This window comes from Lissotriton helveticus, chromosome 4_1, assembly GCF_964261635.1.
Source record: "Lissotriton helveticus chromosome 4_1, aLisHel1.1, whole genome shotgun sequence".
NCBI lineage: Eukaryota > Metazoa > Chordata > Amphibia > Caudata > Salamandridae > Lissotriton > Lissotriton helveticus.
Genome location: NC_136063.1, coordinates 625,856,282 through 625,928,370, shown reverse-complemented (window position 1 = coordinate 625,928,370; position 72,089 = coordinate 625,856,282).

Sequence of the window (72,089 nt, the reverse complement as noted above, 5' to 3'; positions counted from 1 at the left end):
AGAAGCTGGTCCCTTGGTGGCATAAAACTTGACCCAGTGCAGGAACACGGGAATCTTGGAGTCACATTTGACAAGGACGGGTCATTCTGGCAGCAGAAAGATGAAGCCAGAAGGAAAGGCGTGTTGATTGCCCTAACAATGAAAAACCTTGCAAATAAATCGATGGGGCCTACCCTGCCTCAGCTGCTGAAGCTAATCTGGGGCAAACTACTCCCCTCAATTACCTACAGCAGCGAGGCAATGCGGGGAACAGATGCAAAGGAGCTGGATAAAACACAGGTCAAGGCCTATAGAATTATGTTCAGCCTTCTGTCCTATAAATCACCTGCTCAAATAAGGCTGGAGTTTGGCCTCCTACGACAAGATCTATCCAGGCACAGTGCTTACATCATCTGTTTGCACAGGATTAGAAGTGCCACCACAAACACCCTAAACTATCTATTGTGGCAGGACATTCAGCATAGGGAGCACTCCCAAGCCAGAAGCTACATCCAGCTAGCCCTAAAATCTACCCAACTCATAGATCTCTGGGATGCACAAATAGGTTATTCTAACTTTTAAAAAATTGGTCTGGAAAACCTAAAAACAAATCTCTTTGGTATAGGACAAAGCTAGCTTCTCAAACAGATTGCACGCCTGGATGATCCTTAACTCTTATAAATCACTGGCTCCACAACGATATTTCAATCAGGGCTACCCAAAGTCCATAAAAATAAACTTTTTGAGGTATAGGATGGGAATACTTCCATGCGCTCAGCTTCTTCCACCATGGCAAAGGCCACTAGCACAAGAGCTGTGCATGTTGTGCAATACCAAACGAGGCAAAATATTACACCTAATCTGCTTATGCAAGGACCTACACCAAGCACGGAGACAGCTTCTTAGAGAATACTTCAAACAGAAAGGTATCCGCACCAGGAGGCAAGCGGTGCTAGCATTCTTAAACCCAGAAAACATACAACTATACTGCAGAATAGTAAAATTCCTCATGCTGGCTGAACAAAAAGTGCCCAAGATAACAAGAATCGACCCAGGCCTGGGCAGTACACCATCAATAGGACCTTGCCCCTAATCAGACCATAACTGAGAACATACTGGCAGCTGCTAAGGTTAATCCGCCCAATACGTGGAGAAAATCTGACCAATATAAACAAGATGATCTGCAAAAGAAACATATGGCTGGTCTAAAGGTACACAAGTCTGTACACTATAGCTCTCAGTCAAACTAAGACATACTGCATGTCTATAAGTAACTCTGATATTATATTTGCAAAGTTTATTTAACATTGGGTTTTGATTTGGATATGCAGGGAAATGGAGGAATTCACACACACATTGATGAGATTTTAGAAATATGTATTGCATGCAGTAATATTGCAATGGTGTTAAGTAACTATGCAAGAAATAAAGAAACTTGAAACGTTCAAGTGAGGTAGCATTTTTATCAGGAGAGCATTATGGTTTTTTTTAGGTAGATGACAAAAACGTATTTATTTTTAATCATTGAAAGGAGAGGGTCAGTTAATTCAATAAATGTGTCTAGTGTCTGAAAGTGCTGCGGTTGATTAAAGCTCTGCACACTATTCTGTCTAATAAATCTGTTCTGTTTTGTGCTATTTACACACAGGCCTTGCATTGGCAGTTGAGTCTTTAAAATCAGAATGCTTTATGAAGTAGTGAAATGGAAGACGAGTCATATGTGATCTTAACATCCAGTTTGCCAGGCCATGTGCTTACAGGACATTTCTCTGGAAAGGAGTGGCTTATCATTAGGTCATAGAGCCTGCACCCCCACTCTTATAGGGATGGCCATAGGTTTTGGGAATGGTGACCTCAGTGCAGTGTCCAACCAAAGGCAAGGGTTGCTTCTCAAATCTGTTGAGCATGGTTGAAGCCCAGTGCAATTGAATGTGGTAGTGGGGATGCACGGTTCATGGCCTAGGTACAGCACCTAGCCAAATTCCAGACCAAGCATGCTCGGGACAAAACAGGCTTTTGTACCTCTGCATTTTCAGTGAAGAGCCAACCTGAAAATCAGACCCTATGCCTGGAGGGCACTAGTAGACTCTGCTCTCAACATACACTCTCTACCAAGGGCAAAGTCACCATGGCCACAGCCTGTTGGGTAAGGCCTAGGTATTGCAGAAAGGGCTATTTGCTGCAGTGTACTTGTGTGGCACCAGTAATTTCAGTCATTGATGGTGCCAATAGTGATGTGATAAGTGATGTCACCAGTGATGTAGTTGATTGTGTAAGTCTATATGTAAGTTTTTGATCCTTCCCTTGTCATTGGGTGCAGGGAAATTAATCAAGGTTCCTTCCACTGCCATACTAGTAAAGGCCAGGAAGAATGTATTTGATTTTGATAAGCAGTCCCTCCCCAGCTTGTGTGGTATGCTAAGAATATTAAATACCCACTAGACCCTTAAGCAAGAGAGTGTAATTTATATTTATCTTACAGAAGGCCTAAACGCTCCCCAGGTCTCCTGGAGTACAAGTGAAAAAGAAGGTTTTGCTTTCCTGCCATTAGAAAGACCAGGTAGGATTCCCATAGAGCATTCTCACCCGTGGGGACGGCTGCACTAATTCTTTTAATTCCCTCCCAATCCTGGTCAGATAAGAAGTGCTGGAGCTAAATCCCTTAGTCGCAGCCTCTCCCCAGGGAGAGGAAGCTCAAGTGAGTAGGCAGCAAGGAGGTCATAACAGAATAACATAATTTACAGCTCCCATGGCATCAACCCTATCAGAGGCATTCAAAACCCCCATCTGAGGGATAGCTACATTCTACCTGAGGGTATGTGTTAAGGAGAGAGAATGGGAGGTCAAGAACTAAGAGCATGAAATCAAAATCTTGGAAGCTCAGCTCACCGTTGGGTTGTCAGAGAATAACTTCAGGCAGCTGGAGCTAGATAGATCAACCCAAAAGTAGACCTTAATGGATTTGGCCCAACATGTGTGGGTATTGTGTGTGTATTCTCCCAACACAGAGTCTATGAATGGTGGAATAAAGCAGGGTAGCTGCTATGCTGGGTGGCCAAAAGCAGGTGGAGGCTAGAAAAGTGCTGATGATACTGGACAGTTCCAAGCTACCAATACCAGACAATGTATGGATCAACAAGACATTTACTGAGTACTATAAACACCAGAACAAAAAACATGCCCCCCCTACAAATGGAGCTGGACCACCCATTTGCTTAATGATCTCCCACCCTTCCTGCTCTTTCTGACTCAGATTGAGGTGAGCTGGATCTCCCTATCACAGCAGGGTCAATAATGCGGGCAATATCAGATTTCGGCCATGAATTTGGGCTAGACATTGGGTCCAAATAATTTTCTACAGGAGTTCCTAAAGAAATATGCATAGATCTTGACACCGCACTTGCTTGCAGTGCTTGCATATCTGGCCATTTTCCCAATGACGTACTGGGACCAAGTATCTGCGTTATCTTAAAAGGTGGCAAACACCCCCAGTGAGTGTAGTTATGACCAATGTCATTTATACACAATGAAGTGAAGGTGCTGGCCAAGGTTTTAGTAATAACATTGGCTAAGGTGGTACACACTCTCATTCATGGTGAGCAAAATAGCTTTATACCAGGCCTTAGTACCTGAGAATATCTAACACCTGCGCATCACACTGGCCCAGGCTCATGTGTTGCAGTGAGATTTAGCCTTGATATTGGTCAACTTTGAAAAAGCTCTTGATACAGTGCATTGACCCTGAATGTACCTAGTAATGCAGAAGTTGACTTTTGGTCCACTTTTAAGGCAATATCCAAAGATCCTCTATACTGACTCTTGGGCCCAAATTAAAGTGAATGGATCACTGTCCTCGCTATAGAATGTGGAGATTTGCATTGGTCATTGAGCCTCTGGCTATGTGCATACACTGTGACGCACAGCTTGTAGCTTTCCGCTGGAGGAATGACTACAAATATATGGTTTCTTTCTATGTGGATGACCTTCTGCTCTACATATAGCATCCCAACTTTTCCCTCCACAGAGTGGGCCAGAGGCTACAGGTTAAAGGCAAATCATCAGTGCTGGAGGTAAATTGGAACAAACCCATAGTTGTACCAATGCACTGGGGTCTAGCACAGTTTCAGAGCTATCTCCACATAAAAGTGGCTGATAGACACGTTAAATACTTTGGAAAGTAGGTCACGAGGGGTGTAGAATTGGGAAGGTACTTGAACAACATTCCACTGCTTAAACATGTTAGCAGGGAGCAGGAGGGGTGGCATTCTCTACCCTTTATTATCATGAGGGGTTTAAGATGATTTAATTACCCCAGTCTTTGTGCTTGCAGCAAAACCTCGTGCATCCTCTGCTCCCCCCAATTTTTTTCAGGCTGTGCAATACTTATTAGGCAAATTTCTATGGAATGGGGGCTCATCACAAGTTTCTGTTGAAATTACACAATTAAAATCCAACTGGTAGCCACTGGCATTGAGTTATACTGCTGGGCGTTTCATTTAGTCATTCTCAATGATTGTCTTGTTGGCAGTGGCAACAACCCTGGCATTAGATTAGAAAGAGAGCTACTAGAGCCACATTACATGCATTAATTGTTGTGTGGATTAGCAATTACCCACTCCATTTCGTATTTTACAAGGCTGTCATTGTAGTACTGGTATGAATCTCTGGTGCATTAGATGGCATGAAACAATAACAAATTAAAACTCTCTGAGGTGTGACTCCTGGATTTCTCAAGTCATGCCCCTCAATGGCTTCCAGGTCGTATAGGAATCTAGAAGTTGGGTGATGTCTGAGAGTTCAGTCACATTAAGCCATTGAGAACTAGATAATAAATGTATACTCTGCAGATCCTAGTTCAGTTGATACCTGCAAATTCACTATGCTTTAAATGCATGTAAAAACAAGATGACAAAGGTGTCTGAGTATATCCCTTCCGAGGCTAAAATAACAACATAGAAGCTGGGGAGAAAAGAGATCTCCAGACTATAAAATCACGGATAATTCATTTGCCTAAAGTTCTTAATGAGAAGCTGGCCAGAAGAGCGTGCGATGTGAGTGAGCTGGAGGAAGTAGAATGGACAGAAGCCAGGAAGGCCTCCCAGGCTTTGTTATATCCTCATGACTCTTATTAATACAGGTTAAATACTTCAAATGACCTACTTACACTCCACTAGAAATTCGCAGTTAGGGAAAGTTCCTGATCCTGGTGGTTTCCACTGCAACCAAGCAAATGTTACCTTGATGCATGTCATTAGGAAGTGCCAGTTATTGCTCAATATTGAAAACAAATCCACAGATCAGTGGGTGCCCTCTGGGTTGCCTTTTTCGGATAATTTTTCTGTCCTCTGTCATTCATTTCCTGCTTGGTTTTCTTCCCTCTGTCTTGCCTTTTTTGCTTGCTTTTCTGCCCTCCAGTTTGCCTCTTCTGCTCTGTGTGCTGCCCTCCATTTCACATTTTCTGTTCATTTTTCTGCCCTCTGTATAACCATCTTCTGCTCTGATATGCCAATTCTGCTCGTTTTTCTGCCTTCTGTTTTGCTTTTCTGCTTGTTTTTCTGCCCTCTGTTTTGCCTTTCTGCTCACTTTTCTGCCCTCTGTTTTGCCTTTATCTGCTTGTTTTTCTGCCCTCTGCTTTGTACTCTTCTGCTGTTTTTCTATTTCTACTTGTTTTTCTGCCTTCCATTTCCTCTTTCTGCTCATTTTTCTGTCCTCTGTCTTGCCATCTTCTGCTCTGTTTTGACATTTCTGCATGTTTATCTGCCCTGTTTCACTTTTTCTGCTTGTTTTTCTGCCCTCTGTTTTGCCTTTACTGCTTGTTTTTGTGCCCTCTGTTTTGCACTCTTATGCCTGTTTTGCCATTCCTGCTTGTTTTTCTGCCCTCCATTTTCCCTTTTCTGCTAATTTTTCTGCCCTCTGTTTTGCATATCCTGCTCATTTATCTTCCCCCTGTCTTGCCATCTTCTGCTCTGCCCTCTGTTTATTCTATTCTGCTTGTTTTTCTGCCCTCCTTTTTGCACTCTTTCTTCCTTCTTCCTGCCGTTTCCTCTAGACAGGGCTTTCAACAGAGACCTCGCACCGCAGCCACAAGATACCTCCAGGGGTGACAGTGCTGCACTCTAAAAATGCTGATTGATTGATTGAAATACCAAGGAAACCATATACAAAGCTTTTGGCTGTGCCAAAAAAACACCAACACATCTGGGCACCTTCACAGAGTTATAATGGGACAGATTTAAGACTGCAGCTGCCTGCTGCTTCATCGTATCTGGTGTCTAATGTAATTGATTCCCTCTTGACTGAGTTGATCACTGTAATGGATTCTATGCTGTTATTTGTATATATTTTAATGATCTACAGTATGACTTTGTCAACTAATGAATTGTGTTCTATTAATGTTTTGTATTGGAAAAAATCACAATAAAAAGATTAAGGAAAGCAGAGTGAGCATGTCTAAAGACCTGATAACCTTTGTGTTATGTAGCAGTGGATCTCCTGTTGTGCTGCACCTTAATAGGTCGCAGCTACAGATAGCTTTAATTGTCTGTTGGTAAGACTTATAGTTTCCAATACATATTGTATACTTAAAGTGTGCTTTGGGTCAGCCCCTTGGCCATGATTGGCTACTATTGTTGTCTGTCTCATTTGCCTGCTTCTGATTAGATTACTTTTAGCCTGATTCTTGTGTTTATCACACCTAGGAGTGTTTTGGTCTCACGGGGCCCGATTCCCAAACAGCATTTTGCAGTACATTTAGTATTACAACAATAGTACTATTAAAGTACCCAAAATGCAACTTACAAACCTGTGAGTGTAAATATCCATCTCCACCTCTTCTGTCCTTACTTTGGAAAGATATTCCTGCATTTACGTTTACTTCTTAGTTCTAAATGTGGGAAAGGCGAGGGGGATATGCTGGAAAAGGGGCACACTTGCTACTAAATTTTAGGGGTTTTATGGAGAAGCAAGAAGGGGTTTAGGGAGCATTAGGAGTGGTCTAGGGAGTGACACGCACCCACCTAAAAAAGAGTAGGCCCATCACTATTCACAAACTGAACTTTTAAAGTTACTACAGCTACAAAAGGACCCACAACAATAGTAAATTACTCCAGCTCAGAACTGGAGTAAGTCCAGCACCAAAAATGGCCAACTGCAACACCCTCCAATACGGAATAAAGGTAGTGGGGACTTAAAATAAAGCCCAATAGGGAATAATGTAAAACTAAATTACATTTTTTTTAAATTGTTAAAAACATACATGAATATAATTTAATGATAACAAAAATCGAAATATAAAATGCATTTATTATTTAATTGTAAAATATTTTTGCAACCTTTTTGAATTTATAAATTAACTTGAACTTTTATTAAAACATAATTTAATTGCTTATAATTAACTTTAACATCACATGTAGCAATGAATAATGCCTATCAAAAATACGTTTAACTTTAAGTGGAAATGTATTTGTTAATTTAAATTTCAGTAGAGTAATTTTGATTTAATTTAATATTTAAATTAATTAACAATGTAATTGCAAAGTAAGTTTGTAGCGCTGTTGCATATTTTGTTCTACTTTTAAAATAAATGTATAAAATTAATTTACATTAACTCTTAACAAAAATAAGACAGCAGTGGCTGTTCCTCACAGTTTTTCTTAGTGGTTCATAAAGCTGTTTATAATGCATGCACACCCCATCCTTGGCCTCTGCAGGGTGCTTATAGCAATGGCCACATGTTACAATTGTTATTGTCATTTTATGAGAAAGTGTATGAAGGAGATGAAAAGCTTTCAGAAAACTGGTAAGGCAAAGGTTAAAGGAATTTTCGGTTCTTACAGGAGAGTAGGTGTGTTGTTTGTGTAGGTGTGAGATGTATGGTGAAGTGAAGGAGATGCAAGGAAGTACATGCACAAGAAGAGAGTGAAAAGAGGGTGCTGAAGAGGAAAGAGATGAGGTTTGAAATGTGCAGGTGAGGATAACAGAAAGATGTTGAGTCTGTAACAGAGAGACTGATGAGAGAAATGTTGTAAATGAGAGAACAGGAGTGATTGAGATGCTGTTATGACCTCTACAGACTTTACAAATGTTTCATTCACAGTCTAATAACTTCAGAATTGAAACAATTTCACTTCTAATTATTCGCAACAAAATCATTTGTATTCATTTATATGATACAGCCAGCGAGGATTGGTAAAACTAAGAGACATGGGGCCTCATTTATGAAAAGTGACGCACCGCTGCGTGAAAACAGCGATGCGTCACTTTTCACTGAGCCCTCCTTGCGAGACCAATGATGCATCATATTTACACTATGACGCATCATGGCGCAAGGAGTTACAGATACGTCAGTATTTCTGACGTATCTGTAAGCGCAAAAGTCACGCATTGCTGGAATGTGTCACAAGAGTGACGCAACTCCAGCAATGCGTCCTTTCACATGGGGAAAGCCCCATGTGAAAGGGCTTGCATCAGTCTTACGCCTGCTGTGAGGCAGGCGCAAGATTTTTACGCAACAGTGTCCTAAAAGTGACGCAGTGAAATCTCATAGATTTCACTGCGTCACTATAACGAGGCTTTTTGTGGGGGAACTCCCCCTCTGCATATATTATACCTGACGCAGGTATAATGTAGCGCAGGGGTTTACAAAGTGATGCATCTGCTTAGATGCGTCACTTTGTAAATAGTGTGCAACAGGAGGCATGTTTTACGCCGCCGCTACGTCACAAAAAGTGATGCATCGGAAGCGCAAAACTGACGCAAGGCCTCATAAATGAGGCCCATGGCTTGCTTTAGATATATAGGTTACTTGTTATGTGGCATGTTGGGGTGCCATAACTGAAAACTCAAAGAGAAGGCACCCACATACTAGTCAGGTGGCACGCTCTGTGAAGCACAGGATTTTAGTTCACTTTTTAAGCAATGCTGTTAATTACATAGTCCGCGCCTCTTGCACAGGATTCTTAATTATGCTTCTTTGGCCATGGCCCATTTTGGACACCATTCCCCGACGCACCTTTTTCATACCACTTTAAGCACTGTCTAAAACAAATAGGCTATTTATATGTGGGAAGAACACTTTGTCTGTTTCAAAGCTTTGAAAAACATATAGGTATTAGAATCAATCATTAAAAATGTTTAACTCAAAAACAGTGAAGTATGTCTTGTTAATAAGTCAGAAGAATGGATATATTATTATGCCAGGACTTGCTTAAAAATGCTTAGATTGCAGTAGAATCAGGTCTTCTATTCTGATTCGATACATCCTTTAAAACTACACATCACAGGAGAGTATAAATATTAAATTCCCAACTAGACCAATAAAAGCACAGCAATCTAAATGATAAATTCAACTGAGAGCAGTTAAACAATGGAAAATGGACAAAGTATGGCGTTTACAGAAATATTTTGTCAACAAGCACTGACTGTCAAAAATGGGAACATTCCCAATGGGAATAACTTGTACGAACACTTCATTTCAAGAGGCAAGACCATTCACGGGTGTAATGGAATAATCTTGTGGTTAAATATGCTGACAAAGGTTTATCAGACAATACAGCCACCTCTTCACTTCTTCAAAACTTTTCGATTTCTTTCTAGCACAAGTAAGAATTGTGGTATTGACAATACTTGGCTAAAGAAAATATCTCCAACCAAAAATAATCTAGTTGAATAGCCAATCCCCTGTTAACATTTAATAAAAATGTTATGCTTTGTTCTTCCCATATAAGGGCCCGCAGAGAATCCGGAGCAGCATGAGAGATTGTATACTGCCTTTCAAGTAAGGTCAATATGGCCATTCGCCATGCAGATATTACTAACAATTCTACATACACAGCCTCCTAGGAAAATGGGTTTCTCAGCCCAAGAACACACCTCCAATCTGAGCTCGTATTTTGTCAACATCAAAGTTTGGCCATAGAAACAAAACATTGGCTTCATTAACCAAGACAGAAAGCACCTTGCTCATCTATGTCTCTCTGTATGCCAGAATAGAATATCCAGCATAACTGGTATTTTACCTTGCCAACCACTCACCGAGGCAATTAAAGCACGTGCTTTGGCTGCCAGTATCATCGATCTTGAAGCCCAGATAGTTATAATCATAAATTACTGCAAACAGGTTGTTTTCTGGAGTGAATCTCTACAAACAAGCAATTCAAATTAGTGCATTGTTAACACTTCATCACAGAAGGACAGAAAATGCACATACACGTGGCTCAATTTTGGCTAAAACCTGCCAGTCACCGTCATCTCCCTAACCAGATAGTTAATATGTATGTTAATGAATAATAGGTGGGCGCATAAACTTCTCTCACATCATAATAACTATTGAAAGGGTTTAAGGGCACTTAACCCTCTAGATATATTATAAGGGTCTCAGGGGTCCCAGTGTCATCTTACATTACTGCCCCCAATTTCAACATAATTCTCACAGTTTTCCTATGTCCATCTCAGTAAATGTGTTCAAAGAACATATAATGTAATACCACTCACTATTAGTGCCTACTGGGCCAACCGAACCAGAGGGTGGTGTTGGACTTGGTCCTCTCTGCAGAGTTAACCCCAAATGTTTTGCTTCACTCCCCCAGTTTTATAATTTTGTTTTGTTGGCACTGGGAAACTGGGACTCTGTACACTTTACCGCTGCTAACCAGTGCTAAAGTACTTGTGCTCACTCCTTAAACCATGGTCAAATTGGCCTGCACCTGATTGACATATTTAATTTATGTATATAAGTCCCTAGTAAAGTATTACAACATTTACCCAAGGCCTGCAAATTAAATGCTATTAATAGGGCTGAAGCACTCATTGTGCCACCCACTTGAGTAGCCTATTACAAAATATCTCAGGCCATCTATTGCAGCCTTTGTGCAGTTTTGAACAGCCAATTCAATCTGGCAAAATAAAATTTCTGCCAGACCTAAAACTCATATTTTAATACTAATAAGTCACCCCCTAAGGTAGGCACAAAACAGCCCATAGGGTAGAGTACAGTGTATTTAAAACGTTGGGCCTGTGCCTTTAAGTTTTACATGTCCTGGTAGTTAAAAACGTCCATATTTATTTTTCACTACTGTGAAGCCCACTTCTCCATTCGGTTAACATTGGATTACCTTATTAAATTTAATAAATGTAAATGTATTTCGATTTATATAGCGCACTAATCACCCAGGGGTCTCAAGGCGCTTGCTTAGGGAACCCGTCCTGGTATTCCCCTGTGAGAAACCCCAGCAGGGAATTCACAAGGTGAAAGCCAGGCATCCCGCCGCGAGGGGCCGTAGTGGAGATTAAGCAAGCTATTGCCCAGAGTCGCAGAGTGTGACCCTATGAGTCGAGTAGGCACCGGAGCGAGAATTATCGAGTCCGTGGCATTTTGGAGCCCGAGACCCGCCGAGGCGGGGAATCGAACCCTGGTCCACAGCTGATCTCAGCTTCCGGGTCTGCCGCCTCTAACCACTGAGCCACGCTTCTCCACGCTGATAAATGAGAACTTTTGTTTAGAAACAGGTAGAAATATCGTGTTTAGACTCAAGTGAATTTTTATTTAAAATCCTCTTTAAAGCAAAGTTGGATTTTAAGTCACAATTCTGAAAACAGCACTTTTAGAGAGTTAGCATTGACTTGTACTAACTATTTGGTGCCTGCAGCCAGTGTCCTGGGTCACATGATTGTCATAAGAGTGGCAGTTGGCTTGTCTATATTTCTCCCAGATAGTTAGAAGACTTGGTACTAGGTGTTAACAGGATAGGCCATCCTGCTAGGATGGCAGGGACGGAGCTATACCCTGCCCCAATTATGTTTCAAAGGAGCTGCCTCAGCACACTTGTCACCCATGACTTCTTGGAGCCTGGAAGGGAATAAAAAAAAATCCAAAACCAACTTTGGGGAAAAAAGTCTAGAAGTTTGTTTCACTTCAAAGCTAGCACCAGGTAAGATAAGACCCTCAGACCCACCCTTCATCCCACTCCACGACATGCGCAGGATACTCAGAAGGCACAGGGTAAAGACTGATTTGCATATAGCTGTGTCGGCACTGGGGTGGCGGAGTGAGCTAAAGAACGATGATGGATTCAACCCACATCTGTGACTGGGGGTGAGTGTCGGAAAGTTTCAGCGCTCCGTCCATCATATCCTTGTGTTTGCTTTGTTCACCCTAAGTTGGCAGGGTATACCCAGACGTGGGTCTCTTGCTCACTTTGCCACTGGATTCAAGCTTGCCTGGCTGATGAGGGCTTTAGCCCGCAACCGGTCCAAGGATACTTGGTTCTGGCCCAGGGGGAAGACATGGCTTGGCAGCTTGGGCTGGACTGTTTCCATGAGGCACAGGGTCCAGACTGATTTGCATATAGCTGTGTCTGAACTGGGTTGGTGAAGTGAGCTAAAGAACGACGATGGATTCAACCCAGATCTGTGACTGGGGTGTGTGTATGAACAGTTTTAGTGCTCTGTCCATCATCTCCTTGTGTTTGCTTTGTTTGCCCTAAGTTGGCAAGGTATGCCCAGACGTGGGTACCAGGTTGCTTGGTTCCGGTCCAGGGAAGAGATGGCTTGGCAGTTCGGGCTGGATTTTTCCCATGAGGCACAGGGTCAAGACTGATTTGCATATAGCTGCTGAACTAGGGTGGCGAAGTGAGCAAAAGAACGACGATGGATTTAACCCAGATCTGTGACTGGGGGTGAGGGTGAGGGTCTGAAACATTTTAGCGATGTGTCCATCATCTCCTTGTGTTTGCTTTGTTTGCCCTAAGATGGCAGGGTATGCCCAGACCTGGGTCCCGGGCTCACTCTGCCACTGGATTCAAGCTAGCCTGGCTGATGAGGGCTGTTAGCCCGAAACCGGTCCAAGGATACTTGGTTCTGGTCCAGGGGGAATACATGGCTTGGCAGTTCGGGCTGGACTGCTCCCATGAGGCACAGGGTCCAGACTGATTTACATACAGCTGTGTCTGAACTGGGTTGGTGAAGTGAGCTAAAGAACGATTATGGATTCAACCCAGATCTGTGACTGGGGTGAGTGTCTGAAATGTTTAAGCGCTCCGTCCATCATCTTCTTGTGTTTGCTTTGTTCGCCGTAAGTTGGCAGGGTATGCTCAGACGTAGGTCCCTTGCTCACTTTGCCACTGGATTCAAGCTAGCCTGGCTGATGAGGGCTGTTAGCCCGAAACCGGTCCCAGGATGCTTGATTCTGGTCCAGGAAAGACATGGCTTGGCAGTTCGGGCTGGGCTGTTTCCATGAGAAACAGGGTAAAGACTGATTTGCATATAGCTGTGTCTGAACTGGGTGGTGAAGTGAGCTAAAGAACTATGATTAATTCAACCCAGAACTGCGACTGGGGCTGAGTATCTGAAAAGTTTCAACGCTCCGTCCATCATCTTCTTGTGTTTGGTTTGTTCACCCTAAGTTGGCAGGGTATGCTCAGACATGGGTCCCTTGCTCACTTTGCCACTGGACTCTAGCTAGCCTAACTGATGAGGGCTGTTAGCTTGAAACCGGTCCCAGGATGCTTGGTTCCGGTCCAGGAAAGACATGATTTGGCAGTTCAGGCTGGACTGTTCCCATGAGGCACAGGGTCAAGACTGATTTGCATATAGCTGTATCTGAACTGGGGTGGCGAAGTGAGCTAAAGAATGATGATGGATTCAACCCAGATCTGTGACTGGGGCGAGAGTCTGAAAAGTTTCAGCTCTCCATCCATTATCTCTTTGTGTTTACTCAGAAGGCCTGCCTTGGACTTCAGCGGAATGCCCTGCTGTTTGAGACATGCTTTGTACTTCAGAGGACTACCCTGCTGCTACCAGATGGCTGTCCTGCTGCATTAAGCCTGCCTTGAACCCTCAGAGGACTGCTCTGCTGGTTGAGGACTGCCTTGCTGCTTGATGCCAGGACTACCAGGGTGACTCCAAGGCCTTTTTGGCTGGCCTTCTGTTCTGAGTTTCTGAGCTACATGAACACAAAAGCTCTAACAACTTTAAACCTGCAGCTAAATCCTGTCTGAAGTAAGCCCTACCCTCCAAGTGTTGCCCACCCAGTCCTGGACCATTTGAAGGGGTGCTTAAGTTGTCCAAACAGCCAAAACCCCAAACTTGGGCCTTACAATATTGTTGGCCAAAAAGTGCCCTGAGAATCAACAGGAGACAGGGACCAAGGTGCATTGCCTGTCGGCCTGACTTCGAATTACCTCCAGCTATGTTCTTCTCTGCAACAGAAATTCTTGCTCATCGGCTCAATATAGAAGGGGTATGGGCCTAGTGGAGCCCTCATCAGCTACAACTTGCAGCTTTGTCCCTCTGATGATTTAAAAGTCTGAACCCAGAAATTTGCAACAAAATTTCATCCAGCGGCTCCCTGATGACTGCACTCCTTCCTCAGACTCTGTCAGCTGCCTTGCCCTACTGACCTTTACCTTCTCAGACATTTCTCTTCAAAATGTCTTCTAAATCTGAAGGTAAGCAATTTGTGTTTGACCAATTTAGCAGGGTCTCTCTGGGCTTGCTTCTATTTTTCTCTATTCTTCTCTTGCTTCTTTTTGTGGTAAAGCAATATATGGGCTTGTATCTTCCGCAGGGCCTGGTGTTTAGCCCAACCACGCTGTCCAATCCACTTTGAATCTTGGTGGGCATCCCCTTATTGAGAATAATATTGTGGCCTGTGTCAGTCAACGGCTGTCCTGTCTCTTGTCCCCATCTTTCCATTATCCTATTCAGAGAATCGGTTTTTGTCCCCCTGGCTTCATAGTCTCTTCCATTAGCCCTCCTACATCAAGGCAGGCTGTTAACATCTCCCTCAGGCCATCCAAATTTGGTGCCTGTATGAATTGAATGCAGCCCGACATGCTCAGTGTTTGTCAGTGTGATTGCTGGTTGCGAGTTCGGACGAAAACCATGTTAGTCTGCTCTTCAATAAAACTCCCTGATATTTACTTTGGACAACTCTTCTGGTTTCTCCCTAACATGGTGTTCCCATCTTTTTAGGCATTTCTGCAAGTAGTGAAAGTTCCACTCTGGATCTCCTACTCCATGCCGGATGCATTTTTCCTCCATAGCAATTCCCTGTTTCGAAGGATCCCTCCTTCGGCCAAGGTCTATCGTACTGGTCTTTTACCTAGGCCCAGTGGGCTAGTGTAGGTAGCAGAATGACAGAGCAAAGGTCTCGCCTTCCTCTCTGGCCACTATTTCCCCTGGGGTCAGTCTGTCTATACCATGCGTTTGGGAGGAACAGCATACGTCTTCGATGCTGTGCCTCTTTGTGCGTGCAAAGGTGTCATCCTGTGTTCCCTATGCCTGTGTTGGGTCAGCACCAAGCTACCTTGGCCTCTTATTTCCCAGTCAGCCCCTCTCCTTTGTCGAAATTTTGGTGAGGCATGGTTCCCGCCAGAAGTCTCTCATCTATTTCTAGCTCTGACTCTTCCCCCGACCGGTACCCTGAGCCTACCTCCGATCTCCTCATTTGTGGGGCTCGCTGCTCTATTTTCTCATTCTGCTTCCTGGGTGCAAGCTCTTTCTCTTTCCCTCCTTGGCTTGCTCCTTTCTTCCACATCCCATGTAGGTTGCCTCCTTCATTCTGAGCTATGTGCTGCTCTTTTTGGTCAGGTTTTGCCCTGAATTTTGCTCTTTGTTGTTTTCTCAGCTACCTGAGCAAGTCCTGTATCTCCACCCTTGTCATCAGATCCACATGACTGGGGCCCCGTTCTCACTCCTGCTAACTGTATTACTGTCTAGAACCACAACAAATGTCCCTCTCACTTGTTGATGTTACACCTATATCAGTGAGGGTGCCTGTCATCTGCGCTGCTGGTGTTCTGTGTGTCAGGCGCGGCGGATGGGGGGTTAAACTTCTAGGAGCCCTTGCACCGGACTGGGGTTGCTTTGTGACTGCCTGGGCCAATTACTCTTTTCAGCAGTTCGGGCTGGACTGTTCCCATGAGGCACAGGGTCAGACTGATTTGCATATAGCCATGTCTGAACTGGGGTGGCTGAGTGAACTAAAGAATGGTGATGGATTAAACCCAGATCAGTTGACTGGGGGTGAGTGTTTGATTTGTTCAAGCGCTCCGTCCATCATCCCCTTTTGTATCAATTACTCTTTTATGCCTAGGCCTAACCTCTTATTGTACAGTGGGGAGTCCACAAACTTCTTCAAATGGAGGACTGGAGTATCCTCATCCTCTTATCTTTCTTTTGACCTGTGTATTTTGTTTGTATATATGTTCTCTTGTGTTCAAGTTTGTTAGTGTCGAAAGTTCTCTCCTTTGGCCAGGGAAATGTATGTGTCTTTGTGTATGCATGCCATTCTTCGCAAACCTTATTACGTTTTTAGCCTGTATGGGTAACTTGGTTTGCATGTGTTTTAAAGGTGTCTCCATGATAAGTTTGATCTGAATCGTGGGGAAAATATACACTGAGGTTACTGCTTCTAATTGTATAACTACGAACATAAGGCTAGCAACAGCTGCATCAACAATTCAACATGAACATTTCATAAACACAAATAACAATGCATATGGAGGGTTGCAATATAGAAAAAGTGCAATGTGTCAATAAAACAGTATCTGGACGATATTGACTCTTTCCATCAAATACAGTTTGTAAGAAATAGCAGCATCTTCATATGAAACATTGGGTCATCGACAAAAACACAATACATAAGACAATACACAGTTTGCAGAAAGTAATAGCACCACAACATTACACAGATAACTTACATCAATAATCGCACCCTGTTTCACACCCAGGGGCCAAGCGTACCATCTGTATCATGCCCAGCGCTTCTAGCAGCCAACACCTAAAAAACTGCCAGAGAAAAAATGATGTCAAATTTTTTTTCAGCCCACTCCTAGTGCATGCTATCCTGTGACCCGGGGAAGCTCTGCATGGTACACAGGGCTAAGTGACCCTGATAGTGTGTCAATATCAGCTCTGGGACAAAGATAATAATAATAGTTTGCGGAAAAAAGGGAATTACTCAAGAACCAAAGGCTCTTCTTGGCCAAACACAAGTTACACCTAATCTACCAGATCCAAATATTTTTCCCTAAATGTTCGAATCACACTCTGGATCACACACAGGGGGTAAACATACCATGTATGTCATGCCCAGCGGTCCAAGCATACCGGCTGTGTCACACCCAGCGGAAAAAGCGTACCTTCTGTGTTACGCCCAGCGGCCCAAGCGACCAACACCTCTCATTTCTTTCAGATACCAACGGTGTTGAGAAAGAAACCAGTGGCACTGAGAAACCCTGATAAACTAAAAAATAAGATTGAGGTGTCAACTCTGATACTACATACAATAAATATTCACCTTTCCTAGCATGCTCACTATCAAAAAAGGTGACTTTTGCGGGCTCTTCTCTAAGGGTACCTTGCGACTACTCAGCTAGGACATATAAAATAGGAAATGATTTCTGTCAGTAGCAGGGCACTCAGGTTATCCCTTTATGCTGCTCTCAAATTTGCCATATACCACATACTTTTTCTGATGTAGTCTCTTACCCTCTGTGATGGCTGATTCAGGACTGACCTTCACCCTGCAGCTTCAACAGAATTTCCAATCTATTACAGTCTCAGTTCAACTTCTTTGTTGCAAAAATATGGATTCGTCCGGGCAGGGACCCCATCATTTGGCTGCAGTCTGGTTCAACACACCAATCAGCTCCGATAGTGGATCTCCAAAATGTTGCTTGAGCATGAAATACCTTGAAAAACAAGAGAGGAGAGGCATTTGGCAAAACAGGAACAGTTCCTTTAATTACACAATGCAGCTGGGAGAACAGTCAAAGGCATTGGGTAAGAGGACTATCTCAATTTACAATCGGTCTAACATAGACTTTTATACAGTTCATTGACTGCAATAAGATAGTTAAGTGATCCTTTTTTGGTAAGGAATGTGAACCTCTATCTTTGGAGCCATACATGTATGTATTGAATGAGAAATCCAGCTGTGCCTTGACCTTGCATGGACATAATGAGGCCAGTGGGTAACGTATCCAGGGGTCCGGAAAAGGAAGTGCATGATCACTGCATGCACTGAAATCTCTTCACTGGCTCCCCATTCAGGAAAGAGTTAACTTTAAGGCCATGTGTATCGTCCACAAGACGTTACCAGGGAAGGGACCGTCTATCAACCATTCCATTGCCCGCCCTTACCTGGTGAATAGATGTCTGCATTCAGACCACCTGCATCCTGCCATTGTTCCCAGGATTATTAAGGCCAGAAGTGGTGGCCGCCTATTTTCCTATAATACCGCCAGGCTGTGGAATACTCTTCCTCTTTACTTACAGAAAGAGTCGAGTTATTTGGCCTTGCGGAAATTGCTAAAAACTTGGCTCTTCCCCTAGTATTGCTGTGGTGTCTACTGATGACCGATATCAGTGCTGCGATGTCCCTGGGTAGAAAGGCACTCAATAAATGCTTTTTTCATCACATTTAATTTAATTTCTTGTACTGTGTGGGCTGTGTACTGATTGGCTAAGTGCTCCTTACTTCATGTGGCATCTGACTTTACGCTGTTTTGGGACACGCACACCCCTCCGGTGATGTGTGCTCTACTGGGGCCAAACTACCTGGACTATTGTGGTTTCGTCATGCCTATCTGTGGGATTGATCTGGGATTTCCTGTTTGCACATCTTTGTGCCGGCTCTGTGCCACTCAAGCTGTGCTCAGTCATTCAGTGACCTCGGGCTTGGTGTCTCAAGGCCTGACTAACCAAGTATTTCTGAGTCGGAGTTGACGTGGAGTTCACAAAGGGTGAATTAATCAATGCAGATGCAATTTTGTTTGTATACATGAATGCATTGTTATTCTTATTGACATTGACTTTTTCAATATTAACAAGGTATAAATGGGCATGAGCCAGATGGTTACATTGGTGAATGCAAAGGAGTGTTGATCCCATGGGGTCAGATATTGTAGACACCTTGAATTTTCTTACGGCCATGGCTGATGAAGGAATAGCTTATAGTTTGGTACATACCTTTAGTTCGGCTACTTCAGCAGGACATGAGCCAATTGATGGTAATCCAGTGGCGGAACATCCTTTGGTAAGGAAATTACTGAGAGGTGTTCATCTTTCTCTCCCTCCAGATCCTAGCAGAGATTATATATTATTCACTTTGGGATGTTGTTAGACCTGGTATCCTGTGGGTGTTTTCCCCGAAACTTTTTGCCTTCAGACCTTGTGTTTTTGCTGACTTTGTTTGTTCTGGCGTTAGGATTCTGAATACTTTACTACTGTTAACTAGTTCTAAAGTTCTTGTGCTCCTTCCCTAAAACATGGTAACATTGGCTTATAACCAATCGGTTTATTTAATTTACTTGTACGTCCCCAGTAAACTGCCAGTACATGTGCCCAGTCCCTATTAATTAAATGCTACTTGTCAGCCTGCAGCACTGGTTGTGCCACCCACTTAAGTAACCCTTTAAACATGTCTGAGGCCTGCCATTGCAGAGCCTGTGTGTGAAGTTTGAAACTGCCATTATGACCTGGCAAAGTAACCCTTTTGCCAGGCCCAAAATATCCTTTTTAATACAAACACGTCAAACCTACGGAAGGGCCTGGATATATCATGAGGAGGGTGAAGTGTATTTAAAAAGGTGGACATGTACTTTTAAGTTTTACATGTTCTTGTAGTGAAAACGATTACATTAATTTTTCACTAGTGCAAGACCTATCTCTCTCAAAGGATAGCATTAGAAATGCCTTATTACAGTTTAAAAGTGTAAATTGCAAACGGGAAGAGATGACCAGCTCATGTTTAGCGTCACTGGATTCACAATTTAAAATCATACCTTATGGTGAAGTGGGATCACACATTGGGAGCTTGAGTGTGACTGGGTAGACCATCTCTGGGAGGAGGGAGGAGCTAGACACAGCCTCATTTACACCTGAATGGGCTGTGTGCATACCCCCGCTGTAGTGAGTCTGGAGACAGGGCCAGGAATACAGGGCATCTGTGCAGTTCAAAAGCATGCCTCTGAAGCTTTTCCCCATTTCAAAGGCACACTTGTGTATAGAAATAGGACCTCAGACACCAGCTCTTCAGTGCACATCTAGACCTGTGGATACTCTTCCAGGAAGAAGGACTGCTGTGCTGCTACAAGGACTGCCACTCTGATGAACAGCTGCTCTGAAGGAGCTGCTTTCCTGCTGTGCTGACCTGCTGTCTGCTGCCCTCTGCCTGGGTGTGAAGTACGGGACCTGCATCTCTTGAACTCAGAACCCAGAGGGACTCCAAAGGTTAGTTGACCTGCCTCCTGATCTGTAACCTTAGGGACATTACAGGCTTCCACAAACCTTGCACCTGGACTCTGCCATTTGTGAGTCTATCCTGCCAAGTGGTACCACCCCATTCCTGGACCATTGAAAGTGGGCTTAAGGTGATTTACCCGCATCTGTGGATGCAGTAGAGCTGACACATCTCCTCTCCTGCATGAAGCAGACCCAAGCAGAACCAACACTTCCCTTATGATAAAAGGTCAATAGGTCGCACGCTACTCCACCATTCCAGCGGGTATACCCCAAGAGCATTATGGTAAATGCAGTATTCTCAAAGCGGGTGTGCTTTTCAAAAGTTCTGAAGTGTAAATGCAAAGTTGCAGGCCAACTCTGGACACCGGTGTTTCAGGATTATTGTCCATCATCAGCAGAGTGTAGGAAGAAATTCAGGGGTTGCTGTGCAGGCTGCCAAAGTGTTCTCAGGTCTGGTACCTCTCCGGGCGCGTAGGGCGTTACCTGAGCTCGTCAGCTCAAAGGCTCGAGGGAGCCATAATAAAGTAAAAGGTCAATAGGTCGCACGCTACTCCACCATTCCAGCGGGTATACCCCAAGAGCATTATGGTAAATGCAGTATTCTCAAAGCGGGTGTGCTTTTCAAAAGTTCCGAAGTGTAAATGCAAAGTTGCAGGCCAACTCTGGACACCGGTGTTTCAGGATTATTGTCCATCATCAGCAGAGTGTAGGAAGAAATTCAGGGGTTGCTGTGCAGGCTGCCAAAGTGTTCTCATGTCTGGTACCTCTCCGGGCGCGTAGGGCGTTACCTGAGCTCGTCAGCTCAAAGGCTCGAGGGAGCCGTAATAAAGTAAAAGGTCAATAGGTTGCACGCTACTCCACCATTCCAACGGGTATACCCCAAGAGCATTATGGTAAATGCAGTATTCTCAAAGCGGGTGTGCTTTTCAAAAGTTCCGAAGTGTAAATGCAAAGTTGCAGGCCAACTCTGGACACCGGTGTTTCAGGATTATTGTCCATCATCAGCAGAGTGTAGGTAGAAATTCAGGGGTTGCTGTGCAGGCTGCCAAAGTGTTCTCAGGTCTGGTACCTCTCCGGGCGCGTAGGGCGTTACCTGAGCTCGTCAGCTCAAAGGCTCGAGGGAGCCGTAATAAAGTAAAAGGTCAATAGGTCGCACGCTACTCCACCATTCCAGCGGGTATACCCCAAGAGCATTATGGTAAATGCAGTATTCTCAAAGCGGGTGTGCTTTTCAAAAGTTCCGAAGTGTAAATGCAAAGTTGCAGGCCAACTCTGGACACCGGTGTTTCAGGAATATTGTCCATCATCAGCAGAGTGTAGGAAGAAATTCAGGGGTTGCTGTGCAGGCTGCCAAAGTGTTCTCAGGTCTGGTACCTCTCCGGGCGCGTAGGACGTTACCTGAGCTCGTCAGCTCAAAGGCTCGAGGGAGCCGTAATAAAGTAAAAGGTCAATAGGTCGCACGCTACTCCACCATTCCAGCGGGTATACCCCAAGAGCATTATGGTAAATGCAGTATTCTCAAAGCGGGTGTGCTTTTCAAAAGTTCCGAAGTGTAAATGCAAAGTTGCAGGCCAACTCTGGACACCGGTGTTTCAGGATTATTGTCCATCATCAGCAGAGTGTAGGAAGAAATTCAGGGGTTGCTGTGCAGGCTGCCAAAGTGTTCTCAGGTCTGGTACCTCTCCGGGCGCGTAGGGCGTTACCTGAGCTCGTCAGCTCAAAGGCTCGAGGGAGCCCTAATAAAGTAAAAGGTCAATAGGTCGCACGCTACTCCACCATTCTAGCGGGTATACCCCAAGAGCATTATGGTAAATGCAGTATTCTCAAAGCGGGTGTGCTTTTCAAAAGTTCCGAAGTGTAAATGCAAAGTTGCAGGCCAACTCTGGACACCGGTGTTTCAGGATTATTGTCCATCCAGCCTGTGACGGTTACTTGGCGGCCTTCTCATCCACCCCAAACACTGCTCTGCTGACGAGGGAAACTGTCCCGAAACCCGGGTCCAGAGATCTTGGGGATAACGAGTAACCACTCGCACCAACTGTGGTGAACTACTCTTTACTCGTCCATCTACATGCACTACATGTACCAGAGTGCTAAGGGGCGACCCGGAGGAGAGGCTAGCGGTGTGCGATCCATCTTGGTTGTACTTAAACGGCTCCCGTGAGCCTTGAGCTGACGAGCTCTTGGAGACGCACCTGCGTGCCGGAGAGGCATCAGGGCCTGTGACGGTTACTTGGCGGCCTTCTCATCCACCCCAAACACTGCTCTGCTGACGAGGGAAACTGTCCCGAAACCCGGGCCATGTCTCGGGTCCAGAGATCTTGGGGATAACGAGTAACCACTCGCACCAACTGTGGTGAACTACTTTTTACTCGTCCATCTACATGCACTACATGTACCAGAGTGCTAAGGGGCGACCCGGAGGAGAGGCTAGCGGTGTGCGATCCATCTTGGTTGTACTTAAACGGCTACCGTGAGCCTTGAGCTGATGAGCTCTTGGAGACGCACCTGCGCGCCGGAGAGGCATCAGGGCCTGTGACGGTTACTTGGCGGCCTTCTCATCCACCCCAAACACTGCTCTGCTGACGAGGGAAACTGTCCCGAAACCCGGGCCATGTCTCGGGTCCAGAGATCTTGGGGATAACGAGTAACCACTCGCACCAACCGTGGTGAACTACTTTTTACTCGTCCATCTACATGCACTACATGTACCAGAGTGCTAAGGGGCGACCCGGAGGAGAGGCTAGCGGTGTGCGATCCATCTTGGTTGTACTTAAACGGCTCCCGTGAGCCTTGAGCTGACGAGCTCTTGGAGACGCACCTGCGCGCCGGAGAGGCATCAGAGCCAGTGACGGTTACTTGGCGGCCTTCTCATCCACCCCAAACACTGCTCTGCTGACGAGGGAAACTGTCCCGAAACCCGGGCCATGTCTCGGGTCCAGAGATCTTGGGGATAACGAGTAACCACTCGCACCAACTGTGGTGAACTACTTTTTACTCGTCCATCTACATGCACTACATGTACCAGAGTGCTAAGGGGCGACCCGGAGGAGAGGCTAGCGGTGTGCGATCCATCTTGGTTGTACTTAAACGGCTCCCGTGAGCCTTGAGCTGACGAGCTCTTGGAGACGCACCTGCGCGCCGGAGAGGCATCAGGGCCTGTGACGGTTACTTGCGGGCCTTCTCATCCACCCCAAACACTGCTCTGCTGACGAGGGAAACTGTCCCGAAACCCGGGCCATGTCTCGGGTCCAGAGATCTTGGGGATAACGAGTAACCACTCGCACCAACTGTGGTGAACTACTTTTTACTCGTCCATCTACATGCACTACATGTACCAGAGTGCTAAGGGGCGACCCGAAGGAGAGGCTAGCGGTGTGCGATCCATCTTGGTTGTACTTAAACGGCTCCCGTGAGCCTTGAGCTGACGAGCTCTTGGAGACGCACCTGCGCGCCGGAGAGGCATCAGGGCCTGTGACGGTTACTTGTCGGCCTTCTCATCCACCCCAAACACTGCTCTGCTGACGAGGGAAACTGTCCCGAAACCCGGGCCATGTCTCGGGTCCAGAGATCTTGGGGATAACGAGTAACCACTCGCACCAACTGTGGTGAACTACTTTTTACTCGTCCATCTACATGCACTACATGTACCAGAGTGCTAAGGGGCGACCCGGAGGAGAGGCTAGCGGTGTGCGATCCATCTTGGTTGTACTTCCCTTATGATACTTGGATTGGATCTGTTGCAAACACCCACATCTCATTACAGCTTTCCAGAACTGCTGCATCACCCCAACTATGTGGCATATCCTCTGTTAAGGTCCTCGCATCCCTCATCAATGGCAGTGTCGACAACGACATCGGACTCCGCATCGTAGCCTCGCAGCTCTTTGAAACCGACTCAACGCCCACTGAGCGCGGAATCCTCGACGTTGGCGTTCACATTGCCAGCCCTTGGTGATGGGATCTTTGACAACAATGCAACAGGATCCCACATTGCAGCTTTGTTGCATCACAGAACCAACGCATTGCTTAGGCTGAGTGACGGATCTTCAACGAGGATCCACACAATGCTCCGCAATTCCAGGATTTAAGGTATTTTTGTTCAGATGGTCTGTAGCCAGCCTACACTCCATCGAGATAAGCCTGAGCTCAAAGTTTTACCTGGTCTGGAGCAGCAGCACGGCCAGATATTCACAGTTGGCGCTTTATGCCTTTTGCCGCTATTTTCACCTAAAACTTTAGAATTCAATATCTCTAGTTCTACTGATAAGATTTTTGTAGTTTTAGTTTCATTTTAAAATATATTAAATTAAGCTCCATTTTTGTAACCTGATGTGGGATCATTTTGTATGGTCTTTTCACTATTTTCCTTTTTGGAACCAGACTGTTCTTGTACATGCTATCACAGTTTTGCAAAGTCATCTTGTACCCTGGGCACCTCCATTTTTTTCTGACTGGTACTGGTGGTAACTCACTCTGACTGTCCCTGGGCTGAGGGTTGCACTACTGAGAGCCTGGGGTCATTTGAAAAGCAGCCCTGTGCTGCAGAACTGCTTTTAAATATAATTTGTAAACTTGACTTTGGTGGTAGGGGCACTAGGAAACAGATAAACTACAATACTTTGGCATATTATGTATCCCTAGGGTATCCCCTAGGTGCCCCAGGGGTGGGAGGGGGTAATATAATTATAAGGAGGATCCTGATAAAAAAGAGGTTGTAAGTACCCTGGGGATAGGGAAATTGCACATTTCACTCCCCCATTGTAGTAAAGTACTTCCCAAAATTGTGGTTGTGCTAGGAGCACTATGGATTGAGTATCTACATTATGTTTTCATATTTAGGACCCCTTAGGTGTCCCAGGGTGAGGGGGGGTCAAGTAGCTATAAGCAGGATCCTTATAAAAGATGATTTATAGGCCATGGTGTTGGAGAAATTGCACATGTCATTTTCCCTAGTGTAGATCCCAGGCCACATGGCAGTAGTTTAATAATGCATAACTATAGGTAGGAATCAAAGAAAAAATATCCACCAAGTACGTAGGAGATTGGTGTGCCTAAATCCAACACTATGCTTTTGTGGAAGTTATTGTAAAGTATACAGAAATTAAGCTATACGACATTCTTGTCTATAAGACACAATTCAGCCTTCCTGTGGTCTCCACAGATTTGTCAAAGTTGAGAGGATTAGCCAGGCTGCTTTGATGAAATGATAAGTGGCTCACCCAGTGAGAGGCTATCTCTTAGGGAGAACTCTGCTGCACAAGAATGCCAGAGTAGGGGGGAGGGGTCATAAACCATGGTGTTTGAAAGGGGGTTAGGACAGGCAGGGAATGCCAGCTCCCCTGACCCAGCCATATGGCAGGCTTAAGGTAGGAATTTGTAGATGATAGGGGGAGGAGAGCTATGGAAATGGGCCTTACTGGAGGTTGGTTTAACTAGCTCTTGCTCCTCTGCTGCAAATTCAGACATATTTACTTGTGGAAAAATAGTGCTTTCTGGGCAAAGATCATGCCACACTTTGGAGGAAGTAGTCTGGGGTGTTGCTCTAAACCTCATTGGATAGGAGTGTTCTCCTGTGTGATCGCAGAGACCACTGAAAAAAATATGTGGGCATCTCAGCTCTGCTGCTTGAAACTAAGAGAAGAAGAAGGATTGCCAAGCTGGAAACTTGATTTGCACCACCAGGCCCTGCATTCTGACTGACTGTGCCTGCTGCATTATCTTGAACAATAGCCCTTTGGATGCACCTTGCGTCAAGATAAATAAAGAGAAGATGCCAAGATGGAAATTAGTTGAGTTGCACCATCATGCCCTGCATTGTGGCTGACTGTGCATGCCACATTATCTAGAACTACAGCCCTGTCAATGTACCCTATTTCAAGAGGAATAAAGAGTAGGCTCTCTGCAATCTACAGCTTAACAGTGCTCACCTGCATCAACTCCACCTCCACCAAGAGTACCCTGCATGGAGTACATCCAGTGGACTTTTAAGGGTTTGGGCAATGTGTACTGTGGGAATTGTGGTCCCAAATTTTCAACGACCATCTTTGAGCTTCCAGAACCTTGGATTGTGTTTTGGACCCTCAAATGGAACTTCAGGAAGAAGTTCCAGAAGTTTGGAGAAGTTTGGAGCAACTTTGGAAAAAAATATCCATAAGGTGACTCAATGCTAGAAAGTGATTATTCTTGAAAAATTCATATTTCCGGTTACCTATATTGGATTTTTGTTTCTTTGGTCTCCTTTTAAAGATACAAGTATTTCCTATTTTTATAAATTGGTGTGGGATTTTTTGTGTGTGTTGTGTCTTAACTATCTGCTGAATTGGTGTTTTTAAATGATTGTCATACCTGGTTCCTAAGTTAGCCCTGCCTGCTCACAGCCAAGCTACCCAGGGTTGAGCATGGTAATAATTTATTGAGATCTGTACTGAGCCCAAGACTGTGTTAGTGGCCCTATTGCCAGTGGTGTTGCATATTTACCACTACTAATTACCCACTTTCCAACACAGGTTCAGCACAAGTGAATTTGGAGTTTACTTTTGCCTTACCCTGACTAGGAGTGTGGTTGCTGCTTGACCAGGTCTCAAGGCCCATGCAACCAGTATTTCTAACAGATGTCAATATGGTTTTCTAGGTAAAGCAATAAATATTTGTAACGAAAAAAACAATCTGCTAAATTGTCAATGATTCGTTGTTTAGTCTCCTATAGGAGTTAATTGGATATCAGAGCCCTAGATGTAACAGTTGGTGTATACAATCAGTATAGGGTTGCCTTCAACATTTTTAGGAGAACCAAATGCAATTATAGAGTGGTATCATACCCAGCATTTTAGAGATGAACCAAAAGTGTGTGTGGTTCAATGTATTAAAGCCTTTGAGATGATGACAGTAGAACTTTGCCTGGCTGGTAAACATAAGCTGCTAATTTCTATTTGTAAAACACACAGCAGTCTCTTCCATTACTACAGCCAGATGGGGGCACTGGGTAAAGTAAGAAGCAGGAATTGACACTAAAGCTTTTCGGGCACACTCTAGATGGAGAAGGCTATGGCATCTAAGGCTTTTTTTTTAGGTGTTAGATTGGAAGATATCTTAAATGCATCAGACTGGTCTTCTGACTCTACTTTTAAGAGATTCTATTTCAAATCAGTTTTTGATAAAGCTACCATTAATAAGGTGTAATCTATCATAACCTTTGCCTCTGGTCCTGACATTGAATGAAAAATGTCCTAGCTATTTTAATGGAAAGTGTCAATTCTATTAAGGACTCAGAGGATTATCCCTACACATTATCAAAGGTTTGATCTCCCCACCTTAGAGTATTCTGAGTATTCTGAGTAATGGCATGCATTTCATTAGTAGGATGTAAAGATTATGCATTTAATTGGTTGGATGTATTTTTCTAAGTAAAAGTTATTGTTATAGATTTTCTAATTGGTTGTTTGGAAAACATATTGTTTTGTATTTTCTTCTATTTAATGTTTTGGTGATATTCACTTATTGATTTTGGAGCATATTGTGCTTAAAATATTGTATTACTTTTCTTTATCTCAATATAGGTAAAGATTCAAATAAACAAGAATAATATGGACGTTTGCAACAGCATTTATCTGAGGAAGAAAGAGGGGGCATGAAGACTGAAGACGGATTATATGGACTGTGTTTAATTATGATTGGTTGAATGTTTCTTCTTTTCCCATTGTGTCTTGGAAAACATAGCTTGTTTATTGTTGAGTTCTTATTGGCTGCTGGAGAAATAAATGAAGAAAGGATAGCCTAATCCTCCCCTCTGAGTCATTAATAGAATTGAAACTTTCCATTATGATAGAAATGACATTATTGATCAGGTCCTTTATTTTCTATGGAAAAGGGAGAAACACCCTACCAGTATTCCTGTCCATGTGTTATTCCCAGTTCGCATAGACGATAACTCAGAATGCCTGCATTTTGGTGCGTTGATGAATCTATGATTTTGTACCTTGGTATTCCTGCTCCAGAATACAGAGAACTCATAATATGGGCCTAGGAATCCAGTTTACAACTTTTAAAAGATGTTTTGGTATTCATTCACTCCATAATCATCATCATCATCATCATGTATATTTTTATTCGCATTAAATACAACCATAAAAGAGCATACAATCATAAAAACACATATTTATAACAAGCAAGATCTGCACTAAAAACAGTAGGCATTCATTCATAAACCAGCTTAAAAAGTTAAAAGGAATGCACTAATGTCAACAGTGCAATGCATTAAATAGTCTCATGTGCCACATCAAGATTAATCAGGTCTTGATAGTCTTGATCTCAGTGCACCATGTAAAAAGCATGAAAGAGCAAAAAGAACGTGCTTCTTCAGCAGAAGTTGCAGAGAAGCACTGGACGAGCTTGCGAGAAATTCAAGACTTTCTTTCGGTAACAGGAGGAGTAATTGCTTACTAGGCAGACTACAATATTTACACAACAACACAAAATGTAGGATATTATGTGGAGACATATTGTCTCAGCCACAGGGCCATAAAGTGCCTGAGTGAGACCAGCCACTAGGAGTGGCTAAAAGATGAAGTAACAAGTTGAACCTGAATCGTACCACCACAAATCTGTACCCCTCATTGGATAAGAGAGAAAAGTATAGTTCCATACCCTGAATGGTTTTTAATAACAGATGTCCTTGTACCATTGGTTTTGCAAGTCTCATGTGTTCACGTTGCAATAATGCACCTTCAAAATACAAATTCCTCACCCTTTTAAGCTTCAGAGGGCACAGACAGTGATAGTTGTGGAGTATGTTCGCCCTACCCGTGCTGGTAAAAGCAGTCTTCACAAAGGCAAACCAAGGTATTTAGTGCATATGATCAAGACTAGACAATCAGACAAAATCAGTCTGTTTAGCTTGGATCCCTCCCAGATCCATATCTTTATACAGCAAGGGCCTGAGAGCAACAAGGCTGCTAATGTATCTAATGCCAAGCTCCTTATGAACAGACAAGGCTGGGGTACATTGTGGGACCTTCAGAATATGTCTTAAAAATTTATTTTCTGCAAGTTGAATCTTATCGGTAGCTTTGTAACCCCATACTCCACTGACATATAACACCTTAGAGATGCATTTGTACTGGAAAAGCTTGACTAGGGTGTCCAGTGACGACGAGCCCAACCTCTGTGGAAAGCTAACTACCGCCCCAGTGGTTTGGCCAAGTCGCAAGTCTTACCCTCCATTAGAGGATTTCAATTACTGTTAGCATAAAATAGCACACCGAGGTAAGAGAAAGCTGTGACCTTAGCCAGGGTATGGCTCCACATCCTGAAGGTTTTGGAACTGGTGGATTGAAGGCCAACCACCAAAATGGATGATTTTGTGAAGTTGATCACCAGGTCCAAACTGTGCACATTTGCGACAAACTTATCTAACATGAACTGCAGACTCACAGCCCTGTGAGGGATAAGCACCACATCATCGGCGTACAAAAAGACTGATAACAATCTCATTCGCACCCTAGGACAGTTAGCCTGCACTGAGAGGAGGGCTTTGTCCAGTCCATTAATAGAAATTAATATAAAGGATAAACAAAAATGGTGCAAGTATACAACCCTGGCGCATTCCCCTTGAGGTGCCAAAGTGTTCAGTAAGTTCTGCCCCCTGTGAACACCTCACCGCAATCTCTGGATCCACATCCATCGAAAGGAGAAAATCCCATAAGTTCTATGGTGGACCCTATCAAATGTGGATATAAGGTTCATAAACACCAGTTAGCAAGATCCAGGCTGAGCAACAGTGTACTTATTTATAATTGAGTAAAGATTTAGGCATTATTTGGTGGTCAATTTGCGCGGCCTGAAACAATATTATAACTCTGAAAATATATTGGGGCAGATTTACAAGCCCCTTCCGACACAGTTACGCTGCCGTTGCGCCACTTCTGTGACGCAGAGGCAGCGTAAACCATGCACCATGTTGCGCCTTATTTACAACGTGGTACAAAAGGGGGTGGTGATGGACGGAGCATCTGAACCAATCAAACACTCACACCCAGTCAACAGATCTGGGTTTAATCCATCACCGTTCTTTAGCCCACTCAGCCACCCCAGTTCAGACATGGCCATATGCAAATCAGTCTGACCCTGTGCCTCATGGGAACAGTCCAGCCCGAACTGCCAAGCCATGCCTTCCCTGGACCGGAAACAAGCTTCCGAGGACTGGTTTCTGCCATTTCAGCCGCCTTCAGCCCGACTTGCTTGAATCCACTGGCCAAGTGAGCAAGGGACTCACGTCTGAGCATACCCTGCCAACTTATGGCGAACAAAGTGGTACAAAAGATGGCAGAGTGGGCTAAAGAACGGTGATGGATTAAACCCAGATCTATTGACTGGGTGTGAGTGTTTGATTGGTTCAGATGCTCTGTCCATCACCACCCCCTTTTGTACCACTTTATTTACAACGTGACACATCTAGGGAGATGCGTCACGTTGTAAAGCCCTGCGCCACATGAAACCTGTGTTAGGTTTCATATGGGTGTTCCATCACAGGGTGTGCGTTCTGTCTCAGGAACGCCTCTAAAAATGGCGCAGTGAAATCTACAAGATTTCACCGAGTCACTGTTCCGAGGCCGCTGTGACAAAACCTTATGCCTGCTTGAAGCAGGTGTACGAAGTGGTGCACCACTTTAGGTATGGGTGGCCCCTGTGCATTGCTGGAGTTGGGTTGCGCTTGCGACGGGACTCCAGCAATGCGCCGTCCTTACGCCACACGATGCGACACGCATCTGCCTATCCTTACGCCACTGTGCGCTGTATTGTAAATGCGACCCATCCGTGGTGGCGCAAGGGGAGACTTGTGTGTCGCACCTGTTCTGGCGCATCCCTGCTGATTTGCAGAGATGCGCCAGACATTGTAAATATGCCCCATTATTTTTATCTGCCCACAATGACAGCCTATTAAGAAGTATCCTCCCAAGAACTTTCACCACTGCATCAATTAGTGAGATGGGAGGGTAACACTGTGGATTGTTCTTACCCCCGTCTTAAAGATTGGGACAATGATGGTAGAGGACCACAACTACAGGGCTCCCTCTCTCACTGCAGCATTTAAAACCAGAGTCAGAACTGGCTCCCATACCTCGATGTTATCCCAAAATAGATCAGGAGGCATAACTATGCACCTGTAACGTTGTTACGAGAAAAGGCCTGAAAGCCCTGGGAAACTTCCTCAAGGGGAGAGACACAGTTGGCTCTCCCCAACGGTAAACTAGCCTGATCCTCTGCTTCATCAGGGAGCCTAAAGTTGTACACACCATTGAAATGATCCACCCACTGCTGCCCTGAAATATGATGGCACAAAGCGAGCCCTGAGAGCTCAGCCAAATACTGCCTCTTTGTCACCCGCCAAAAGAGGACACTCTCTCTTGTTTCACTAGCTTGAAGTAGGTCCTTCCATTCAGACTTACGCAGAATGTGCTTACATCTTGTAAGCGCCTAATTATTTTCTTTCGTGCACCGGGCAACATACTCACTATCTATAGGAAACTATTTGAGAGCAGCTTTTAGAAGATGAAGACTGTTAGAGCAGTCTCTGTCAAACCATATAGGGTTATCTGATCTGTGTTTTATCGTTGGCAAATGCACTCAGGATTGCCCCACGCGAGGCACTCATATCCAAACAAATTGATATCTCCTGCTGACAGGTTAAATTCCTTTGGGTCTACATGTGACCACATCAGCCGTCTGTCCTGATCCGAGAGGGAGAGCCTTATTCGTGTCTCTAACATTGCCATAATCACACCCCTTACTCCACCAATGGCTAGTGATAAAGGGTTGTGGTCACTTAAAGAGCTGAAGATTACGTTAAAATTTGAAATGAACAGAAACAAACAAACAAAGGGGCTAAGACAAAAATGAAATCTATAACATGGGAGAAATATGAGGCTTAGTCAAATTTGTCCACTTCTCTAGGGCGAAAACCAAATTGTAAGTGTATTAAAAAGTGTTTAGCTCACTGCCTTCTGGTGTATGTGCCATATGAAGTGTATCTGCAATCATACATCTCGGCTTGACATTAACTGAGACTAAGGGACTGATACACAGATGCAGCCGCGGTCCGTGCAGGTAACAGCAGTGGGGTGGTGGGGCCGTGTAAGGGGGGATTCCGAGGGATGATGCAGAGGGAAAATCTCCCACTAAAACAAGCTTCTCCAGACCCACTCCACGCCCATCCAGGAAGTTAATAGCAGAGCTTCGACTGGAAAGGTTGAATGTCCCACTTGATACTAATTTAGCATTCTATAAGCTAATCAGGACAGCAGGTGTGGAGCCGTAGACATGCAGCTTAAGCATTCAATACAAGTGTGAGTTCCACTTAAGGTCTTTAACTTGCCCACAAAGTTCCAATATCACAAAAATGACTAGGCCCCCTTTTGCCCTCACTGATGCTGACACCACTGCAGGGAGAAGTCGTATTTATAACCTTCAAGGAAGAAAATATTACTAACTTCCCAGGTTTTCTACAAACAAATCACGTGATATGTCTTGACAAACAGCACCCACCTATTATCATTAAACTTTGCAGACAAACCTGCAATATTCCAAGATAACAGCCTTAGTTCCTCCCAGTTACCTGATGGAATATTCAAGCAGAGAGATATATGCACAGCTGATAGCGGGGATGTCTCCAAGGCATCAAGTCAATCACAGGACTCAAGATTACTCGAGGGCTAAAGTCTGTTACCCAGAGACAGGGGTGTGGGAAGCAGTGGAATTGAGGTAGGAGGACCATAACGAACCAAACCGCCCCGTACTAGGACCCATGAGGGCTGTCACACAATTTCAGATTTATAGAACAAAAACAATAGGAGCACCTGAATTTCAGTCAATTTGGGTAATTTGTGTGAGCCTAATGTGATCAGGACACATGCGTCTATGGTAGGTTTGTTGAAATTAGCCACGACACAGTTCCCCGCCCATCTCTTAGCATTTGGGCCTAACCAGCCTACCCTCCTCACCATGATATTTGAATCATACATGTCCATACCCAGATTAGAGGGAGACTTAAACCAATGCACCGTCTTGTTCTTTAGTTACCCTAAGGTCTCTGGTGTAGAGTTGTTGTGTGGGGCGAAGTTCCCTACAACTACCACACATGGGTTGTGTGCAAGGGCAAGTTAATCACCACCCCAGGCCAGGAGGGTAATGGACTGCCGCGGCCCGTGGAGGGAGTTACGGTGGGGCAGGGAGGCGGAGATGGGGAGGGGCAGGGTGGAGGGTGCTAAAAACCGGCATATGGATAATTGCAGGTAAGTACACAATTTAATTAATAAAACGAATTTTGTAGCAGGCACTGCATCGCAAAATGTGATGCTGTGCGCGCTTCGAATTTCGTTTTATTAATTAAATTGTGTACTTACCTGCAATTATCCATATACCGGTTTTTAGCACCATCCACCCTGCCCCTCCCCCTCCCCGCCTCCCTGCCCCACCGTAACTCCCTTCACGGGCCGCAGCTGGTAATGGATGAATTGCTACAGGGGGACATGGACCTGTGGGGGGGTAATAGAACTCTGGTTTGCATGTGGGGCAGAGGGGGGTTCACTGCAGCACATTGAGAACTTGGAAACAGATAAATTGATCACCACAAATGAATGAAACAGAATGAGCAGAGTAGTTATCCCAGTTGGTATCTTTATTGCATTGAAAGAAATTTGAACGCCAATCTAATTTATGACTTATAAGGATTTAATAAGTATTAACAAAGCTGTGGGAAATCAAGTTTGAAGGGAATTATCTTCCTCAGCCAAGAGAGATTTGTAGGATCTTGTCTACATTGGTAAACCCCGCTTGGGCATTGTGTGATGTCATGGCTCGTGAAGGCTTGTGACGTGTATCATGGGGGTGAGAAGATTGACGGTTGAGGGTCACGGGAAGTGTGGTGAAGAGGAATTGGCTAATTCTGTGTGGGATGATGCCCTTTCACGTTGTGTCAATAAATTACGTAACAAGACGTAATCAATCAATCAGGCATTTATAGAGTGCACTACTCACCCGTGAGGGTCTCAAGGTGCGGGGGGAGCTGCTACTGCTCGAATAGCCAGGTCTTGAGTAGCCTCCTGAAGGTTAGAAGGTCTTCGGTCTGCCGTAGGAGGATGGGGAGGGCATTCCAGGACTTGGCGGCGAGGTAGGAGAAAGATCTGCTGCCGGTGGTCGTTCTTTGGTTGTGGGGGACGGCGGCGAGGGCGAGGGCTGCCCCTGTCCACACTGCAGTGTCAATTCCACAGCTGTTGTTGGAAACCTTCCAGCCGGAGAGATTCCACTACTCAAGCATACCGGGCGGCAGAAAATGCAGCTTTTCGTCACAGTTCAAATCTTTTTTTGGAAGTCCAAATAAGCAGTCTTCGCACCACAAGGTGGGTTGAGAAGGTGGACAAGATATGAACCGCCCCTGCCTGTATTTTGGGCAATTATACTCCATAGTTTTCTGGTTTACACCCCTTGACATCACCAGTTTTGTCGGTCCACTCTGTACTGTTGGTCAGTTTGAGTAGGATGAGATGATGTAGTGAGTAAAACGTATACAAATCCAGTAGAATTAAGTAATCCATTACTTTGCATTTTCTTAAGACCACTGTCCTTAGTCATTCTATTGGTTGCGTCATCTAGGAAATAGGTGAGCCCATGCTCTCATCCTTTGTCAGTTCTATCCCAAATGTGCTCTAGGAAGTAACAATTGTGTTGCAAGTCCAGTCGAGTAAGCTACAAACATTAAAGGAAACATTGATAGTTAAAGTACAAGTAGAAACTTTATGAAAGGTTCCCATAGGCTTCAGACTATTCAGTTCACAAGTTCACACTAGGAAAGGAAAGCAAGTTTGAGGCCTCCTTGAAATACAGCTTGTGCAAGATAAATATTATGCTAAAATTTGAATTTCACATTATTGGAAACCAAGCTTTAGTTCTTTAAGCAAATGAATGATTCACGTCTACATCATGTAAGTTTAAAGTACCCCTACTTTTTTTGTTTTAAACGCTTCATTTTCATCTTACCTTCTATTCAGCAGTTTTCTATTTCATGGTGTAGGTTAATGCATCTTCCAAGATTCAAATGCACATTTAGAATAAACCTTTCATAACGCAAATTTTTATGGCATCTACCTCTCTTCAATGTCAGCGTTCATTATTAGATGGTCTAAAGTTAACAACCATGTTCATAACACAATACAGTTTTATTATTTCATAGTTTTCTATGTTATCGTTTGCTTATTACATTTATTCACCCATAGAGAGAAACATGTTAATTTTGTTACATTTTTCATTAGTTTTTTTACGATTAAATGTCATCACAATCCTACATCTAACATTTTGCATGCTTTTACCATGCAGTGCCTAAATCAAGTTTCATAAGTGTTTTTTGTTAAGCATGTTAACTTAACACGCATTTGTCATATTCGAAAACAAATGTCACAAACCATTTTTCAAGGGTGTATTCATAGAGATAGACGAAAGATGACATCCATGTTCTATCATGTCGCATTGACAACGGACTGTCAGTACAGAAAAATCGTGCTCCTCTCTATCAACACTCGACAGATCACAATATTAAAGATTAAAGTTTGCTCCCCTACAACCCCTACCCCTCGAGCATTATATTGACAACACCCTTCATGTTTTGTTTTTCTCCAAGGCTGAGTCTAACCAAAAAGATTTCTTCCTTACCCACCATTCAAACATGGCAGCCTACACTGCAGTCACTCTATGAATGTCAGATGCCAAGGTCTGCAAAAACATCTGATTCAGCTTTAGTAATTTCACAGAATGCAGAGCTAGGATTCTCTGGTGACTGGTTCATGCACCTGCCCAACTAACAACCTCCTATTTCAGAAAGGCCCAAAGGCTGGCTTGGATTAGTATGGAAAACAAACCATGTATCAGAGACACACTGATCTCTTCATACCTGCTTTAAAAACAAGGATTAGCCTTCTTCAAACAATTCATATAATGCGCAGATATGAGCCCCTTCTAAAATGTCTCCTTTCCAACGAAACTCGATAGCTTTTTCTTCTGGTATAACCTAGAGCCGGTTTGTTTCAGTGCGGTATTACGTAAAGGATTCATTCCACATACTCATTTATTGGGTCCAGTGGTGCATAATGAGCAATTATTCCTTTGTGTTTTTTGGGTTTGTGCAGAGGTCAGCGTCCAATGCAATTTAACCAACACAGAGACTCGTGTCTACCAAACGGCCACATTCTTCCCGAAAAAGTTAAATGTATTGAACAATCATACCGTGTTTTTCAGCTTTACATATTCATTAAGCATTAACGTGCAAAGCTAAGTAACATTAGCTCCTAATGTGAAAGCTTAATGTACGCAGTAAGGAGTAAAAATGAGGAGGGGGGGGGCAAGACTAGTGGGCGGAATGCTCGAATGAATCCCAGACAATTGTTCTTTTTTGGAGCGCCTCAGTCCAGAGACAAACCTGGGCGAATACAACAGACCACCCGAACTGTCAAACTATGTCCTATCTAAACAGGCAAAAAAAAAACTCAGACAAGTTTCGATGAAAATGCTGTCTCTGTTTTATATTTCCTCAAAATACTGACAAACTTCAAATGAATGAGAACGTATCTTCCGTCCTAAATATTTCAGATAGTCAGTAGTCCATTCTTTTTATTGTTGGCTTCAAACACGTTTTTCCTTTCACCTCAATTGTTCGCAACAATATCTCTCCTATAATACAAATCATCTATTGTTCTGCATACCCTAACGCTCAAGGACAGAGATAGAAGATGTATCTGCTTCAAAGCTAGACAAAGAGTGTTTGAGTCAATTTATAGACTTCACGCTGTGAGAAATAATGGTGTGCAAAGGAATGAAAATTATGTATTCACTAAAGATAAGCAGGACAGAAAGCAATTGTTCAAAATTGAACAGTGTACAATATACCATGTGTGTATAAGAAGGCATACTATATTCATTTGCTACATTTTACTACTGTGATACCTGTATCGAATGCTGAAAACAAATACCATTCTTCTAAAGCTTTGTGCTCCAAAAACACCGCAAGCAGCCTAACATGTTTTAGCATGTACATTGTTAGTATTTAGTGGGCCATATAGAGGTGGCCGGGGTGAGAAGCTGGGTTGTTGGTTGAGGTGGATGAAACCTTACTCAAGCAACAGCCACAATCCTTACCAAGGTAACCCACAAAAAAGTCACTACTGTGCTCAACCTTCTAGCAGCTTGGCACAAAAGCAGTCAGGCTTAACTTAGAGGCAATGGGTAAAGTATTTATGCAACACACAAACAGAAATAAAGCGAAAGCACAGCAAAAGAAAAATCCCACACCAATTTAGCAAAATAGAGTAACGTTAAATAAATAATTTGAGACCAAAACAACAAAAATCCAACCAGTAAAACTGGAGATATGCAATTTTAAAGATGTATTTAAAAGTATTGCCAAAAGGCAAAAAGCAGTAAATGAGGTTATCTGGATATGCTGAACCAGGACATGGACACAAGTTCAGGCTGACCAACAGAGAGCAGGTCAGGCACAGGACCAAGTTTGGCCTGGTCCCTGGTGTGAGGTCTGCGCTGCATTGTTTTGTGCAGCTTCACATTGTCTGTCTTTGGTTCGGAGGAAATGAAAAGGTTGCAGTGCAGGGCCCTGGGTCTAGCTGCGTCTCACTGCATTGGTTCCAATGAGGAGCTGCGAGGGCTGCAATGTGAGGTCCCACATTGAGTTGTGTCAATCTGCCTCAGTTCAGATGGCGGTGACAGCGGTGCAACATAGATTCCTATGAGGCTAGCAGCTGAGTGGCGAGGCTTTGCGGGGGTTCATGTCGCTCGAGGTTGATTCGGATGAAGCTTGCAGCTGTGTGGAGAGGCTTTGCATTGTGGTGGGTGATAGCTTTGCCAGCTATCAAGTAAGAGATGACCCAGCCTGCCAACATCTAAACTGTCATTTGTGATACAGTCTAGGAGGAATACACAAAGGCTAACTGCCAACTACACCTAGTTATGTCACCCAGGAACAGGCAGCAAGCACCAAATGGTTAGGACAAGAAAATTCTAGTTTTCTAAAAGTGCCATTTTCAGAATTATGACTTTATATCCTACTTTACCATTAAAAAGGGTTTTAAATTACAATTCCTAAGCCACCAAACATGACTTTCCTATCATTTCCTGATCAAACTTTATCACTTATTAACTGTAATAAGCTAACTCGATGTTATCCTGTGGGAGAAGTAGACCTTGCACTAGTGAAAAATAAAAGTTATTGTTTTTGACTACCAGGACATGTACAACTTAAAGGTGAATGTCCAACTTTTGAAATACAATGCACCCTACCCTAAAGGTTGTTAATGGTCTACCCTAGGGGTGACTTATATGTATTGAAAAGGAAGATTTAGGTCTGGCAAAAAGTGCATTTTTTCAGGTCTAAATGACAGTTTAAAACTGCATCCACAGGCAGGCCTTGACCTTTTTTCAAGGTTTGGTTTAAATCGGTGACACAATAAGTGCTGCAGGCCCACTAGTAGCATGTAATTTACAGGCACTGGATCCCTGTAGCACCACTAGGGACTTAAAAGTAAACTAAATGTGCCAATTGGGTGTGAGCCAAATTTACCATGTTCAAAGAAGAGAGCACAAGCACTTTAGCACTGGTTACCAGTGGTGAAGTGCGCAGAGTCCTAAAGGCTAAAAATAAAACGGGTTGAGGAAACAAAGAAGGTTAAGACAAAAAGTTTGGAAATGACCCTGCACAGAGGGCTAGGTCCAACAGGCATTAATAAGACATCTGGCAAAAAAGGGAAATACCCAATCTGCACACCTCTCAGTTTTTATACCTCATATAGAGGCTGTTGTAAATTGTGTTTCTGGTTGGCAGAGGTATGCACCATGTTCAAGTAGGAACCACAATCCTGGTCAGGCTATGTCACAACACAACCTAAATTATCCTGTGCTCACCCTCTTGTAGCTTGGCACAGAGCAGTCAGGTTTAACTTAAGAGGCAATGAGTAAAGTGTGTCAGCGACACTTCAAACAGGAACACATTGAAATCATTACAAAAAGACTCCACACCAGGTTAGAAAAATAGATTATGCCAAAAATCCAATGTGTAGAAGTCAAGATATGAATTTGTAACAACTAAATACCAAAACAGTGTTTTAGAGCCAATATCACCTGAATAATTATTTGGTTGCACTATACCAGTACAAAATCAGGAGTTAAGGCATCCTGTGATGGGGTGCAGGCTGGCTACAGGACCCACGCGGGGCCTGCTGAGCAAAAGTACCTTAATCCTTGTTGGAGCACGAGTTGTGTTAATGATCCCCACTCAGTTGGGGTGTTGCACTGAAGTTCTCCACAGAACTGTGGTGATGAATTGGTTGCATTGAGCGAATCGCTGGGTCAGAGTGTGGCAGTTCCTAAGGTGATACGCTGGGTTAATCCATGCTGGAGGGGCGATGCATTGATCGTCTCCATGCACTGGAGACAAAGCTGTGTTCGAGGCAGCTGTTACATATGTGATGTGGAAGTTCAGAGTGCAATGTGCCAATCTGGCTCCTGCAACAGCGTTGATGCATCGATTCTGCTCTTGCAGCAGGGAATGCATCATTTCCGCTGGAGCAAACCCCTAGGTCTCCTTCCAAGGGTTGAGGACGGGGTGGCACCACTTGGCAGGATAGACTCACAAGCAGATGAGCCCAAGTAATGGAAGAGGAGGGTTCAAAGTCTTTTGTGTCTCTGAGACTTAGGCAACAGGAGGCAAGCCTGCAACACCTTGGAGTAACTCTAGGTTCAAGTGATGCTGGTCCAGTCCTTCTTACCCAGGTAGTGGAGCAGCAGGCCGCTGGGCAGCTCCGCAAGGCAAGAGCACAACAGGGCAGAGTCCAGCAAAGCAGCAGTCCTGCAGAGCGGCAGTCCTTTCAGCAGCATAGCAGTTCTTCTTCCTGATAGAGTAGTCGCAGGTCAAGAGGTGTACTGATTTGATTGTGCCAGAGGTCCAGTACTTATACCCAGTGGTGCCTTTGAAGTGGGGAAGACTTTAAAAAAAGTGTTGAAGTGCACAGAGGTTCTCCCTTCGTGCCCTAATTCCAGACACACTACAGGGGTAATCAATCCTTTGTGGGGTGACAGGACAGAGCCCTTTCATGTATAAGTATCAGCTCCTCCCTCCTATTCTGCTCAGGATTGACCTCTCAGGCACACCTATCCTTCTTTTGAGTGTGGATGCCTAGAAGGAATGCAGGAAGATAGCTGTCACTCACCCCAGAAGGGTATTTCAGAGACAAGCACCAAATGGCTAAAAGTCAATGCCAACTTTCTAAAAGTATTCAAAAAGGTGGGTGGTGATGGACAGAGTATCTGAATTAAGCAGAACACTCCTACCTAGTCAAAAGATCAGGGCTTGATCCATCACCGTTTTTTAACTCACTGCACCATCCCAGTTCAGAACCTGGCTACATGCAAATTAGTCTGACCCTGGCCCAGTGCATCATGGGAACAGGGCAGACCAAACTACCAAGCCAATTCATTACTGGAAAGGAAACAAGCTTCCGGGGACCGGTTTCTGGCATTACAGCCGTCTTCGGCCCGGCTTGCTTGAATCCTGATGGTGCAGTGAGCAAGGGACTCACATCTGAGCATACCCTTCCACACTTGTGGTGGCCAAAACGATTCAAAAAGGGGGGTGGTGATGGACAGAGTATCTGAATTAAGCAGAACACTCCTACCCAGTCAAAAGATCAGGGCTTGATCCATCACCGTTTTTTAGCTCACTGCACCATCCCAGTTTAGAACCTGGCTACATGCAAATTAGTCTGACCCTGGCCCAGTGCATCATGGGAACAGGGCAGACCAAACTACCAAGCCAATTCTTTACTGGAAATGAAACAAGCTTCCGGGGACCGGTTTCTGGCATTACAGCCGTCTTCGGCCCGGCTTGCTTGAATCCTGATGGTGCAGTGAGCAAAGGACTCACATCTGAGCATACCCTTCCACACTTGTGGTGGCCAAAACGATTCAAAAAGGGGGGTGGTGATGGACAGAGTATCTGAATTAAGCAGAACACTCCTACCCAGTCAAAAGATCAGGGCTTGATCCATCACCGTTTTTTAGCTCACTGCACCATCCCAGTTCAGAACCTGGCTACATGCAAATTAGTCTGACCCTGGCCCAGGGCATCATGGGAACAGGGCAGACCAAACTACCAAGCCAATTCTTTACTGGAAAGGAAACAAGCTTCCGGGGACCGGTTTCTGGCATTACAGCCCCGGAAGCTTGTTTCCTTTCCAGTGAAGAATTGGCTTGGTAGTTTGGTCTGCCCTGTTCCCATGATGCACTGGGCCAGGAACAGACTAATTTGCATATAGCCAGGTTCTGAACTGGGATGGTGCAGTGAGCTAAAAAACGGTGATGGATCAAGCCCTGATCTGTTGACTGGGTAGGAGTGTTCTGATTAACTCAGATACTCTGTCCATCACCACCCCCTTTTTGAAATTATTTTGGCCACCATGAGTGTGGAAGGGTATGCTCAGACATGAGTCCCTTGCTCATTGCACCATCAGGATTCAAGCAAGCCGGGCCGAAGATGGCTGTAATGCCAGAAACCGGTGCCCGGAAGCTTGTTTCCTTTCCAGTGAAGAATTGGCTTGGTAGATTGGTCTGCCCTGTTCCCATGATGCACTGGGCCAGGAACAGACTCATTTGCATATAGCCAGGTTCTGAGCTGGGATGGTGCAGTGAGCTAAAAAACGGTGATGGATCAAGCCCTGATCTGTTGACTGGGTAGGAGTGTTCTGATTAACTCAGATACTCTGTCCATCACCACCCCCTTTTTGAAATTATTTTGGCCACCATGAGTGTGGAAGGGTATGCTCAGACATGAGTCCCTTGCTCATTGCACCATCAGGATTCAAGCAAGCCGGGCCGAAGACGGCTGTAACGCCAAAAACCGGTCCCTGGAAGCTTGTTTCCTTTCCAGTGAAGAATTGGCTTGGTAGTTTGGTCTGCCCTGTTCCCATGATGCACTGGGCCAGGAACAGACTAATTTGCATATAGCCAGGTTCTGAACTGGGATGGTGCAGTGAGCTAAAAAACGGTGATGGATCAAGCCCTGATCTGTTGACTGGGTAGGAGTGTTCTGATTAACTCAGTTACTCTGTCCATCACCACCCCCTTTTTGAAATTATTTTGGCCACCATGAGTGTCGAAGGGTATGCTCAGACATGAGTCCCTTGCTCATTGCACCATCAGGATTCAAGCAAGCCGGGCCGAAGACGGCTGTAACGCCAGAGACCGGTCCCCGGAAGCTTGTTTCCTTTCCAGTGAAGAATTGGCTTGGTAGTTTGGTGTGCCCTGTTCCCATGATGCACTGGGCCAGGAACAGACTAATTTGCATATAGCCAGGTTCTGAACTGGGATGGTGCAGTGAGCTAAAAAACGGTGATGGATCAAGCCCTGATCAGTTGACTGGGTAGGAGTGTTCTGATTAACTCAGATACTCTGTCCATCACCACCCCCTTTTTGAAATTATTTTGGCCACCATGAGTGTGGAAGGGTATGCTCAGACATGAGTCCCTTGCTCATTGCACCATCAGGATTCAAGCAAGCTGGGCCGAAGACGGCTGTAATGCCAGAAACTGGTCCCCGGAAGCTTGTTTCCTTTCCAGTGAAGAATTGGCTTGGTAGTTTGGTCTGCCCTGTTCCCATGATGCACTGGGCCAGGAACAGACTAATTTGCATATAGCCAGGTTCTGAACTGGGATGGTGCAGTGAGCTAAAAAACGGTGATGGATCAAGCCCTGATCTGTTGACTGGGTAGGAGTGTTCTGATTAACTCAGATACTCTGTCCATCACCACCCCCTTTTTGAAATTATTTTGGCCACCATGAGTTTGGAAGGGTATGCTCAGACATGAGTCCCTTGCTCATTGCACCATCAGGATTGAAGCAAGCCGGGCCGAAGACGGCTGTAATGCCAGAAACCGGTCCCCGGAAGCTTGTTTCCTTTCCAATGAAGAATTGGCTTGATAGTTTGGTCTGCCATGTTCCCATGATGCACTGGGCCAGGAACAGACTAATTTGCATATAGCCAGGTTCTGAACTGGGATGGTGCAGTGAGCTAAAAAACGGTGATGGATCAAGCCCTGATCTGTTGACTGGGTAGGAGTGTTCTGATTAACTCAGATACTCTGTCCATCACCACCCCCTTTTTGAAATTAACTTTCTAAAAGTGGCATTTGCTAAACTGGAATTCAAAATCCAAATTCACCATAAGTTGCGATTTAAAATTGTAAGTGCAGTGACACTAAGCTTGGAAAGTCTATCTCTTCACAAATGGGAATTACACTTAAAACAATGTAATAAGGTAGTCCCAACGTTATCATATGGGACAGATAAGCCTTGCAGTAGTGAAAAACGAAATCTGTAGATTTTCAATACCAGGACATGTAAAACTTAAAAGTACATGTCCTGCCTTTTGAATACATGGCACCTTGCCCTATGGGTTAGAGAGGGCCTACTTTAGGGATGACTTATAGGTATAAAAAGAGACATTTTAGGCCTGGCAAGAGAGTTACCCTGCCAGGTCAAAATGACAGTTTTAACTGCACATACAGGCTCTGCAATGGCAGGCCTGAGCCATGGTTGGAAAACTACTTAATTGAGTTTCACAATGATTGCTTCCGGCCCACTTGTACCGTTTAATTTACAGGCCCTGGGCACATGTAGTGCACTTTACTAGGGATTTATAAGTAAATGAAATATGCCAATTGGGTGTGAGCCAATGTGAAGCACTTTTCAAATGGCCCTTTTTTCTCATACAGTACTTAGGCTGAAGAGTGGGGGGCATAGTTGAAAACTGCACATTTATAAGTGAATTATGAACAGACCAGGATGAAAATGGCAAATTGTTTCCACATATAGTATCAATAATTTTCGTGAAAATTATTTGTGTTACATTAAACAAACAAGGTGTGTCTCGCTCAGCGGGTAACCTGCTCAACGTGTTTTTCATACACTTTTCCTAAGTCACATGATGAAAGTTGATAATGGACGATCATACTAGTCTGATGTCATCAAAAATTAAATGGAAAAACCAAAAATTAAGCAGTGTCAGAAACCCGATAGTCTAGGTCTATGCAAAATTAAGGTCACAAGCACCTCCATGTAACTAACAGTCATGGGACAATTGAATATGGATGTACAATTGTGTATGTTAAAATATGTCAATGAATGTTGCCGGGTGACACTGGACAGTGTCCCAGGAGAGCAGACTTGATTAGTGACAGTGATCTTAGCCACTGACCACTTGAGGCCTGCAGAGCAGCACTTCAAGGTTAGATTATGCCCTGTCAGCAAGATGGTGAAACTGTATGGTTTGGAGGAGAAACCAAATCAGGAATGATAATGTCAGTATTGGGTGCCCTCGGCATATCTCCACTTATGAAAGTAGCATATTCTAAACGAAACAACTATCTATTTGCACAAAGAGATTTACCAGTATTAGTGTCAAAGCAAATGGTCACAGCATATTGAAAATTAAATGCAAACATCTGGCCCAAAAGGGGCCATAATTTACACATCTCTCACCATTTGTAATGGTGGGTGAGATTCGCAATTTTAGAGGGAGAATCCTGATTTTCGATTTTCAAAGTATGCTACTTATCAATAAACAAAATAAATTCACGCTAAAATGTCACAAAGGACGATATGAGATTGAGATTTAGATTTGGCCTAATGAAACGAGCTGCTGACTTTCAAACTTATTGACCTAGGATTGAACCCCAGCATCAACATATCGATGTAATGTTCTGACCTAAAGCACAATTCAGTCTAATCCCACAGGCCGCCCCAGCCTAAATTAGATGAGAGGGAAATCACGGTGGGACACTTATCATTTGTAGGGGAGTGCAACATTTTTCCCATCAACATCACAATTGACATTTTGTATGTAAAAAGACATGGCAGGACTGAGAGGTCACAATTTAAAGCTGCCCTTGTCGTCCTGATGAGTGTGGTCCAGATTTCAGGAGCTTCTGCTCATTCCCCCTCTGTCACTGCATTTCATAAGAAAGCCTAGTTACCATCCCACAGATAGATATTGTCGGTGGGAAAGGAGCTGCTGCACCAACTAGATGCTTTTGTTTAGTCAAGTGGGTTTGACAAGGTTGACTTTAGCCTCCATGGGGACTGTCAGGCTCATCCACCAACCAGAGGCATCCTTCTGTATCAGGACAGGGAACCGCAAACCCATGGAGGAATTCCCAGCTGCCACAGGCTTGAAAGTTCTGACAGGTCTCACTAAGAACTGTGGTAGACCAAGGTGGACCATGGGTTCAAGGCACCTACTGTTGGTGTCCTGAGCTACCGAAGGCACACTGCCTTACGACCTGGGAGGCCTCTCCTCCTTAGTGCAGGGTAGAAAGCTCTGACCAGCTCCCTGGTAAGAGCGGGGGCATTGCTGAGGTGTGGGCTCATGCTTATGGCTTTCATTCACCAGCCTGTGGAATGACAAAGTGCCCAGGATGAGGATCTGAAGGTTTGGGCCAGACTTCCCTGCTTCAGCATGATGAAATGCTCAAACTCAGACCCAGTCAGAGCGCCAGAAGGCCTGGATGTGGGCCCCAGCTCCTGGGCTCCATTTGCCAGCACATGATGTCAGAAAGTGTCCAGGACAGGGTTACCCAAGTCGGTGGAGGTCTCCTCTGCTTGTTGGGATGAAACGTTCTGAACAGACCACAGTCAGAGCACTGGGAGGTGACAGTGCTGGGTCAGGGCCTGAGCCCAGGCCCCAGCTTTATATTTTAAGTCCTGGGGGAATAAACCATGGGGCTAACTCAGCTATATTCCAGGAAAGCATATAGCACCCATGGGAATCCAGGGCAAACAACTGGGCTGTAATAACTGATGCATTATAGTTTTAGATTAAGCAACTCTTTCAGCCAAAAGAATCATCATGAGTTTGGTCTTGTTATGATGAGCTATAGAAGTAATCAATGCTCCACTATCTGAGACACCAATCGGAAACATTGTTGCAGCCCAAGCGACGATTGTTACAGTACAACTTTGATGGCATGGCATGCTAGAATAGTAGCTAGATGCCATGGACAGTTCAGAGGCCCATCAGTGGTCCTACAATCCAAACAAGTAACATTTAACTCTTCCTTGGTATACTTAACGCGAGCTCCCTGAAAACAGCTGTGGGAGAGGTTGAATAAGTCCAAGGATGCAAGGAAAGTCTTTCAGGTGATGCTGTCGAAGAAATTTCGAGAAGAGCCACAAACAGAAAATGTCTAGGAAGATGTTCTTAACTTCTGGATTGAAGCGTGTAGAAATTGGGTAGTTGATTGCCTGTGGTATTAACCCCCACCAAGCAGCAACCACTACTCCTAGTCAGCATCAGAGGGAGGAAATCCCTAAATTAACCTGTGTTCACCCTCTGGTAGCTTGGAACAGAGCAGTCAGACTTAATTTAGAGGCTGTGTATAAAGTTTTTGTGCAACACTTTGAACAGTAAATTAGTGAAACAACAAACAAAAAGATTCCACACCAGGTTAGAAAAAGAGCACTGATTTTAATAAATAAAACAAGACAAAGTAGAACTGAAGGTATTGAATTTCAAAGTTTATAAGTAAGATAGTGCTAAGAAGCAAAAAGGAATTATATTTTCACCCCGGACCGGTACAAACTCAGAAATTCAGTGATGTGAAGTTTTGTTGTCATTGTTGGGGCTGCCGTCAGCGAGGGGCCCGAGGAGCTTATGCCGGAAAAAGCATTGCACAGAGGCAATTCTGAAGGCAATGCGTCAGTCCCAGATGTGGGAGGTGGCAGCGATGCAAGTCTTTTGCGACGGGTCCAATCTACGCAAGATTGGTGATGCATCGGTTCAGCTCTGCGATGCATCGCTCAGCCAAGAAGATGCATTAGTTCCGCTGTCCAGCACCTTAGACCCACTTCCAATGATCCAGGCCTGGGGAACTTTATCACTGCTAACCTGTGCTAAAGTGCATGTGCTTTCTGCTTTAAACTTGTAATATAGGTTTATCCACCTTTGCCAAATTTAGTTTACTTATAGGTCCATAATAAAGTGCAATACCTGTTCCTACGGCTTGGAAATTAAATGCTACTAGTGGGCCTGCAGCACTGATTTTGCCACCCTCTTAAGTGGCCCTTTATACAGGCCTCCGCCTACCATAGCAGAGGCTAGGAGTGCTGTTTTAAACTTCCATTTTGACCTGGCAAGTTAACCTTCTTGCCAGACCTAAACCTTCCATTTTAATACATAAAAGTCATCCCTGAGGTAAACCCTGGACAGCCCAAAGGCAAGGTGCAATGTATTTAAAAAGAAGGACATGTGCTTTTAAGTTTTGCATGTCCTTGTAATCAAAAACTATGTTTTCGTTTTTCACTATTGAAAGGCCTATCTCTCCCATAGAATAACATTGGGATTACCTTATTACATCTTAAAAGTGAAATCTATAATTAGGAAGCGATTGGACCCCCCTAAGTTTGGTGTCTTTGGAATCACAATTTAAAATCACAACTTATGATGACATTGTACTTTAATTGTAATTCTGAAAATACCACTTTTAGAAAGTTGGCATTTTCTTACTTTAGCCATTTGGTGACTTCTGCCTGTCTCTGAATTCACGTCTGGGGTGGGTGACAGCTAGGCTTTGTGCATTCCCTATAGACAGCCACACAAAAAGGAAGCTTAGGTATGACTGATAGGCCATTCACATCCTGATGGGCCATCCTGAGCAGGATGGGAGGTAGGAGCTGACACTAAGACTTGAATAGGCTGTGTCCTGCCCCTGCAAAGGTGTGCATATACCTCAGTAGTGAGTCTGGAGCCAGGGCAGGAAGGGAAGGGACTCTGTACACTTCAAAAGCCTCTCTTTGAAGTCTCCTCTAGTCCAAAGGCATAACTGGGTATAAGCACTGGACCTCAGACACCAACACTTCAGTACACGTCTAGACCTGTGGAACTCTGCCAGGAAGAAGAACTGCTGTAATGTGAAAAAGGTCACATCAGAACCATAAAAAGCAGAATATCTATAATCACTTATAAATAATTGAGCACTTAATTGTGCTGGTACTGCATGCATAATCTGCAACTGCTGAATGCTGGCAAATCAACCCTTCACCAAAACATTCTTTAAGTAAAGTGGCAATGAAACTCATGCTGTGCAAGAAAACGTATGATAAAAAATATCTTGAACTATCACCTAATGAGCAAATAAGCTTTGATTACTTGTACTAGACAGTTATACCAAAAACCACTATTACATCGTGACTAAAAATATACCCCATGTTTATCAAATATATATGTAAGATATGCTCACTGCTAAAGACACACGTTAAAAAACACCAAACGTGACCTCACTGTAAACTTGTAGTAAACCAAATGTGATTCTGCTATAACGTGTAAACGGATGTATCAACAACGTAATTTGGGTGCACCCTACCCGTGTGCCAACGATGACCCGAATGAAATCCTCCAACTAACTGATTGCACAATAGTGAACAGCTCTATAATTACCCTAAACAGAGGCAGGTGAAACAAATAACCATGAACTTGCCATGAAGTTAAACTAAGTCACGTGACCCAGAACATCCCAGAGGAATAGAAATTAACAAAATACACTTTATAGTTACCCTAGATGATGGGCTCTGGCCCGAAATGCATTGGGTTTATATCTTCATGGTTACTTATGGTGAATCGTGCATTTCTACATAATGCAAAAATAAGCCTGGATTGGCAATTCTCGTGCATTTGAAAATTGGAATCATGATGTCCTTGAATACGCATTAAAGCAAATGTTGTCGAAAAATTGATTAAACAAGAAAACATGAATTGAATTGGACTAAGACTTTTGATTATATTTGCCTATGTCAGTAGGTTCTCCATCGTGGGTCTGGTGCACCGTTTGGGTATCAGCTAGTAAGAAACATTCATGCTTGATTTTGAGACAGAGCACGCACCAGGGATGTACACCAAAATGTTGCCTTTGAGCATTTGTTGCACCTTTGATGATTTTATGGAGAACATTCTACCTCTTATGTTAAAAGGGTTTATTTTTCCAGGTCAACTTGGCAGTGTAAACTGCATAAACCGGCTCTGTAATGACAGGCATGAGATATGGTTAGAGGGGCTACGTAAGTGGGTGGCACAATCAGTGCTTCAGGCCTACTAGTAGTATTTAATTAAAGGCCCTGAGCACATAAAGTGCACTTTACTAGGGACTTATAAGTAAATTAAATATACCAACTGGGGATAAGGCAATATTACCATGTTTAGGGGAGAGAGCACAAGCATTTCAGCACTGTTTAGCAGTGTTAAAAAGATCAGAGTCTTAATACCAGGAGAAATGGGGTCAGAAAAATGGAGGAGGAAGACAAAATGTTGGGGGGAAGACCACCTTAAGGTTCTTGGGTCTAACAAAGATACATAATCTTGACTGGAAAGACAGGAACGAGTTGAAGGGCTGAGTCCAGGCAGAGGATCATAGGTGTAGAGCAGAGCCAAAGCAGAGGCTTTCTCTCATCAACAGAGGGATAAACCAAGCATCTGGCCATGCTCTGGGTGTGGAATTAAATAGACCGCAGGATCTTCAAATCCTGCAGTAGATCCTCCAGTCCCCGGATCCTTGAAACCTGTGGGTGAGGCTAATCTGGGGTTTCCCCAGGAGCGAAACGGAAGGACAGATGCTAGATCCCATCTTCCCTCACCCACCTCCTTCACCCAACAAAGTCAAATCAAAAGAGGAAAAGATGGGGAAGAGGGGAAAACAGAACAAGGAAAGGGAGAAGGAGTAGAATCCAATGGTTCATCCAGTGTGAAGTCACATGTGTTCCTAATGGGTAAAAATACAAAAGGTAAGTGTGACACTGGAGCTACAAGAGTACTTATATTGAAAATTTAACCAATATTTGAGTAATACAGTTGAATGTTCTGCCAATAGTACATGGAAAATATGAATAACTAGTACTCAAAACTGAGACAGTGGTATCTAAAAGGTAGAAGTATGTAATTTAGACATTAGTACTGCAGATTTTAAGCATTAAACAATGATAAGTGTGAAATATACCAACCTTAATGGAGACCACCATCTGGATTTAATTGACTCAGAATAAAATGTAAACAATTCTGAGAACTAGGAAAAAAACAAATAATTTATTTTCCTAGACAGGACAAAGAAGAGAAACAATGTTGCACAAAAAGGTGCTGGGTCAGGGTATGATAACCAAGTAAATCTAAAAATAAGTAACTAATATCATTATCTTATTTATTTAGCAGCATAAGAGAAGAAGCAGCAAATAAGTAAAGGTGGAGAACTAGTCTGTACATTGCTGGAGAAGTAAAGAATCAGATAAGTATATACGTTACAAACAAAGGCTTAGATATATATTTCATCCTACCATAGACGGAGAATTAGGATTCTTTAAATAATTCTCTTTGTATTTGTCTTTCTTTTGTAGGAGTAGAAAATACAGCGTAAGGGCAAAGCTGCTTCTGAGGAACGGAACAAGGCTGGTCAGCGAGGGAATGCTGACTGCAACAAGCCCCGGAAGAGCAGCTGTGACCCAGAAGAAAAGAAAGCTGATGACGTCGGGAGACAACCACCAAGAACATTCCAGCTCACCAAATCGCAAACTCAATGATGCAGGTAAGTGAGAGGCGAATCAGAGAACATCGAGGGAGGCCAGGCGGGGGTCCTTGACGAAGCGTGAAGCGTGTTCTCATCGTAGACCACCCGTTTTTAAAGACTCAAGCGAGCCTTCGCAAGCTGATGTGTGTCAGCAAGCAGGGCATGTACAGGGGGCTGTGGGCGGGGTGACGAGCAACTCTGCAGGCGTCCCAGAGAGCGAGGCAGCAGCACAACACTGCGATCGAGCCTCGAATCAAACAGTAGCTTCTCAAATAGCCTGCAACTCAGATGAGGAATAAGGTCACGGCTTTTAGGGTGCCTGCATGAAGATAAGATTGATTGTGCTGTTGATGGGGGTTAACAACTGGGCAGTACACGTGACAACCACAATCCTTGGTGGCATGATTCCTGTGAAGCAGAACAGACAACATCCTGAGCTGAAATGTCCTTAGCAAGGAGTGAAAAGGTCAGCCAATAATGCCTTGTGCCACAGGTTGTTGGAATAAGTGCAAGCACATGTGACAAGTAAGGACAGTGGAATCCACGGATAAGCCAGAGGCCTAACCTGACCCTGGCGGAAACTACAGCCACCTCCTCTTTTGGGGACAGGGTGCTGTGACACTAAGGAGTATTCTTGTGTGCCTCCAGACTGACAAGCTCCAATAGTCCCCAGGTACTGTTCAGAACCACCTTACTTACCATAGTAGTGTGCCATCAGACTGGGCCAGGGCCACAGGCACCTCCCCATTCAGGGGAGGGTGAAGTAAGACCAGAGTGAATTCTTGTGGCCCTCCGAGCTGATCAGCTTTAAGAAGATCCAAGTGAGAGATGGAGGAAGCCCATGTGGATGCATAGGGAACCAGTCTGCTCTCCAGGGCTCCAGGGATTGGCCAGAGCCACTTCCCTACTGATGCCAGTGTTCCACCAGACAGAGGAGAATTCTTGTGCTCCAACCAGCCGACCAGTGTAAGGAAACCCAATGAGAAGTGAGAGGGAGCGCGTGGAAACACCTGAAGTCTGCTTCCCAGGACCAGGGATCCAGGCACCAGCTAAAGACCCATTCACTACCTAGGGTAGATTCCATGGGCTCTACAGGATTACAGACCTTATAGATATCTGCCTCTGAGGCATGACAGCACTGAAATCCCATTTTTACTAAAACTCCACCAGTAATATTTTATTCTCAGGGCAGATACATCACATGTATAAGTATGGGTGTGCCGACTGATTCCTGTCCATGAACCAAATGTTCTTTTGTAAACAAAACATCACCAGCTAAGAAGAAGCAATTGCATCTGCACACCCTTAGCTAAAACTCACAAAGGTTGAGATTTGGCTTAGTGCATGAGCTATTGATTAGAAACCTAGTAATCTCGGGCTGAATCCTAGCTTTGGCCCATCCTGTGATCCTAAGTGAATCACTTTTCTGTATGCCTATGTGTATGCATGGTAAATATAGGATTTGAAATATGCTTTGAAGCACTGTGCAGAGGGAGGGAGTAAAATCCATTTGGAGATTCCTCTGTCTCTGATTTCTTCTGTATTGTGGATTTGCCTGAGGCAACCAGTGAGCAGACAATTAAACCAAAGGCATCATAGGTGAATCCACCAGTGCCCAAGCTGCTCCTCCTGCTCCACTGCCACTGGTGAAAGGGAAGGGGCATGTAGTAAGATGATGAAAGAGAGGGAAAGCTTGTGGCACCTGCCAAAGACAGCTGAGTTGAGGAATTTGCATTCTTCTGTCGCAGGGATTCAGCTCCTACACAGAACTGTGCACAGAGACCCAGGACCTCAGTGAATTGTGGTGTACCAAAAATCTCACCTTAGCGCCTAGAAACCCTAACCAGCTAGCATCAGTGTCACATTAGCTCTTCATCCTATAGCAAAGGAACCAATTATTAGACAACCCAGAACATGCGACTTAGGTTATACTCAGGAATGGTGGGAAATAAGAACACTCTTTCGTTATACTCTCATACCAATCCACAACCGGAGTAAATAGAGACATGAGCAAAGTTAAAATATTTATTTTAACGACGTGCTCTAAGATGCAGTATCTTTGCTAACATAAGCAGATATATGATTAGAAATAATATGATCAGCATTGTTACAATTCCATAAAACACAAAGGGAGAAATCATATTACAGTGATGTTGAAAATAGGTCCTATAGCACCTAGTAAATCACCCTCCCTAGCTAGGGACTATGCTTTATAAAATATAGAAGGTCTCTTAGGCTTGTTTGGGGGACCCCATACCTCTAAGATCAGCAATAGTGTATCACATCAGGATCTGCAAAAGCTCTCTGTCTCTCTGGAAAAACGGGCTTCTGCCAAGAGTCTGAAATCATGCTTACACTGTTCTGTCCATTTACCCCTCTGAGAACTATGGCCCAAAATGGCCGGAGCCATAAACTGCAGCAATAAATCGCATCCATTACCAGATGCTCACAAGGCTGAACAACAACTCTGCCTGGCACTGGGATCACCAAAATAGATATAGGAATTTTCCTCCCCACTTAGCAAGCTAGAAACTGGACTATCTCGATCTGCCCCGGATTAGAAAGCGAAACTGGTCTACTCCCCTGATCTCAAAGCATAAAAACAAACAGAGGACTACAATACTATTCTCTATCTCCCCAACTTTTCGGCCATCTTAGACTAGTCATTCCTCTTTACTTAACCATGCCTAAGGAGTCGGCCATTTTAGACTAGTCATATTCTCTATTCCTTCATGCCCACTATTTAGCTTAACCACCCACACCTTACTCGCACTTACTATAGCTCTGTATCTACACCTACCCACACAACATCCTTCACCTACCTACACCTCTACTCTCAACATGGAACCCACGGGCAAGCACACATATAAAATTAATTACCCCCCCGAGCTCCCCAAAAAAAACGCCAAACGTTTTAAACACAACTTCTTGAAGTCCCACCCTGAAACCCCCTTTGTGGACACTTACTTCTCACTAAACAATGGAGCCAAGAGCACCGATATTATCTTCTACACTATACGTAGAGCACAATGGAGAAAAACATTCCTCACCTTCCTCACTATCTCTGCCACTAGGAAATCCGCTCATGGCCTAACACTTTCCACCGCACCATCCCAACTCTTCCCAGCGAGAGCAACCATCACTATCTACAACAACTGTATTATCTTAATTCAATCCACAGACAGGAACCTTGACCTATTCGACAACTTGTTCCCCACTTTCATAGAATATATCTCCAACCCGCCGACTCCAATCCATCTGACCTCCAATCCTAGCACCCTTGACTCCACAGCGCCTCCTACCACTAATCGCCTATCCTCCCCCACCTTCCCTCCTTCTAACCTAGCACAGCATCAGAAGGACACACCCCTCCTCCCTCCCCCCAGTATTCTAGTCATTCACCCACCCGTTACAGTAACCTCACACCCCTCAATCCCAGGCGTAGATCACTCCTCTTTCTACATCCACCCCACCCTCACTCCCCCCGCCCTCCACCATAACCCTCCCCTCCCACTACCACAGGACTCTCGGAACACCCCACCTCCTTTAACTCCACCCCCCTCCCCACAACAGGACCATTTCCCATCCCATCTCCCCCCATTCTCAGACCCCACTACCACACCTGCACCCCGCCACCCCTAGCCTACACTCATCCCCCAACTTCCCTCCCCCTCCTACCACTAACCCCCGCCCCAAAAATACCAACCCCCTCACTAATCCAACCACACCCCTCCCCCCCAACTTTCCTACCCCTCCTACCACCAACCCCCTCACTTATACCACCAACCTCCACCCTAATCCAACCACACCCCTCCCCCAAACTTCCCTCCCCCTCCGACCACCAACCCCCTCACTAATACCACCAACCCCTGCACTAACACCACCACACCCCTCCCCCCACTCCAGTACCTTTGACACTTACTCACCCTCAGTGCCCATCCCCAACACCTTTCCTAATCCCGCGCTGGAAAAGATTATGTCCACCCTCCTCCAAATCAAAGAGGATCTTCACACCTTCAAAGAGTTACTCTTTATACACCCCAGACACCCCCTACCCACCACTACTTCCTCTCCTAACAAGTCCCCTACCCATCCTACTCACCCTCTCACACAAAACTCCCCACACTGGACCTCAATCCCCACTGACAATCCCACCAACCACTCTCGACGTACCATCAATCTACTTTCGGAATACGACATACGCACCCTCCTCCGCTCATATGACCAAGTTCTCCAAAACCACATAGCCACCACACACCTTTCCATCCCAATGATTCACTCAAATCCTCTCGACAACACAGGCTCTGTCCCTAATAACCTTAAAAAAGTCCCCCTCACTCTAGAACCCTCTACCTCCCTTATCACCCCTCAGCTCAAGTGCACACTACTCAACTGCAGATCGGCCCCTAGACACTCCTCCAACATCGCTGATCTCATCAAAACACTGGACCTTGACCTGACCATTCTCACTGAAACCTGGTTAACAGAATCTTCTACACCAATCATTGACATTCTAGTTCCCCCCAACTATCACATCATTAGACTTGACAGGACCGGCAAGACAGGCGGTGGAATCGCATGCATTTATAGGAGCAACCTCTCAGTTACTAGAGTCACTTCCCCCTCTCTTATCTCCTGTGAATACATCCGCCTCGATGTCATCAGCGAGGGCAAACCTGTATGCTCTCTACACATCATTTACCATCCACCTGGGGAAAACCACATCTTCACCCAACAACTCATGGACACGATCACAACCAATTCCGGACGGCAAAACACTCAAATTATCCTTGGTGATTTCATCTCCATTGGAACGATTACAATGACCTCACCCAAATCTGCAATAGCCCCACCCATGACAAAGGCTCTATCCTCGACCTTATCATCTCCAAAGAGGACTCTACCCAACTTGGGTCAATCCAACCCTGTGACTGGTCAGACCACCACATTATCACATTCTTCATCAATGAAAAAGTTAAATTTAACCCGGTTCAATCCACCAAATCCAAGGTCTGGAAAAGGGACCTGAAGAAACTCAACCCCAACTCTTTACCTTCCTCCAGCTGCAATCTCCTCCTTCCCCCTACCGGCGCCTCAGACGTTCAAGCTCTGACCGACCACTACCTCAACTCTATGACCTCAATAATCAATGAGGCCGCCCCCTTGCAACTGAAGAAAGTCTCCACTAAGAACTCTAACCCATGGTACGATGGTAGACTCAACAAAGATAGACGTGCCATGCGACTGGCAGAGCGCACCTGGAGATCAGCCCCTTCGGCATTGCACCTTAAAGCTCTTAAGAAAAAGAGAAACGCCTACTTTAGGAAAATCAAACGCTCAAAATCATATTTCTTTAGCCTCCAGCTCGACCAAGCAAAAAAACGGCCAAGAAAACTGTTTGAGCTAAGCAAAACACAATCCAAGGAACAACCTCAAAAATCACATAGCACAATGCGCGATATACCATCCTGTGAAGACTTCTCTGCTTTCTTTAATCTAAAGACTGATAACATCAGGAGCAATCTCCTCAATGACGTAAGCCTTTACTCTAGCCCCCACAGCATAACACCCACTGAACCAAAAAACACTGCCGCATGGTCGTCCTTTGACACCTACTCAGAAGAAACAATTGGCAAACTGCTCAGCACATTGAAACCTTCTAATCACGTCACAGACCCCCTTCCTGCTAACGCTGTAAAGGACTTCATCCCATTGCTCCTCCCACTTTGGACCAAAATTATTAACAGTTCACTGCAACAAGGACTCATCCCCGACTCCCTCAAAGTGGGACAAGTCATGCCTATACTCAAGAAACCAACAGCTGACCCTACTGACCTAAACAATTACCGTCCTATTTCCAATATCCCCACTCTGGCCAAACTGTTGGAAAAATGCGTACAACTCCAATTGACAAAACACATTGATCAGTTTGACCTACTCGACCCTCATCAATCAGGCTTCCGAGCAGGACACAGTACGGAAACAGCTATGACACACATAATTGATGACGCCCTCCAAATCCTAGATCAGAACGATACTTACCTCCTCATCCTACTTGATCTCTCTTCAGCATTTGACACCGTCAAACACGAGAACTTACTCAAGCTGTTAAATATCAGAATGGGTCTATCAGGGACTGTACTCAAGTGGTTTACTTCCTTTCTGCATAACCGGTCTCAGAAATTCAAGAGCAACAACTTGATGTCCCCACCTGTGTCTGTAACATTAGGCGTCCCACAAGGATCTTCCCTATCCCCAAAATTGTTCAACCTAGTCATGGAGCCACTCACCACTTTGTTACAAGCATCTAATGTACACTTTCACATGTACGCTGACGACACCCAACTCTATCTCAAATTACAATCCCCCGAAGACATCAAACTTCTGAACTCAACGCTCAGAAACACCCAATCATGGCTGGCAGAAAATTACCTCAAACTCAATGCTCTGAAAACTGAGTTCCTTCTGATCTCACCTCCCGCGAAAATCTCCACCACTCAAACATGGCTTAAGCACCTAACTGCACTCAATGTCCAACCTACCATCGTGGACTCCGCGAAATCCTTAGGCATAACCCTTGACGCCAATCTCAATATGCAAAATCATATCAGCAAGGCAACTAAGGGAGATAATTTCCAAATCAATACTTTGAGGAAACTTAAACCCTTCCTCCCAGCTAAGGACTTCCAAACTGCAGTACAAGCCCTAGTCATTCCTCGGATAGACTACGGAAGCGTCACCCTCTGCGGACTCCCCCTATCAACAACCGCACCCCTAAGAGCCTCTTTGAACTCTGCAGCGAGACTTATCACTCGATCAAAAAAACGCTCGCATATTTCCCCTGACTTAAAATCCCTGAACTGGCTGCCTTTTGAAGCCAGAATCCATCTGAAAATCGCCTGCATGACACACATGGCTGTACACCACAACTCGTACAGCTACCTCACTCAGAAGCTGACAATCTCAGGTGGCTCAAGAGCCACTAGAAGCACAAAAAATCTTCTTCTGAAACCTCGAAGATTCCGGAAGGAAAAAACTTATAAACGCTCCTTTTCAGGAATGGCACCCAGGATCTGGAATGCACTCCCTCCAGAAACCAGACTTATCTCCTCCACTGCATTTTCAAGAAGGAAGTAAAAGCTATCCTCGTGGCTAAATTCACCTGAACATTTACTTTGGATTTATTTGAGACTCTGCACCTACTTGTACTATTTGTTTTGTCTGATCGACTATGCTCCTTGATGTACCTACCCTATTTTGCTACCCATTTATTACCTACAGCTATTCTGTGCTCAAAAAGTCTGTTAAACACTCTCTTGTTTTTCTTACCCCTTGTTTTCGTAAAGCACTCTGATATCTGCCAAGATATTGTTCGCGCTATATAAAACTTTCAAAATAAAAATAAATAAATAATCTTTAAAGGCGCCAGAATTACGTTGGCTGCAGCTGCATATGTGTTATGTCTAAAAACATGAGCCGATCAGATCGAACAACAGCTACTTTGTTATGATGACCTTGGAGACTTTAGAACTCAGTGTGCTGAGTGCAGACTAGAGTCATGATTTGAGTCTAGGGATGCTGAAAACAAGCCATTCTCATGTCAATCATTTCACGCAGCCTAACTTACAACAGTTATATGCAGTGTTGTGTGCAAAAAGCGGCAAAATGTAAAATGGCGTTTAAACTTCTAATAAGCCTATGCTTACTTAACAATGTGGGCAACAAGGCCCAGCCCACATTACACCCTCCCTTGATCGGAGAACGGACAATAGCGAGGGCAATTTTTAGAACGCAGTGTTCAAGTTCGAATGAGACAGAACCAAGCTCAAAATTTCTCCAAAGTGGATAATGGGGAGTACAATCTGAATTAGTAACCAAAAAAATTAAAACCCAACAGGGATGAATAGTGTTAAAACACAGTAACTTCAAAAGTGATAGAAAAATGAAGGGAGAAAAAATTCATCAGTCCACTATGTGTCTATGAAGTAGAAAAAATCATAACTTCAATCCAACAGCGTATAGGCACAGTACATTGCAACCGCCTCCAATAGGAAGTTGTTGTTATCGTCAGTGAACATTTCAGCCATCCAATTCAGTAAAGGAAAAGAACACACATGTTCCTCAACAACCAGAGCCTCTAGCACCATCAGAGGACAACTTGGGTGTTCTTCGAGATAACGGCGTGCCAGAATTTCACTGGCTGCAGTCCATATGTTCCAATTGCACAGGACCCCATGAGCGGCTGCGCAGGCCATAATCTCGACTCCAGAACAGTCTAGTTCATGAGCAACTAAGGGACTCATTAGTAGATCATAATCCGGATTAGGAGACACCGTGTTGCAGAGACACAAATCCAGGGCTCATTCAAATCTGCAATCCAGGCAGTGGAAAACTGACTGCGCGCATGTAAAATATGAAATCCGGAAAGATAAACCATACGCCACACTCAAAGTCACCAGAGGTAGCGATCCATAGTATTCAAGCATCCAGTTACGAAGTTAGAGCAGCCGGGGCACACCGTCGTGGGGCACAGATCGTGCCACTATTTTGGAGTAAGCAAATTAACAGCAATACACCTGCAGCCAAAGCGAGAATTAACGGGGAACCGCCAAAGGCGCTGGAAAAAATAGAATGAAAAAATGCCAGTATAACATCAAATATAGCTTGGAATGAAGTCACAAGGCTGGAACTTACTACTTTAAAAAAGTGCACCAAGCCAGTGGTCAAGGAGGCATTAAAGATAGTGTGAATCAACGCCCCAAAATGCAGGGAGAGATCCGTGTTTAATAAGGCATGTACTTCAATACGAGGACGAATGTTTCACACGCAGATGTAAGGGCGACTTCTTTTTAAGACAAAAGCGCCCTTATTCGCCTCATTTTGTTGAACACTGCTTTCAAGGTCGGAATGGAAAGCAAGATGGATACATCGAGCTTCGCATGTGGAGGAGGAAACAGTAAATTTTTACAACGGACAACACGTTGGGAAACAGTCACTATGTACGGGATTCCCGCCAGCATACCACAGCAATCTTCATTATTCAATAATAAATAACTACCGTTTGCTAACAACGTGAAAGTCGGTGTAATAGCCAAAGCTGGTGTACATTTTAAAATACACGCTAAATTCGGTGCTTCCTGGTTGCAAGAACCGTGCAATTGTATATTCCTACAGACCAATGGGGGATTCGGGTGTGGATGTACAATCTTCACCTTTTAAATAGACTTTTTTCCCTCCCTCAGACACCTATAGGTGAACGGAAGAGACCAAACTTCATGGAGATATGCACTAACTAAAGTTTCATATCTGCCTATTGCTTAATGTTTCATGCATGCTTCAAATTTAAACAGCGGGAAGGTAGCGTTATTAACCCGTGGATAAGCAACACAGCAGAATTTTTCATGACCACAGTAAATGGTAAGCGTTCCAATTTTCAATATGCAAAAGCGAAAACGTGGTATCTTTCATTTACATAAATTGTTGTTTAACAGTCAGATTAAAGGGCAAAAACAATGAAGAAGGGTTCATGTAGTCCCAAGGCACCTTCCCAGCCTTTAACGTTGTGAACAGTCCATACAAACTACATAATAGAACGCAATTGATTTTGACCATGGTACAAAACTGAAACTTCATCTTGCACAATATCAACAACAGACGAAATAATGTTATCTAATGTATAAATCCTAGAAGAAAGTGTGCAATTGCTATTATCTACAACTGCAAGCACTTTTTCTAAATTAGCTTAATTAATAGCTATCAACCTAGAAGCAGCTTCAATTTGGGACAGCTTCCAAACTTAATTGTAAACTGCATAGATCCATCTTTTGGACCTGCCTTTTACAGGACCTTTGACAAAGTCATTCAAGTCAATGGCGTCAGTCAATTTAGACAAATGGAGTTTAACTGATGCTAAGGTCAAGTGTCTGAGCCAGGACTGACAAAGCTTGCCTACAGAATAGGTAGTGACAGAATGGTCAGTCTCAAAACAGGGGTCTATCCTAACTTGTGTGTAGCCAGGGGCTGGACCCAGGAAGCGATGCTGGCATGAGTCTGCACTTTTTTGCCATAACAGCCAGCCTTTGGGATCCAAACTGGAATTGTTAATGGATGAATTTAGCAACAGGGTCTGTAAATCAGTTAGGGACCTACTGGTGTAATTATTCCAATTGGAGTATTCTCCCAAATCAGGAATAGAGGGAGCATTTCATTTTTTAGACGCACCAATCCAAAGTAGGGGGTTTGTGAAGGATCACTGACACAACATCGACAGACAAAATATCGAGAGGACAAAATATCGAGGTAAAAATATCGACTGCAAAAATATCGACTTCCTATCTTCAAACAGGTAAGTACAAAAATATTGACTCCAAAATATCGATTGTAAAAAATATAGACTGTCAAAATATCGATTTTTTTAAATGTCTTAAAAGTAAATTAAAAGTAATATAATAATAAATTAAATTAATTTAAACATATTTAAAAAACTTAAACGTAAAATTGAGATATAATTAATTTAACTAAAAATATATATATTTTAAATGCATATATATATATATACATATTATTTACAAAACATATACAATATTTTTACCGTAGGATAGGGAAAGGGTTAAAATTACTATTCCAACTCCAGTGAATGCAACAGTAGGGAAAGCGTTGGATAGCGTAGGGGTAAAAATTCCTATTCCCACTCCAGCGAGTACAACATTAGGGAAAGCGTTGGATAGCGTAGGGGTTTAAATTACTATTCCAACTCCAGAGAGTGCAACAGTAGGGAAAACATAGGATAGCGTAGGGGTAAAAATTACTATTACCACTCCAGAGAGTGCAACAGTAGGGAAAGCGTTAAATAGTGTAGGGGTAAAAATTACTATTCCCACTCCAGCGAGTGCAACAGTAGGGAAAGCGTTGGATAGCGTAGGGGTAAAAATTACTATTCCCACTCCAGCAAGTGCAACAGTAGGGAAAGCGTTGGATAGCGTAGGGGTTTAAATTACTATTCCAACTCCAGTGAGTGCAACAGTAGGGTAAGCGTTGGATAGCGTAGGAATAAAAGTTACTATTTCAACTCCAGAGAGTGCAACAGTAGGGAAAACATTGGATAGCATAGGGTTAAAAATTACTATTCCAACTCCATAGAGTGAAACAGTAGGAAAAGCGTTGGATAGCGTAGGGGTTAAAATTACTATTCCCACTCCAGTGAGTGCAACAGTAGGGAAAGCGTTGGATAGCGTAGGGGTAAAAATTACTATTCCCACTCCAGTGAGTGCAACAGTAGGGAAAGCGTTGGATAGCGTAGGGGTAAAAATGACTATTCCCACTCCAGTGAGTGCAACAGTAGGGAAAGCGTTGGATAGCGTAGGGGTAAAAATTACTATTCCCACTCCAGCGAGTGCAACAGTAGGGAAAACATTGGATAGCGTAGGGGTAAAAATTACTATTCCCACTCCAGAGAGTGCAACAGTAGGGAAAGCGTTGGATAGCGTAGGGGTAAAAATTACTATTCCCACTCCAGCGAGTGCAACAGTAAGGAAAGCGTTGGATAGCGTAGGGGTTTAAATTACTATTCCAACTCCAGTGCGTGTAACAGTCGGGTAAGCGTTGGATAGCGTAGGGGTAAAAATTACTATTCCCACTCCAGTGAGTGCAACAGTAGGGAAAGCGTTGGATAGTATAGGGGTATAAATTACTATTCCCACTCTAATGAGTGCAATAGTAGGGAAAGTGTTGGATAGTGTACGGGTTTAAATTACTATTCCAACTCCAGTGAGTGCAACAGTAGGAAAAGCATTGGATAGCGTAGGGTTAAAAATTACTATTCCCACTCCAATGATTGCAACAGTAGGGAAAGCGTTGGATAGTGTAGGGGTAAAAATTACTATTCCAACTCCAGTGAGTGCAACAGTAGGGAAAGCATTGGATAGCGTAGGGGCAAAATTACTATTCCAACTACAGTGAGTGCAATAATAGGGCAAGTAAATACTTCTTATTTAAATATAAATAATATAAATAGTAACACCAATTACAAATTAATCAAAATATTTTACAATTGTGTTAAATATATTAAATAATAATTTTAAAAAAATGTAATTATTGACTAATAAAAATTACCTACTAATACTAATTATTTAGCTATTAATAATAAAAAAATTATCAATGTAAAAGTATTTTGAAAAATTAACTCAAACTTTTTTTTAATTAAAAATATAATTACTTACAATTAAATTACTTCACAAGCTATTCCCCTATAAACACACAACCGGCTACATAAAATAAATTACTAAAATTAACATATTTATCAATTATTCAATTAAATGTAATAATTAATTGTCAATCAATTACTAATTATCAATTAAGTCTAAATAAATACCCAGAAATTAAATTACAAAATTAATTAGAATAAAATTACTTCCCACCCTATTCCCCTATAAACCCACAACCCACTGCAAATAAAATTAATAACATTAATATATTTATCAATTAATCAATTAAAATTAATTCGCAATTATATTTTAATTAATTACCAATTAATAATAATTTAGCAATTAATTGTAAATAAATACCAATAAATAAAATAACATATTTAATTAATTATAATTAAATTACTTCCCACCCTATTCCCCTATAAACCCACAACCCGCTACAAAAAATAAATTACTAAAATTAAAATATTTATCAATTAATCAATTAAAATTAATTACTAATTGTATTTTAATTAATTACCAATTAATAATAATTTAACAATTAATTGTAAATAAATACTAATAAATAAAATACCATATTTAATTAATTAAAATTAAATTACTTCCCACCCTATTCCCCTATCAACCCCCAACCCGCTACAGAATTATATTACACAAAAATGTAATATTAATATTAATTTACCTTAAATTCAATATTTTTGTTGTCTATATTCTGTCTAGTCGATATTATGTCCATTCTATATTTTTGAATTGATATTTTTGCTATTCTAGTCTATATTAATTTTTTCAAGTCGATATTTTTGTAGTCTATTTTATGTCTAGTCGATATTATGTCTATTCTATATTTTTGACTCGATATTATGTCTAGTCGAAATTAAAAACTCGATATTTTGACTTGTTACCGTTTGTGAAATAGTCGAATTCAAAAACAACATATGGTTCGGGATAAGACATGCACGGTGTAAAGCCTCTGTGCCTTGCACTTGCCAATGCTTTGAACCCCAAACAGATTTAAGATCAATGGTATCTTTCCACAGCTCGTAGCCTCCTATTGCCAATTGGTCTATAAAAGACTTTGAATATAATAATTTTGTGTGGGTAAGTCTAACCTTGGAAGAGGACTTCTCAGTCATCTTAAAATAAAATGCAGCAGGGTTGGATTGATTAGAATCAGTAAAATATGAAAAAACATTCAATAGAGTTTTCAAGCTGCCTTCAACAGGAGTCGGGCAATATTCCCACTGTGTGTAATTAACCACATTCTTAAAGGTGTTCGCTTTGTGCAGGAAGTGATTTGCATAGTGTTGATAACAAAATAAATCACCGTAATTAGCAGAATCGAAATACAAAACATCAGCATCAAAAGCAGCATAATATTTCAAATCAGAAAACAAAGCCTCTACGGCTTGGACATCCCAATCATCAGAATGAATATTTTGTTTAACCACATCCCCCTTGAAACACGCAATACATTAGGGATATTAATAACCTTGGTGGGTCTGTGTATCTGGAATTTGACAGCATCCCATACAATCCCGTCTAAGACAGGCCAAGCAGTGATGTTCACGAATGTCAGGTCCCTCTTTATTCTGTGTGATGAGGAGTGGGGTTCCAAAGTTCCATCAATTAATCTAATTGTAGTTATTTCTTTAACGTAGTGGCCATTCACAAGACGGAAAAAATATACCACAAATCCAATGGACATAAACAAAAAAATTGAAAAAAGCATCAGCCAAATGTAAGTCCATGGACGAATTAAAAAATGTTTTTTTTTAAAAACAGCACAAATCGAGGCATTTGAAGGAGACCTAGATGTGGTAGGGATTGGCGTCGATTCCGATCCGGTAAAATATTCCGCCGTACGATTCGTATTCGTATCCGAATCCGTCCGAATGGGAAATTACCGTCCGACCTGCGAATTCCGATCCATTTCCGTCGAATGCCGTATGAATATCAGCGAACTGTACGAACCACAGTCGATGAGCCGTACGAATAAGCATCGGGAATTCTACCGTACGAATCGTAACCAGGCCGTACAAACACACTAGTACGATCCTGTACGAGAAGCTTGTCCGCGATTCGCACGGCCCAAACTTTTCGCGCATGAAGAATGATTCGTACGGGTATATTCACCTCACAGCAAGCGGCATCAACACATACCACACGTGTACCCCTCGCTCAAGTCTACGCGAACCCCCACCCACCAACGGCCCGTACTAGTCAATCGCATGCACAAGTACGACACGCACACCCCCAACAAGCCTACGTGAACACCCCCATCCACCAACGGGCCGTAATAATCAATCGCACGCACAAGTATGACACGCACACCCCCCAACAAGCCTACGCGAACCCCCCACCCGCCAACGGCCCGTACTAGTCAATCGCACGCACAAGTACGACACGCACACCCCCCAACAAGCCTATGCGAACCCCCCACCCACCAACGACCCGTAATAGTCAATCGCACGCACAAGTACAACACGCACACCCCCCAACAAGCCTACACGAACCCCCCACCCGCCAACGGCCCGTACTAGTCAATCGCACGCACAAGTACGACACGCACACCCCCCAACAAGCCTATGCGAACCCCCCACCCACCAACGGCCCGTAATAGTCATTCGCACACACAGGTACGACACGCACACCACCCCAACATGCCTACGCGAACCCCCCCACCAGCCAACGGCCCGTAATAGTCAATTGCACGCACAAGTACGACACGCACACCCCCCAACAAGCCTACGCAAAACCCCCACCCGCCAACGGCCCGTAATAGTCAATCGCACGCACAAGTACGACACGCACACCCCCCAACAAGCCTACGCAAAAACCCCACCCGCCAACGGCCCGTAATAGTCGATCGCACGCACAAGTACGATACGCACACCCCCCAACAAGCCTACGCGAACCCGCCCACCCACCAACGGCCCGTAATAGTCAATCGCACGCACAAGTACGACACGCACACCCCCCAACAAGCCTACGCGAACCCCCCACCCACCAACGGCCCGTACTAGTCAATCGAACGCACAAGTACAACACGCACACCCCCCCAACAAGCCTACGCGAACCCTCCACCCGCCAACATCCCGTAATAGTCAATCGCACGCACAAGTACGACACGCACACCCCCCAACAAGCCTACGCGAACCCCCCATCCGCCAACGACCCGTAATAGTCAATCGCAAGTACGACACGCACACCCCCCCAACAAGCCGCCGCGAACCCCCCCACCTGCCAACGGCCCGTACTAGTCAATCACACGCACAAGTACGTCACGCACACCCCCCAACAAGCCTACGCGAACCCCCCCACCCGCCATCGGCCCGTAATAGTCAATCGCACGCACAAGTACGACACGCACACCCCCCAAAACAAGCCTACGCGAACCCCCCCACCCGCCAACGGCCCGTGCTAGTCAAACACACGCACAAGTACGACACGCATACCCCCCAACAAGCCTACGTGAACCCCCCCACCCACCAACGGGCCGTACTAGTCAATCGTATGCACAAGTACGACACACACACCCCCCCAACAAGCCTACGCGAACCCCCCCACCCTCCAACGACCCGTAATAGTCAATCGCACGCACAAGTACGACACGCACACCCCCCAACAAGCCTACGCTAACCCCCCACCCGCCAACGGCCCGTAATAGTCAATCGCACGCACAAGTACGACACACACACCCCCCAAACAAGCCTACGCGAACCCCCCACCCACCAACGGCCCGTACTACTCAATCGCACGCACAAGTACGACACGCACACCCCCCCAACAAGCCTACGCGAACCCCCCATCCGCCAACGGCCCGTACTAGTCAATCGCACGCACAAGTACGACACGCACACCCCCCAACAAGCCTTCGCGAACCCCCCCACCCGCCAACGACCCGTAATAGTCAATCGCACGCACAAGTACGACACGCACACCCACCCAACAAGCCTACGCGAACCCCCCCACCTGCCAATGGCCCGTAATAGTCAATCGCACGCACAAGTACGACACGCACACACCCCCAACAAGCCCATGCGAACCCCCACACCTGCCTACGGCCCGTACAAGTCAATCGCACGCACTAGTACGACACGCACACCCCCCAACAAGCCTACGCGAACCCCTCCAACCGCCAACAGCCCGTACTAGTCAATCACACGCACAAGTACGACACGCACACTCCCCCAACAAGCCTACGCGAACCCCCCCGCCCGCCAACGGCCCGTAATAGTCAATCGCACGCACAAGTACGACACGCACACAAAACGCCAACACCTAAACCAGCACAAGGACTTTGCAAACGAGTCGCACAACAACATTGAACATGTCTCCTGTGTACACACCATTGAGATTCTATGTCCTGGTCACAGCCAAACAGGCAAACAGAGGTCAACACTAACACCCACCCCATATAACACACACACCACCAATTCAAATTAAGCCACACCCACTATTTGACCAATAAAAGGGTCCACTCATACAACCCAGCATCCTTTGCAACATACCCATTATTGCGAAGATACAGACATCCCACCAACAATTGCAGCCACACACCTTCACACATACACCCTATCTCATCGACACCCACACCACCCCCTTCACAATCAGACCCACACATCCTCATCCATACACACCATCACCCCCTCAATCACATACACCCCACACCATGAATCCAAAGTTCACTAACCCGGAGAATGAGATACTTACAGATGAAGTCATCAGAGTCGAGCCACAGCTGTTTGGCGCATTGGTCAGACAGACCAGCATGGCAGAAAAAACACACCTGTGGGAGAGGATCGTAGAACGGGTCAATGCTGTTGCACCCATCAGGCGCACCAGGGGGGAATGCCAGTCCAGGTGGTATGATCTGCGGAGGATGGTCAAGAAGAAGATGGACCAGGACTACGCCTCTGCACACCACACTGGAGGTGGTGGTCCCCGCAGACCTCCTGTATTCCATCCCTGGGAGGAGAAAGTCATGGCCCTGCTGCCACCGGTGGGAGTACATGGAATAGAAGGAGCCGTTGAGTCTGTTGAGTGTACAAAAAATGTAACACAACGAGTTAGGAAGGGTCCAAGGGGAATTATATTTAAAGACCACTAGAACCAGTGTATACCCCCAATTCACATGTAGCAAAAACAGAAGACTAGTGGTGGTCTAAACTAAGCAATGCAGACTGAGCAAAAGACAGAAGCAGAATGCTGCGTGAAGGAAAGGCTATGTGTGTTAAAGAGAGGAAATGAATCCCATCAGCCCACCCAAAGGCGGAGCCTCATCATCTGGGACTGTAACAGGTCAAGGTCTAGATAAGGAAACACACCTGATGACAATGTGTGTATTTCTCCATTTCTCCAAGACCTCCAGCGATGGATCTGACCCAGAATGTCGTATGTGGGTAAGATGGTGTGGGAAAAGATTAGATTGCAGGGAGAAAAATAATTTCAAACAAAAATGAAGAAGTGCTATTTTAGATTGGCTACCATGATATCAAGGGAAACTTTATTGGGGATGAATCATGGTGTCAAGATTAAAAAGAGAAAGTGTACGACAGCCTGAAATAATGACTGTCCAAACTAGATGGTATAGTGGTCCAAACTAGATGGTATGGTGGTCAACATGTTTCTGCCATGCAGGGGCATCTCCCCTACCAGGCTTTCATCACGACCTCGAAAATACACTACTGCAATAACGTACAAAAAATCAAAATTAATTTGGTGTTACCACAAATTACTGGATACTCTACCGTCCGCGAGCAACCTTCTGCGTCGGTATTCCCAGTATTTCTAATGGATTCTTTCCTGAAAAAATTCAAAATCACACACATATATGTATCCAACACATACACCACGTGCTACCTGTCTAACTAGTATAAGATTTATCAATATGCTTCTAAGTCAACCTTCACAGGGATAGTGCTTGAAAGAGGAATTTATGAATGATTTATTTACTAACCCAAATATTCTTGGGAGTAAACCTCACCTCTCCTGGACACTGCTCAGGAAAAAGAGGCCCCGCTCTGTAGTAATAGAAAATGAATATTCACATATATGTGGGTTTCCCTGTCCAAGTAAAACCCATTTTGTAAATATCCATTACATATGCTCTCTGAAAAAGCACTCAGAAAACCTTGGTATTGAGACACTTAAAGATAGAGATGGCTCAAATTTACACGGGCTGTCAAACAACCTGGAACTGAATGTTGTTAATCAAAACAAAAATTGATGGTATACTGAGTCTAGCTCTTATCAGTGATGCCTATTGTTGGAGTTGTGTGGCATGAACCAGTACAATCCATACGGATTAGAAGAATCCCATACACTGAGCTAAGGTATACAACTTATCTTAAAGAAACAAACTTATCTTCAAGAAACAAAAGTTGTTGAAGGCCTAAATGCAAAAGGCAGAGTTGTATTGAAACATGGAAAAGAAAGGAACAGCGAAAAACGCCTTCCTACACCTCACCTGTCCGTCGGTACCTCTGGCTTCGTCCTAAGCCAAGGGGGGAGGTACCGATGTGACGGTGCTCTGCTGTTAATAAGGCGGTTCACATCCAATCATAAGAGCGCTGTATCTCCCGAGGCCCGCAGACCTGGTAGGGAACAGTGTCTACAATTGCCATCTCGTAAGGGGCACGCGGATTGGTGCTGCTCGCAAACGGGAGCTACTGATTTGCCCGTTTGCGGCCAACGGTGATCCCGAACTCAAAGAGAGGGTCTAGATGAAGGTCGGTCAAAAAATAGCGTAATTATGGTGTATTTTCAAAATACACAGGATGCTTATCACTATACTGTAACATCCACTATGTTCTTGTATCGTAACACCCAGAACGAGAGTCACAAACCAAAATTCGGTCGCTTTCCGAAGACCAATCGGTAGAACAGAGCAATATAGGTCACGTGGCGGTTCACAGCCAATGGTTGAAGCGCCGTATGTCTCGCGGCCCGCGGACCTGCTAGGAAGCAGTGTCAACTATTGCTGTTTCGATAAAGGCACGTCTAAGGGAATTTCTGATTTGCCCTCTCGCTGCCAATAGTAATCTTAAGCCGCAAGAAAAAGGTGTACAGAAAATGCGGTAAAGGGATAGCATAATTGCGGTGTGTTTAGAAATTCCGCGGGTATGCTAATCATTATACTAAAGACCCTTCTATGTTCTAGTACCACATTTCTAGGAAGAACAAATTAGTGTCCCAGGGTTCAGTCACGCACTAGAGACCGGTCAAAAAGACGATTGGTAAAACCGACGGCCAATCTAACGTAGCAAAAACAGGTCACATGGAACCACTGTAATGACGCCCTGATCGAAAGAAAGCTTAATCGAGAACAACTTTAACAGACCACATCCGTATCTTGATGATGATTGGAAATATTCCGTGCGACCAAATAGTGAGTCAACTAGTCACTCCCTAAGATGACCAGCATAACAGAAAATATTACTGGAAGCGTGTACAGACCTATGATATTAGTCTCGAGCTAAAAGCCGAACTAACGTGGATAGGTTGAGCACAGCACCCTAACAAAGAACAATTATCTTTGCCAAATTGCCTATAGGGATATCCCAATCCAGAGGTTCTCAAATTTGTTGATGGCTCTAGAAGGAGACAATATCCGCACGTTTATGAAATAAACATGAACACATGGCCAGAGTGGCGTGATCTCTCCGCATACACTGAGTGTACAAAAAACACATGTTACATGGGTGGACTAACAACAGTGCCCAGCAGCAGGACACAACAGAATGGGGTTAGTTGCAGGGGGGAGGCACAAAGGGTGGAAGGTGGAGGGTAGGAGGCTGCTCTCATCCCATATGTCCCAGGGACACACTCAAGCACCATGCCCAATGCACAGGGATAGGGAAATATCACACAAGATAGTACACCACAGCTTCTAAACATTTTCATGTTGCTGACACACCTTCCGGAAATGCATCATTTTGTGACACAGTAAGGCAGTGTAGCAAGCGAGCGAGCACAAACAACCTGTCTCCATCCCTGTCTCCCTCTCCCTATGTCTCCCTCCCTCTGTCTCCCTCCCTCCCTCTGTGTCCCTCCCTCTGTCTCCCACCATCCCTCTGTGTCCCTCCCTCTGTCTCCCTCCATCCCTCTGACTCCCTCCATCCCTGTCGCCCTCACCCTCTGTCTCCCTCCCTCTGTCTCCCTCCCTCCCTCTGTGTCCCTCCCTCTGTGTCCCTCCCTCTGTGTCCCTCCCTCCCTCTGTGTCCCTCCCTCTGTCTCCCTCCCTCCCTCTGTGTCCCTCCCTCCCTCTGTCTCCCTCCATCCCTCTGTCTCCCTCCATCCCTCTGACTCCCTCCATCCCTGTCGCCCTCACCCTCTGTCTCCCTCCCTCTGTCTCCCTCCCTCCCTCTGTCTCCCTCCATCCCTCTGACTCCCTCTATCCCTGTCGCCCTCTCCCTCTGTCTCCCTCCCTCCCTATGTGTCCCTCCCTCTGTCTCCCTCCCTCCCTCTGTGTCCCTCCCTCCCTCTGTTTCCCTCCATCCCTCTGTCTCCCTCCATCCCTCTGACTCCCTCCATCCCTGTCGCCCTCACCCTCTGTCTCCCTCCCTCTGTCTCCCTCCCTCTGTCTTCCTCCCTCCCTCTGTTTCCCTCCCTCCCTCTGTGTCCCTCCCTCCCTCTGTATCCATCCCTCAGTGTTCCTCCCTCTGTCACCTCACCCCAGCTCCCTGGGCACACACACAGTTGCACCCAAGCACTGCACAGGCCTTATAAAGACCATAGAGCAGAGGGTTTAGGGATGTCTCCTAATTACCAGCAGTCATCTACTAAGTGCCTTCAACACAACCACCATTTGCATGCGACACTGTACTGTGTCAGGACACACAGTTTGGAAAGCTCTGTAGTACACAATGGGCACAGGTGTAGGCAGCACAAGTCCCTCCTGTGATCATTGCAAACACAAACACCAGGACAAGGTCACACATCCTGTGCAGGAACACACAACCACGATTATGCCAGCATGCTACATGAGGGAACAGCCAAATCATGAAGTATGG